The 72,089-nt window shown below is 33.7% G+C and overlaps 7 protein-coding genes across 16 annotated transcripts in view; 5 read left to right on the top strand and 2 right to left on the bottom strand.

The window, feature by feature from the left end:
• The window catches only part of LOC116342151 (protein amalgam-like), a 77,782-nt gene extending 56,476 nt beyond the window's left edge, over positions 1-21,306 (top strand). The window contains exons 2-14 of the mRNA XM_031769655.1: positions 10,668-10,805; positions 10,941-11,020; positions 11,229-11,397; positions 11,558-11,627; positions 11,711-11,768; positions 13,450-13,523; positions 13,599-13,675; positions 15,207-15,361; positions 15,659-15,723; positions 15,791-15,872; positions 16,015-16,173; positions 17,064-17,346; positions 18,639-21,306. Coding sequence (XP_031625515.1) covers positions 10,668-10,805; positions 10,941-11,020; positions 11,229-11,397; positions 11,558-11,627; positions 11,711-11,768; positions 13,450-13,523; positions 13,599-13,675; positions 15,207-15,361; positions 15,659-15,723; positions 15,791-15,872; positions 16,015-16,173; positions 17,064-17,346; positions 18,639-18,793 — 1,565 coding nt within the window. The 3' untranslated portion in view covers positions 18,794-21,306. The remainder of the gene's footprint in view (positions 1-10,667; positions 10,806-10,940; positions 11,021-11,228; positions 11,398-11,557; positions 11,628-11,710; positions 11,769-13,449; positions 13,524-13,598; positions 13,676-15,206; positions 15,362-15,658; positions 15,724-15,790; positions 15,873-16,014; positions 16,174-17,063; positions 17,347-18,638) is intronic.
• Positions 21,307-27,497: 6,191 nt separating this feature from the next.
• LOC116348919 (lipase 3-like) lies at positions 27,498-29,494 on the top strand. Its single transcript, XM_031780133.1, has 8 exons — positions 27,498-27,565; positions 27,620-27,809; positions 27,927-27,965; positions 28,043-28,216; positions 28,285-28,439; positions 28,503-28,667; positions 29,069-29,293; positions 29,351-29,494. Exons 1-8 carry the CDS (start codon positions 27,500-27,502, stop codon positions 29,492-29,494), a joined length of 1,158 nt encoding a protein of 385 aa, XP_031635993.1. The 5' UTR covers positions 27,498-27,499.
• A 1,323-nt stretch (positions 29,495-30,817) lies between these two features.
• On the top strand, positions 30,818-38,457 carry LOC116339663 (alpha/beta hydrolase domain-containing protein 17B). 9 transcript variants are annotated; one of them, XM_031765716.1, is made up of 7 exons: positions 30,818-30,986; positions 32,938-34,392; positions 37,271-37,543; positions 37,645-37,793; positions 37,868-37,953; positions 38,101-38,224; positions 38,341-38,457. In XM_031765716.1, the coding sequence occupies exons 2-6, from the start codon at positions 34,118-34,120 to the stop codon at positions 38,182-38,184; spliced, it is 867 nt and encodes a 288-aa protein (XP_031621576.1). In that variant the 5' UTR covers positions 30,818-30,986; positions 32,938-34,117; the 3' UTR covers positions 38,185-38,224; positions 38,341-38,457. The 9 variants fall into 9 exon arrangements, with proteins under 9 accessions (XP_031621576.1, XP_031621582.1, XP_031621568.1 ...); XM_031765722.1 differs by having other exon boundaries at positions 30,818-31,052; XM_031765708.1 differs by having other exon boundaries at positions 30,818-31,130.
• Positions 35,675-37,049, bottom strand: LOC116339719 (isochorismatase domain-containing protein 1-like). Of its 2 annotated transcripts, none has more exons than XM_031765755.1 (2): positions 36,942-37,049; positions 35,675-36,497 (listed from the first exon to the last, which is right to left on the bottom strand). In XM_031765755.1, exons 1-2 carry the CDS (start codon positions 36,949-36,951, stop codon positions 35,875-35,877), a joined length of 633 nt encoding a protein of 210 aa, XP_031621615.1. In that variant the 5' UTR covers positions 36,952-37,049; the 3' UTR covers positions 35,675-35,874. The 2 variants fall into 2 exon arrangements, with proteins under 2 accessions (XP_031621615.1, XP_031621622.1); XM_031765762.1 differs by having other exon boundaries at positions 36,857-37,015.
• A 129-nt stretch (positions 38,458-38,586) lies between the features above and the next one.
• LOC116339656 (serine-rich adhesin for platelets-like) lies at positions 38,587-41,130 on the top strand. The gene is made up of 2 exons (XM_031765672.1): positions 38,587-39,851; positions 39,928-41,130. Exons 1-2 carry the CDS (start codon positions 38,616-38,618, stop codon positions 40,354-40,356), a joined length of 1,665 nt encoding a protein of 554 aa, XP_031621532.1. The 5' UTR covers positions 38,587-38,615; the 3' UTR covers positions 40,357-41,130.
• Positions 41,131-44,621: 3,491 nt separating this feature from the next.
• Positions 44,622-49,060, top strand: LOC116347863 (flavin-containing monooxygenase FMO GS-OX-like 4). The gene is made up of 7 exons (XM_031778619.1): positions 44,622-44,790; positions 46,534-46,606; positions 46,756-46,897; positions 46,987-47,351; positions 47,994-48,385; positions 48,593-48,739; positions 48,829-49,060. The coding sequence occupies exons 2-7, from the start codon at positions 46,552-46,554 to the stop codon at positions 48,997-48,999; spliced, it is 1,272 nt and encodes a 423-aa protein (XP_031634479.1). The 5' UTR covers positions 44,622-44,790; positions 46,534-46,551; the 3' UTR covers positions 49,000-49,060.
• Positions 49,061-51,017: 1,957 nt separating this feature from the next.
• Positions 51,018-67,771, bottom strand: LOC116347317 (calcium/calmodulin-dependent protein kinase type IV). Its single transcript, XM_031777882.1, has 9 exons — positions 67,426-67,771; positions 62,086-62,436; positions 55,456-55,546; positions 54,780-54,983; positions 54,324-54,561; positions 53,707-53,810; positions 53,392-53,544; positions 53,124-53,262; positions 51,018-53,049 (listed from the first exon to the last, which is right to left on the bottom strand). The coding sequence occupies exons 2-9, from the start codon at positions 62,117-62,119 to the stop codon at positions 51,748-51,750; spliced, it is 2,265 nt and encodes a 754-aa protein (XP_031633742.1). The 5' UTR covers positions 62,120-62,436; positions 67,426-67,771; the 3' UTR covers positions 51,018-51,747.
• Positions 67,772-72,089: the final 4,318 nt, after the last annotated feature.

Here is a 72,089-nt window from a genome sequence, read left to right as displayed (position 1 = left end):
CTCCGGTAACATTGATGCAACTGACAATATCAAAAAGTTTTTCTTTCTACAACGGTGTGCTTCGTGCAGATGTATGTTCTTCTTCTTCTTCTGTTTTCTCGTTGCGCTTCCTCTCATTTCAGTTTTTCTTATTATTTTTCAATAAAGTGAATAAAAAAAAACCTCATCGTTTGGTATGCAATCACATTTATGCAATGACGTATACATTTCAATCAGAATTTCGATCAAACATATATTGAATGAGTAGATTTATTCTATTCGAACATACTCATGCTTGAAGAAGAGGACCATCGAAACAAAAATAATATTGTTTATTTGCATACAAGTAGAAAATTTGGTAAAATCATAACAATGGAGAGAGAGCGAGAGAGAAAAAACGCTCAACGACTTTTTTTTGCTGCTTTATTTCACTTCTCATACGGTTCGCCGTATTTTTCATTTTCTCTCTGTCTCATTTGAACCATTTTTTTTTTTCATCGGCAATTCAAAAGACTTGTTTATGAACATTTTCGGAGTGAATTGTTACGATAATAAAAGACATTTTTGACATCATATTTACATTGAATGAGTTCATTGAATGAGCAAAATCTGTTAGAATTCAGTGGTGAAAAATGTTTGGAATTTTCATTTTATTTTTTTCCGTTCTCATACAAATCGCGTGTTTTCATTTTTCAAACAACGATGAAGGCGATGGCATAAATTCATAAAGCTGCTATCATCGACTGGATAAAAAAAATGTGTAATGTAAAATATAAATAGAAATATGTGGATACATAGATTTTTCTGAGAATTTTTCGATAGATCACCTTTAAAATCGTATAAATGATCAAAATCGTACGCACGAATAGATTAAAAGGTCCATCAAAGCATAGCGAAATAAATGTCTTCTTTTCATCACACTTTGATCACAAAACCACACACCAACTATGAATAGAACAAATCGTTAGAACTTTATTTATTTATTTTTATCATTGAAGCAATTTCATATTGTTCATGGGAATTTTAAATTTACGTGTATTATATTAAATTGTGACATGGAATCGGCAATGATGGAGACAGCGTATTAAAAGTTTCGACGGCATTTCTTTCCCATTTATATTTCGTTGTCGCTTTATGACGAAAATATGAAATATGTGCTCGGAAGTGGTGAAAACATTTTTTTTTTCATAATATGTTATATATTCCAAACAAAACATTGATGATTTCACGGGAAACATACTCAATGAAAGTCATATATTAAAATATATAATTTTAACATGATTTGTACAAAACAATGCCATTTATTTATTTTAATTTTGTTATATTCGAATGTGAGTCATAAAATTGAGCGCGTTGATTTTCCACCCACATCTTAATACGTGCAAAAGAGCGAGGAAGAGAGAGAGTGAGAGTGGGTGTGTGTGTGAAAGAGTTTTCTTCCAGCGTTTTGTTTTAATTGTCAATAAAACTGTAAATTTGCGCATATGTTCATTATATTTATGGGTACGAGAATTGTGAAGAAAATTAATTAATGCATTGCTTGACGTTGGCAATTTTTGTTGAAACTTAATTCAAGCGTTCAGTGCTGTGAGTTGCTTTATTCCTTTCTTTCTCTTTCTCATTTAAATAAAATTCGAACTTAATTAATGGCAATTTTCAATGAGTAAGTTCCTTAAATCATCGCTTGAATGAAACTGAATGTGTGTATATGTGTGTGTGTAATTTATGGCTGGATGAAAGTTCGAGAGAAAGAGAATGTGAAAGAAAAAGAAATTAAAGCGAAAGTTGAAGGAGAAGGTGTATAGGTGTGCAGTGCACATCATAGCAAAGTGGTTTTCTGATGTTGGTTTGAACAGTTGTAATTCTAGGACATTTGAAAGCAAACATTAAAAAAATACTTCCATTGACATGGCAAAGACATATGTCATTTTGTTACTCCGAAAACCCAAAGCTCAACAAACTTCACTCAAATGGCAAGAATTCTCGTTTCAAAAGCCATTCGGTACAGTTGAAAGAGCAACGAAACGAAAATACACTGACGCCCTCGCCCCCATCCCGCTGAAAATGTTGTCGAAAGTTAAAAGGGAAAAAAAAGAATATGCTGTACAAACATTAAAAAGGCACACAACAAATTTGTTCGAGAACGTAGAAACATATGTATTTAATTTTATCTTAAAAAATTACAGTGTACAATTTAGTGGGTTTTTTTTCACTTTCACATTTATTTCGTTTCGTTCTTTCGTTCATTTAGCTCTTGCTCTCTCCCACTCTCTCTCTCTTTTTCGCTCGCATATTTGCGTTTGTTTCTTGCGTTTGTATAATTTGTGTGTGTGATTATTACGAATAAATAATATTTTCGTTCGCATTTTTATTAATGATTTTACTCGTGTGTAATATGTTCCTGCATGATTGTAACGATGCATGTGATGGCAGTGGCAGTGGCAATGGTGGCGATGTGATTTTTTAATATTTTACTTTTGCACAAGAATTTCAACATACACACAAGCGCGAGCGAGAGCAAGGCAGCCCTCGTCTATGCCCATACATCACATTCATCATGTTCCAAAGGCAACAAACGGCAAAAAGGTAGCCTTGTAGCATAATCATTGCTTATTATGTGATTTGAGGAATGAACAGCATTCAAAATAATACAGTTTAACTTGAGACGCACAAATGAACCGAAGCACAAAACTTTTATAAAAACAAATGAGTACAAAGAAAGAAAAAATACACCCAAACGAACAATTTAATGGAAATATATGCATATAGGTATTTGTTATGACGTAAATGATTTGCCAGCATACAAACGTAAACCAGCTCGCGCGTTTACATTCTCTCCATTGCGTCTTGCTCTGCCGCGTGCCGGCGATATTTTCGACACATGACTTACTTGCCCGCTTACCTTTTCGTTGTATTTTGTTGTGGATTTTAGAATATTGGTTATTTATATTCATGGTTTTGCAATGGGGTCCTCGTTAATATATAGAACGCGAAGCGAAATATACACAATTTCTCTAAACTACAAAACGATAAACAAATAAATGTAAATATGTGTGACACGCTTTCTTTCTAGCCGTTTTCCTCAATCTGCACTTTTCGACCTTCCCCCCTGAGTCATCCGTCGCCTTACACATGCCGTTCTTTCTCTCGACTTTTGCATTTTACACTCAAACTCATTTTGATCGCAAACTTTGCACAGTGGCACCCATGCTACACTCTCTCATTTCTCTCTCTTTCGACCATGCCATCAAACAGTTCCAACTGCAACATTTTCACAATCACACTTTTTTACTCTCTCTCGTGCGCGCTCGCGCTCGCGCTCACTCCCGCTCTACATTGTGCCTTTGAAAATTGTTTAACATTTTTCGCTTCAGACTTACAGAGACACATTACATGCGGCAGGTTATTTATGTTAAACACACATGCATATGCTAATATCATAAACTAGAAGTCGAAGACGAAGGAAATGAAATGGAATGGAATACAATGTTATTTTCATTTCATAATTTCGTTCATAAAATTTATTTCTTTATTTTCATATATTACCTTTTGTGTTCCTAAAACGGCACTAAATTCACTCCATTTACTTCGTTGAAATGGTGTGTGTGTGTGTGTGTGTGTATGTGTTTGGCAGTTAGTTTAGTTATGTTCCTGGTGTATTCAGCTTATACGCAACGACCGATAATTGCACAAATAGAAATCACAACGCAACGAAAACGCGAATATATTTTATATATATTATATTACGATGAATGGGCACATATTCGCATTTACACCTATTTCAAGTTAAAATAGTCCCCTTTTCCACACACACACACACACACACATCATTCCCATACCCCAGCAATGAAAAAAAAAATCTCACATGAACTAATAATATCATGGAAATAGCTTGTTATAATTGCTGTTCATGTTTAGAAATTGCCATCGAAACCCATTGCTGCCGCCGCGCTCTCATTATGATCGTATGAAAACTTACGCACAATATATCGCCTTCAATATAAACGCACATATATGGTATTGGTTGTGCTGCCTTTTGTTTCATCATATAACTTTCATCAATTCCGAAAATCGGGGCTTTTGTTTTGGTTGAAAATAACATGAAAGCAACACGACGACAAGAGCAATACAGATTACAAGTGTCGCACGTCATTAAAACTTATAGTAAAATATCAACAGCGTAGACATGTAATTATGAAATTCGAAACCGTTCAACACATCTTCAATTTAATGATGAACCCTATTGCGTTAAATTCAAGCGTAATTTGCATTTTACAATTATAGTGGTAAATTAAATGGATCCATTTCAAACAATAAAAAAAACACAAAATCACATTATACATACCTAGATGAAATTCCGAAACAGCATTCGCTCAATATCAAGGGGCAAATCAGTATTAATATGCCGAGAATACCGAATATATTATTACATAACAATCTGTTTTTTTTTTACTGAGAGCACTTGGAACGACATTTTCTTTTAGCACCGACATTCGATTTAGTTTATTCAATATTAAGTGTCGTTGCAAACAAAGTCGTTGTGAGTCTGAAAATGAAAGCATCGAAAGGAGAAAACGAAATCATACAAGAAGATGGCATTACACGATGTAAATTATGAAAATTCCGTATAAAAATCAATCAAATGCCAACTAATTCGCAGTTGTATTGTGCACATGAATAAGAGATTTTCGTTTACATTCATTTCATTTTCTTTGTACTTTCTGATGCTACTGTTGTATTTTGATTTTGATGTTCGACAATAAATGTATTATTTTGATAATTATGCGGTGACAATAATGCATGCGCTATACCAGCATATACGTGAAATAAATTACATGACTGAAACTGATACTTAAAATATAGCAGCACTTTTTCCATTCGTACATCGATACAAAATTTGAAATGGTTTGATCCGTTTGGTATCTTTGTTACCAGTTTGGCTTAGCCCTTGTTCCGAATTCTCAAGAGAAAATGACCGATTGCACAGTCAACACGGACATGTGGAATAAGAGAAAAGCCGTATAAAATATTTGCAAGAAAGAAAGCGAAAAGAGAGGGAAAAGAGAGTACTGTAAAAAAAGTGGCAACTTACATGGAATTCGGCCACAGAGCTGTTAATCCATTGTGATTATACCACAAATTAGTTCCTTTGATGTGAAAAAAGTGAAAAAGTGGATTTTCTCTTTGAGAAACATAAGCGTATAATTTTCTTCCAGCAATGGTTGAATTACGGCATTACCCTCACTTTTTGCATTTCGCATACATTTTGCATGATGTAAAGAAGCGTCAACTGTGCCGAACCAAACAAAACAGGAGCTGTGCCTGCGAAGTGAAAAAAAAAATAAAAATCAAAGTGAAAAAAAGTAATAATCTCGAAAAGCTTAAAAAAAATTTCAAACCAACAAAAATGCTACCCAATAACAAAATGCTTTTCAGTACATTGTCACGCGATTTTGCTCGCAGGAGTGGACGAATTTGAATAACAATTCCATTGGTGGTCGGTTGTGTTGTTTTTATTCTTCTTCTTCTTCTGTTTAATGTTTGCCTAATTGTAGACAATATACTTAAAGTCGTTTTGTGTGTGTTATATTATGGTCTTAACTGAATGCATCCATTTAGCCCCTGAAAACTTATCTGTTTGGATAGATCACAGGCGGAATAATTTTACCGCTTTATTCGAACTATGGCATACTTGGCCTTTGCTCCGACGTTTTTTCATCATCTTCTTCTTCTTCAACTTTCGATTCCACACTTTCATAGTACTGGAAAGTGCTCGGTACATTCTTTTACACACTTCTGTTTGGGCTGAATACGGCTCGCTTTTATGTTGATGATAGCGTACTGCTATGACGAAAACAATATTTACAGATTCAAACAAACTTGAAACGATAAAGTGCTTCAACTTGAGACAAAACGGTTTCAAGCAATTGTTCCGTTTGCATATCTTTGGCATACTTGAGTTTAAAATACAAAATTAAGCATAATTACGGTATTGTATTTCATCCGGCTTTGTTGTTTATATGCATGTGAATATATGTGAGCGGTGTTGTATAGAGTGCATGAGAGAGAGAGAGAGTCTGAAATATTTAACATTGGAGTGAAATCATTTGCGAACAAAGACCATGTCAAGTGCTAATGTCATTTTATGCGGCGCCCTCTGCTGCCAACAGCATGTCACATTTGATTTTCGCATTTGCACGAATCCTATCGCTGTTTCCTTTGCACGAACAAAAAAAGAAGAAGCACGTTTTAAGCCAGTGATGCTTCAGTCGGTGTGACTTACTTACCAGATCATAATGTCATGATATAATTTCTTGTTCTCTTTCTCTTTCTCTATCTTTCTCTAATATAGTCCTCGCTCTTCGGTCAAAGATTCCAATTAATTTTTCAATATCTTTTTCATCGTATTTTCCATTCATTTACAAACATATCCATATTATATTACATAATTCTGAGTAAATTCGCAATTTAATTTATCATTTAAAAACACATTTAATTTAATATTTGTCGCTTGGTGCATAGATTTTGTTTGGCAAAGTGACCTGGATGCTTACGGTTGATGCGCTCAAGAAAGCTACCCAAAAAATGGTGTGGATGCCACCATTCATCTTATTTCTTCCCATTGACATTGTGCTCACAGTCAAAATCTATGGGAGGCTTTGCAACAAAAACAACAAAATGGGAAAAGTTGCGAATTGTCGCTTTGTTTCACTTATTGCAATGGCTTCTTTGGCGCCGTTTCGATATTTTTCTATCTTCCTTGCTCTTTTCCATTCCATATCCTTTCGCTGTTAAATTGAAAACTCAATCATATTCCATTTCATTTCGGTACGGATGTGTTCACTCACAATCATAAAGCACAACGGGAAAAAAAATGACAATCTATTGCAACTGAATCATAGCAATTCATTACATTCTTTGTGTCGTTTCTACATTTGTTTATGTACCATGCCCATTTTTATGGTGGTGCTGGTGCTGCTGCTATTGCTGATGTTGTCTCCTTTTTTTATTGTTTATTCAATATTGTATTGTTGTGAAGAAGCCACATCAATATTAGTTGCTGTGAATAAAAATCATTTCAATCATAAACTTTATGATTTTTGCATATTGCCGTAATAATTTTTCATTTTTTTTCCTCTTCTTCTTTCGGGTGATTTTTTATTTTCGTGCTTTTGATCATTATTGTATACATTTGATTTGTATGGAATTTACGATGGTTCATCTGTTCATTTTAGTTTTGTAGCCCCCAAATCAAATTCCACAAATTAAATACAAATCGTCCAAGTTAATCAAGTTAAAGAAAACTTCTAAAATCGAATACACACTTGCCATGCATATCGAACGTAAAAAAAAAACAACAAAAACAACAACGACCAAATATACCAAATATATAGCCAAACGACCGTCCGCCATCCGACAGAACGAAAAATTAATTGAATTTTCGGCATTTTCTTTACGACAACGGTGCTTAGTCACCGAAGAACAAATCACTGATACAGTTTTGTTTGTTGTTGTTCATCTTTTGTTCTCGTGTATTTTGTAGCCATCGTTTCTTGTTTGCTAGCACATAAATATACATGTATGTAAATGTGCCATAAAGATCGCCTCGATAAACAACAACGGAAAATAAAGCAGAAAAGAAACGGAAATGGCGAGCGAGAGAAAGAGAAAATAAGCAATGGAAAGGAGAGAAGAAAAAAAAAAACAGAACTTAATGGAAAAAGTACGTGAATGCATGAATTGTGTGTATTTTCACAAAAACGGTTCGGCAAACGAAAATCGAGAAAACGTAGAACAGAAAAAAAACGGCAAACAAAATCAAATGAAAAGTCCAAACAACAACCATAAATGTCTGACAAGGATTGAGTGTGTGAAGAAGGAGAGAAAAAAAAACCATTCCACACCGAAAAACATACATACACCACATCCCCGCTAAAATGACCGATTTACAAATGAAAGAAATTGTATGGAGATTCTCATGCAGACACATTATTGTGTGTTTCTCTTTCGGTTAGTTGTGTATTTGCACAAATGTTCATTACATACATTAACGATGACATTCCACCATTTTTTTTATTCCATCACGAATTTCTTCTAAGCGTAAATTAAATTATATGTCGCCAAAAACAGAGCATTTATTCTCTACATACGAACAATTGCATGAGTTCACAAATAAAAACAAATTCAAGCTTTTATTCTATTAAACATAACAAAACAAACCACGCCGAGACACCACATTGTACTCAGGTGGCGACAAAATCATAGACAATCAAAATCACAACGATAGTAATGGCGAGAGAAAAAAAAAGAGTTATAATACATATATTTAATATAGGTGTTTGAGTGTGAGTGCACATAAAAGGGAAGAAGCTTTTTTTATTGCATTGGTCGAGAGAGAGAATGAAAGAGAGAAAAATGCACGGCAATTTTGGAACAGTGAATTCGTTCGGTGGAAAATTAATTATTGACCTATTTTTCATTTTGAATATTATTTGTACGAATTCGGTCCATTGAATTTTCAATTAGGATTTCAATTATTCGTTTTAAATTGAATCTCAATGACGATTGACTATATGCGTGTGCTATGGCCCAAACATCACGGAACCAATCGATCGAATACAATTGTTTGAAAATTAATTAACATTGCATATGTTACCGCTATCAATACATAAATAAACACCTTTTTAATTAATGTCCCAATGAGGTAGAATGGAATTCATCTGCGGCACGGTAAAAGCAATAGCAGTTATAGAAAATAACATCATCATCACCATCGTCAGAGTATGATGGCAACAACAACAACAAACATATATGTTGCACGATGAAATGCGAAATAAAATAAAATTGCTGACATTTATTTAGTTTAATCAGATATTATTGCTTGGAAATCGTTTTATTTATCATTGTGTGCTCTACACACACACACACACTCAATTACAAATTGGATTTGCATAATTTTCGATTCAATAAATTTGCTTTATTCATTATTATAAAGCGGTGCGTGTGTGAATGCGTGCAATCCAATATTGTCCCCATGCTGCCATTCTATTTGCACCATCCACACCATCATCGTTTCATAATCAAACACAAATACAAACAAATTGAACATACGTATGGCTATCTGCATAATATTGTACGAAAAATTATTTTAGATACCATATTTGGAATGAGTACGAATAACGAGGTAAAATTGAAGTGCAATGTGTACAATACATTTAGAGAATTAGTAAATATTGTATATGGAGTTTTAAAATGTAGTTGAAAACCATGGAAAATGCACTATCGAATCAAAAATGAAAAGTGAAAGTTTTCCATTACAAATGAATCATTGCACGCAAAGAACAATGCCAATGTGAATTTGATACGAATTATTTCTGTTGAAGCTATTCTGCGTGACCAGTCGTTTGTGAATGAATAACTGGAAACAGAGAGAGAGAGAGTAGCAAGAGAAAATGCAATCAGATTATGTGGCCAGTTTTTTTCTGGTGTTGTGCAAATGCAAAATTCAAGATCGGCAGAGATGGATTATGTGTTTTATGGATTTCCGAAAGAAAATTCAGTTTTCTCGTATCGTTCGATATTTGATCTGTGATGTGTGCACAAGATGAATCTTTTCGATACATGCAGAATGTACAATCAATATTATATTAACATCAAAATATCATTATTTTGTTTTCTGGTTTTTTCGGTGAACTGAAGAAAATAAAAAAATACAAGCGAAAAAAAACACGTAACGGGTAATTTTCTCGAACTCTTTGACATTCACTTCGTTTGAATGCGCGCCCGTCAAAAATCATTTCGTTTCGCCTCGTATTCTTTTCATATGATTATTATGTACTTTATGTGTGGTGTATGTGTGTGCTTTTTTTTATTTTCATCCAAGTCGATTCAATTTCAATAGAACAAATATGCACGCTTTATTCAAAATACATTATGGGACACATTGAAGAGACGAAGGTCGTTTTGTTAAGCATCAAATATTTGTGATGAATAATATATATGTATACGATTTAGATGCTCCAATAATCCAAATACATGGTTTATTTATGATAATATTAAGTAATATTTAAGAGCAACTGTGAGTGTGAGCGCTGTCAGAAACAGAAATGATATCTCTCGTCTCATGCAAAATCTTCATCTTCTTCTTATTCATGGCACCTTCATTTCACTAGTGCACACTCTCCCTCTATCTTTGATTCCTTTCTCTCTCTCTCACACACTCTCTCTCTCTATCATGGTGAATGTTGCATGTGCCCAAACCTAATCTCATTCTCTATGTTTATGTTTATTATTAACTCGATGTTCGTAGATTGATATTGATATAACATGCAGAAAACCATTGATTTGCTGTTAGTCAGAGTTTGCCATGTTTTTATATTTATTTTCGTTTTCCATTTCCAATCCCATTGATTTTTAGTGGTTTTTTTCCGGTTCAGGCGCCCCTTTTAGTTTCTTTTTTATACAATTTGGGATAATAAATATGATTTATCGCATCGTCGGTATGTGTTTGTATACGTTACTTCTTATCTCTGATTATATTGACCGAAATGTAATTGGTTGGACGTTGCATTCGTACTGATTACACTGAAAAAACTATTTGATGTGTGTGTGTTTTTTTTTCGTTCTCTAATTTGTTTAAATTTCAGCACCAAAAAGCAAAAATTACATATTTTTTCGTTTCATTTCAGGTGTGATAGCATCACCGCGGTACACGGACAACTATATCGAGGAAGACAATCATTCGCCTGGATTTTTAACGATTGGTCAAAAATACAGCATTGCCATTGGTTCGACCGTTGTGCTTCCATGTAAAATCAACGAAACAGGTAAGAAAGTTTAATAAAAACCGTTTTATTAACCGTCACACAACATTCGCAATTTCACAACGTGTGCAGTGTGCATAACCCAAATATATGCAATGTCAAATATATACATATATACCATATTGCTTTTATTATTAGAGCAAACAGGGCATGTGCTTGCTTGGAAGCATGGTATTGCTGTTTTAACGGCTGGCGATGTAAAGGTGACCAGTAATCCGGTAAGATTTATAGTTTTCTGTGCTTTCTCTCTCTCTCTCTCGGTATATATTTTTTTTCTTCTTCGTCTTTCCGTCATTGATTTAATTTCGCAAAAATTTCATTTTCATTTATGTTTTGAGAGTGAAAATTTGTACACTAATAAAATTTTATTATTTTCGGTGGTTTTTTTTTTCTTCGCTCCTGTCCTTTTTCATCATCATATTACAGCGTATACGGTTGATGCCACCGCAAGGGATCATTGATACATCGGCCCGTTCACATTCGAATAGCTACAATTTGGAAATTCAAAATGTTCGCAATTCTGACTACGGTGAATATGCCTGCCAAATTGGATCAATTGTTCCCAAGGAAATCGTTCACAGCTTAGAGGTTTTGGGTAAGTTCACTTTCCATTCGCACACACAGAGAGACATTAAACTCACCGTTGTTTGGTTACGCGCACAATTTTGCGACCTGACACAAACATATGAATTTGCAAATATCTCTCTATATATAAAGAGCAATTGTGTGAAATGTAGCGTCAATTTTTGTTACAGTACCACCAAAAATCGATTATCTCGCACCATCTGCTCGGGTTGAGGTATCAAAAGGTGCATCAATTAAACTGTAAGTGTAATTTTACTCATTTTGTTTGACTCTTTGAAGGCGACAAAAAAAAATCAACTCTTTGTTTTTTTCACCAAAAAAAGTGAATGCAGGGCCCACCCATCGACGAATCCCCCGGCGAAAATCTATTGGACTCGAAAGGTTTGTTGATGGTTTTACTTTCTTATTGTTTTGTTCGAAATGTTCGGTCACCTTTTTGAAAGGGCGGAACCAAGCGATAGAAACACGTTCAGATTGAAATAAAGATTTTGAAATTGAGGTCGATGTTGCGCCACATATTTGAATATTAAACTTACAAATCTTTGTGTATTTATTTGGCATACATTCATTTGTCAGTCGTCATCATCGTTGTCGTGCTCGTCGCCGACGATGTGGTTGTTGTTGTTATGGGGTGGCAATCATTTCCCATTCCATCTATTCGAAAGGTGTATTCGTTCATTAATTTTTATCGAGTCATGTTGTTATATATAGCAAACGAGGCGCTCACATATCGACGACGTTTAAGGAAACGAATCAAATACTACCGGCAAAATACATTTCAACAATTTTCTCTTGAATTTTACATTCGTTCGTTCTGCTTGGTTGTTTGCTTGTTCGATTTGTTCAGGTGTATGTGTGCGCGCGCGCATTTTTTCTATTCTTCTGACTCCTTTTTTTTATTGTTTTAATCTGTTCCGTTTGACTGTTCCACTCCATGCCTTTTTTTTCGCTGGAATCCCTTTTTTTCTTCAAATTTCCTTCCTGTTTACTGTTCGCTTGTCTATTTTTTAATACCCATTCATAATAGATAAGCGCTTTCTGTATTGATGTATGCATATCCAAATACACATGGATTCAAATGGCAGAAATGGAACAATTTTTTTTTTGTTCGTTCCTTCAGCTACCACTTTTTCGTCTTCTTATTCGTTGCCGTCTAGTAGGATAGACGGCTTACATTTCGCTACGACATTCCGCGATGGTGACGATAATGACAACAACCAAACCCCATTGCTCAACGCAATCGAGCGCACCACAAAAGCCTACAGATGAAAAGCGAAACACATATTCGTGTGTGCCTGTGTGCATTAATGTGTTTTATAAGGAAAGGCGAACGAATGAGAAAGAAAACAATGAACAGTGATCGAGTGTTCGTTGCATATATAATCAGAATAAATTTTCATACATAAAAATAACGGTGTACATATTGTTATTATTTGCTTCCTCTGTTTCAATGTTTGGCGAGTGAAAGAGACAGATACAGAGTAGATGGAATGTGGTGGTGGTAATGTCTATTGTTGTGACTTGAGGCTGGTGTGCATATTGAGTTTTGCATATAGACGCTCTCTGCTCGGCAATCAAACAATGACTGTCACCGCTAATTTTCTGATTCGCTTCATTATTTATATTGGCTTTGATGTGGTAATTTTGTTCTGCGAAATGTAATTTTCTTCACCCAATTCTAAGCACCTGAAATTTGAAATGCCAGAAAAGCTTTGTACACAATCGTAGTGCTCTGTTCGGGTAAATGAGAAGATGTCCGTTCTCACATAATACTCGTATCTCGGCTCTGTTTCGTGCATTGATTTTCCAATTGACCAAACTTCGAAAAGGTAAATAGCATCGTATACAATGTGTGTACCCAATTAAAATAATTGCAAAACATTTGCCACATTTCAATCATGGAAAAAAATCACTAGCAGCATTTGATTTTCTATTGTTTGCAATATTAGATACTTGAAGTTTCTTGCTCATCACCATGACAACAACCATTTTCCAACCGGAAATTTATTTCATGCATTTCATTCGATTTTTTTTGAGCATGTTATTGTTTCCATTTTTACAGAATAATGTCATGCCAAATGGAGAAGAGAATGTTACAAGCAGCATTTTGGAAATGATGCATGCTGATCGTCACACGTAAGTCAATTAAAAAATTGGGATCGTTTTTTTTCACATTCAAATTAATTTGTCTATATTATATAATTTGAATAGTGTCGGACACTATCGATGCACTGCTGATAATCGCGTTGGCCAACCCGATTCACGTGAAATTTTTGTCAACGTTTTATGTGAGTATATATTAGAAATACGATTTTAGACATCCAATTCAATTTTGATGAGATAAATAAAATTCTATAAAAATGCTGTAAAATTGAACTTTATTTATTGATAGCCATTGTATTTTCAAATTTGATATGACAGTTAGATTATCCAAACAATGTAGGGCTGAAGGATTTCAGTTCTCTTTGGGAAATGTTTCCTTTAATGCCATAATATTGTAATTTCGATGCCATAATTTTGTGGATTTTTCACTCAAAAACTATGTAATAATTAAATTCAGAAAATTTTCAAATTATGTCATTGAATTTTAAATACTATGGCATTGAAGGAAACATTTCCCAAAGAGAAGTGAAATCGAACATCCCTAATACAATCAATATCACGAAATTATTTGAAAAGAAATCATTTTTAAGATTCATTCACCCGAAATTTTGAAATGAATTTCTTATGTTTTAAAATATTATTATATCATAAGTAGTGAAGTTGCATATGAGCATTTTCTCACGAAATTTTTCAAACCATAAAATAATATTGCACATTTTTGTGGTTTTTGTAATAAAATATTTTTCATCGACTTTATTGACAATGTCTGTTATAAATGATTGACAGTGTAAAGCAAATGTTTGTTCAAAAATTATTTCCTGCTCGAAAATAGAATAAAAATTGAAAACAGACGAAAAAAAAGAGATATCGATGCAAATAATGTAGCAGATAAACTTTCCCACGATACATTTTATTGTCATTCGAAAAATAGTGGATTACAACATTGTGACACTTTGTCATCGAAAAAGAATGTATGGTATGAGTGATTGATTGTGAATGACAAAAATACCATGTAATTATGGAATAAACTCCTAAAAATAGTTTAGCCCTACGAAGTGTGCATGTGAGTGCCGGCAAAAATCCAAATTTAACCATAAACGAACGAAAATTTTAGAAAGTGCAATGTGTTAATGATGAAAACAATTCATTTAATAGAAAACAACATGGGTCGTAACATAGAACAAATACATTGTAATATATTATCTATGTGTGACATGCCCATTCTTTGGGATTTGCATGTGATTATCTCACACTTAACCTCATGTGACATAATTTCCATAGATTTAACACTCACCGAGTCGAGAGTGGTGGCAGTGATGCGATGTGATGCATGTTTGTATGGGAAAAATATGGTACACATCTAGTAGAAAGTGCGCTCCAATTATGGTTTTAAATGCACTGATAAAATGTCTGCCATCGATGTTCATTAATGAAATTCAAAAGCTCATAAAATGATAAAACATTTTGTCCGCATGCAATGCGTGTAAATTATTCGGTGAGTTGGGCTATATGAAGGAAGAGGGGATATTGAGATGAACATGGCATGTGCTCTGTATAATATCTATGTTTTAAGAGCAAAAATCAAATTGTATCGAATCAATTGATTATGGCATGGCATGCATGTTTAGGGATGCGTGGCAACCTCGAAATAAAATGTCGGAAGTATGATAGATTTGATGCGATGAGAGATTTAATTTCTTATCCTATTATTTATAGATGCACCGGAAATTGAAGTCGAACGTCCATTTGTGCATACGGGCGTTGGCCATGAGGCACAATTGATTTGTGTTGTGCACGCGGAACCACAAGCTCATGTGATTTGGTATAAGGAAACAACGCAAATTGGAACTACCGAACAACTATCACAACAGGTACATGCAATGTTGATAACAGACATCATTCAATGGTAAAATTGTCAATACGTGTGCATTCAAACGGTGCACACATTCCATTTTTTTTTTGCTAAAATATTCCAGCCAAATCGTCGACAATTCAACACTTAACCAAGAGTCATATTGTCAAACTGTGTATGTGTGTGTGGTATGGGAATTGTTGTGTAAAATCCTGAATTTTGCGTGAACAACCATATCGCATATATATATACTATCGTATAGTCTTTTTGAATTAAATTCCATGCAAATGATCAAATTTGATTGTTAATTTTACAGAGTCGCGGAAATCGACACACACTAACCATTCGCAATGTCACTTACAATGATTTCGGAAACTACACGTGAGTATACTGACGCGCCTCTAATAATTCGTAAACATATTTTTAAATCTGTTCTTTTTTTTACTAGTTGTCAGGCATCAAATAGCCTTGGTAAGGATCGTGCATCACTTCAACTCAGTGGCATTCCATCGGTTTGCACATTTGATTCGGTTAGTAATATTGAACAATTTTATTGTGCTACTCGACTTCAAACCACTTGAATTCGAAGACAAATAGAAAAAATTTAAATAAAATCGCATCTGTTTCATGTATCTCTCGAATGCCCTCTGAATGTTTCATTAAATTTTGCAGCCTACACTTAGCAATCACCGTGATCAATACAATATCTCGTGGGTGGTACAAAGCTTTTCACCAATTCTCGAGTATCGGCTATTCTACCGCAAGCAAGCATCCAGCAATGGTAACGTGAATCCAACCAGCAACAACGATGTCATTCACTATGAAAAATTCGTATGTATCTAAAATGGTTTTTATTCAATTCTAACACTATATTCGATACTGTCTACTGATCTATCACTCGTTCATATACACACACATTCTATATTACTATGGTAGTTTTATGGCAATCCTTCGGTCTCCACTATTTTGCTAACAAGCTTCCATTGTTGCTTTTGTTTAGAACTATTTTCAAATGTACCAGTCGTTGTTGTCGCCGACAACGATAACAACAACCACAACGGTTTTTCCACATTGAAATCAACAAATGGTGCGACATGCGATAAATAAAAATAAATTTCCATGTAAACAACAAATAACTTTTATTTGACCACATTTCTCTCCATCTCTAGCTCTGCGATTCTTTCTTCTTCTCCTATTCATTTCAATGTTTGTCGTTTTTGCATTTTGTGTGCTTTCAATTATCCAAAACACCCTTTTTCAATTCAGTTTCATATACCAACAGTTTTTGATTCCATTTACTAATTTTTGCATAATGAACACAAATTAAGACAAAAAGTCGGAAAACAAACGACGCAAATGAAAAAGCGTGAAAAACAGTGACACCATGCAGACAAAAACCAAAAAAAATTGGACACACAAGATGAATATATCCGTATGTATTCAATTTGCCTGTGGCTCATTTTCTTCAGTACTGTACGGCCCAAAACTGAAACGAACAACGGACCGTACATCTATCCTACTCTTGTATGTCTATCACATTTTCAACTTCCGGGTAAACTGTAAATTTGTTTATCTACGGAGGATGATTCTCGTGTCTTTTTTCTTCTCTTTCTCAATGCTTTCAACTATATTTGTGTGTATGTGCGTGTCATTTCTCTATTTTTTAACTCTCTCTCTCTCGTACACACACACACTCATTGTTTTCATTCGTTCTTTTTCAGCCGAACAATCACAATAATTTTCTATCAACGTCACAATTTCATGGCGTATACGAGCGTCACGCCGAATGGGAAAATATTGTTATTCCGCAAATGCATCAGTATAATAATCAACAGAATCATCCGTATCAACACATGACAAATAACCACAATTCTCGTCACAGAATGTCATACCTAATTAAAAGTCTAGCACCATCTAGCAATTTTGAGGCACGAGTACAAGCACGAAACGATCATGGATGGAACAAACTTTCGAGCACTTTTCATTTTTCAACACGAGCAGAAGGTAAGGATTACTTTATTTGCCAACACAAAATCGGAATGAGACTATATCATTTCGAATAAATATATGCAAGAAAAAGAATATCGAAATTTAAAACTCAGACGCCGGGGTAGAAAGAAATGAAAAATATACTCAATGGCATAATAACTATTACCAACGCAACAACTACAATTCAGCTACATCGACAATCTCTATACCCCAAAAAACAGAAAATTACCAACGATTCAAAGCATGCATTGCAATGAGCAAAAATCGTATTTTCCGTATGCTATTTCAGTGCTTTCTTTCCTTTCATTTCGACATACTCAGAATAACATCGACAATCGAGAAATCAACAACCCTCAATGGGGCTAGTAAATGTCGTTACGAAAATGAAACCGTTTCAATTTCTGTTCAAGTGAACGATTAACAAATTTAAATGACGCTTTTTTCCAACGAATAAACATATGAGATTCAAATTATTAACACCATTTATATTATACGGTCTTATTGATTTGTTTACCATAAAAAGTACATTTTACGGCAGTATGATTTCATTCATTGAATTAGAAAATGACAATTTTTTTTTCTCTCAAGAAGATTCCTTTGTTTTCTCATCAAGTTCTAAATATCTGAGGATGTCATTTGGCCTCGGGTTGTATTTGGTTTGTGGATGAATAACTTTATATGTCTTATTCTATGCAATGTAAATGTATTAAATGTGAGTGGAAAATGCATTTTATACGTTTATAATGGATTTAATATGAAATTAGTGTTTCGGTCAAAAAGGAACTTCTTATTGCTATCCAGGGATTGCTATCTGGAAAAACGTAAATTTCCTGTCGTTTATTTTTTTATTCCATTTCATTTATTAAGCAGAAAGGTTTGCACATATATTTTTTTTTCATTCGTTTAATCTCTCTATCTCTGTTTCTCATTCAAATGTTTGTTGTGTGGAAAGTTTTTCTCGAGTGTCTGGTATGTTGGTGCAAAACCATTTGAACGCAAGCTTATTTTTTTTTCTCTTAAGTTTATGACATTTAGATGTTAATCACATTTTTGGTTTGGGTAAAAGTCCTTCGATGTCAGATATAATTCTTTGGTCAATGTTCGACGACAGTTTTGATGTGCTGAACTTGTTAGTTGCAATATAGTTTAGTATGCTTTTTCGATGGCACTTTTTCAACTTGAAAAACATTCATTTTGAATAATTGACTGAGACCAAATTGAATTGTGTCTCTTTTTCATTCTCGTTTAATTTTTTTGTTTTTGTTTTTCTTCTCTCTTTTATACAAACTTTTCTTCTCCTTCTATAGATTTGGAAATGGAACCATCTGCACAGCCAGCCGTTGCCAAGACTGCCGGCGTATTCGACAAAGATAGTCACAGCAGTTCATCAGTAATAGTCAACTCGTTGACCAAAAAATTATCCATTTTCATATGCGTTTTGAGTATAGCGCTTTGCTTATGATCCATTTAACTAATTTTCATAAATCTTAGAGTTGTATAAATTTGCGAAAAAAAAAGTTAAATGGACACACACACACATACATATAACATTGAAATACAAATACACACCATCCACTTTCTCTATCTCTCGGTCTCAATCTTTTTGTCTCGGTGTACACAGTGAACAATGTCGACGGTGGTACATATTTATTTCGATACAAACACTCAACCCACATATTAGTAGTATAAATGTATATCGGTTACGTGAGAGTAAAATTATATCTGCTTGTATTGTTTAATGCCTCCTCCCCCAAAAGAAGAAATGGTTTTAAATCAACCACATATGCTTACCTCATCGCAACACAAACACATTACACACACATGCATACATTAAGTATTTGTATCGAAATAAAATTTGAAACTAAATGAGAAATTTAAAAGCTTGAGAAAAAAAAAACTTAAAATGAAAAAAAAAAACAAACACACAGACATTGACGGCGACGAAAGCATCACTTAACCAATTTTATTCTTCCTGTTTGCGCTCAAGCATCCGAGCGTAATCACATAAATTCAACCGGGATTCCACTAAAAAATTATATCAACTACTATAATTTTGTGTTTAACTTTTTGATTTCTATGTAGCCAAACACCAATCATATATTTAAAAAAAAAGGAAGAAGAAATCAACAAAAAAAGTAGACACTTTTTGTTCGCGGGATGATGAGAGAAGAAAGATATTCTGTATAAAATTAAGATTGAATGAAAATACTCAAACGTTAATGCTTGTCTAGTGGATTTAAACATGCCGGTATAGAAAAAATTTTCATTTCAACGTTCGTATGTGTGCGAGATATGCATTTTGGTATTTGCTACCAAAACGGAATAAGGAAAAAAAACGGTATATAGTCGAAGCGTATAAGCATAGACAATCCCAAGAATTTGAAGAGAGAAATTATTGACGTCGGCTATCTTTAATCGATATTTACAAAACAAAGCAACAAAAAAAGAAGAAGAAGATAACTTTTCACTAGTCGCCATTGAAACAAAGAATTAGCTAAGATTCACACAGATGTTGTATTTTATGATTTAAGCTCGAATGGTCGCTTTTAAATTGATAGTTTTTTTTTGTCGTCTGCACAAGATTCTTCGACACCTTAAACGAAAAACTATTCTTATATGAAAGAAACTTCCCCATCCATCACCTCACACAAATATTTACCTGGAGCACAACATAAAGATTTTTGACAAACTTTTGACCAGCTCGACAGCTTTTGAAAATCACAAAAAAGTTATGGCAATATATTTTCAATGAGGTTTTTCACAGTTTCACACAACAACACGAGCAGATCTTAATGAACAAAGCTATACTCATGCTTTTTAGTTTTCACATTCATAAAAATACCGGTCATTCCTTTCTGTCTCGAGTCGAAATGATTTTTTGGATGTATGTGTATTCGAGCAGACACAAAATGCAATTACTAACGACCATTTGGCTTATGTCAGTGCTAATGTTTTCTGCATACGTTGAATGCACATCAGTTTTTACATACATATATATATATAAACTATATTTTTTTGGCTAAATTAATTTTAAAATGACAAAATGAAAAACTCACATATGTGTAGTGTGTATTGTGCAGAAATTCAAACGATTTAATTAAACACAGAGATATAATTCACAATCTAAAACTTCAATACACATTAAGTGGTTCAAGATAATGCGCACTTGTACAACAACCTCGTTTTTTTTCTCTAACATTATACCGAAAATTAATTAATTTAGTTCTTTTTTATGCAAAAAAAAAACAACTTTTCATACATTTGCGAATATTACCACAATCGAATAACTTAAACAATTTATGGCGACAGCAAAAAAAAATAAACACATGCACTTTGGAAAACTTAAATTTCTCAACATTTCTTGTTTGGAAATTGTATGAATGAAATTTCAACTTCTGAGAAAGTAAATTCAGCCAAAAAAAAACAAAATGAATAAAAAAAAAGTGTGTTGTCGGTAATTTATGGGAGGAAAAATTTAAGTTAAGATTACATTTAACATTCATGATGTGAAATTGTGTTCAAATGCTCAAATTCACAATTTCTCCATATATGTCTTCATTTTGATAAACGCATACGGATCAAACAAAGAAATATAAACCGACTATTTATTAATTTACTGTTCATTTACTGTTCGAATACTACCGACTTTTTGGCCACAGAAAATGTTCGCGATTCGTACAAAATGGAATCGTCATCATTGTTACTTTTTTCCGGTCAATATAATGACCGTATCATAATAAAAATTTGCCCCCGCATTTCACACGCTATTAACTCAAATTTCATCGTCGTACATCAAAATATATCAACAAGTTTTTATCGCGATTTTTTTTTTTTTTTGGATTTTGTTTGTTATTCGGAGAGATAACGAAGATGGATATAAAATCGCAGCATATTTCAAGTAATTGCTATTGCTAAAGAATGAAAGAAAGTTAAGAAAAAAATGGATGTGGCGGGAACAACAAATAGAAAAAAAAACACAGACACACACAACTACACTCTAACCAGAACTAGGGAGGGAAAGAAAAACTGTTTGACTTAAGTTGAGACATAAAATTTTATTAGCGTAATCTCATAAAAATGGCACAATTATCAAATTTTCATTACAAAAAAGGTATACACATCAAGTTTATCAGCTGATACGAAATGACGGCATCGCATGCCAATGCTCGCTTTGCTGATTCGTTCATTTGTTTCGCTCATCGCGTGTTCGCATCATCATCGCCACCGCACCCGCAAAACCAAGAGCACACGAATATCACATCTTGAGGGTGTGTGCGCGCGGTGGCGGGATGTGAATGTGTGTCGTCTACCAATATCGTCAATATCGGACAGCTGCTAAATTTCATGATTATTCATAATTACAATTTAACACTTTAAGTAATATTACATTTTAAGAAACAGCAGATGCGAACCAAAGTTATGGATAAGAAAACAATAACTTTATTGATTAGGACTTAATTGTATTTATCAAAAGCATTTATGTTAAAAGTGTTGCAGCAACGCAACCAATTGCAATCTGAAATGTGCATCATTTTGAAGTGAAAACGAAAGTAAAAAAACAACAACAACTTTCAAGCATTTTCGACCACAAAAACCACTTTAAATGAACAACAAAGTTGTTTTGAAGTTACATATTTTCCCACTCGAAAAAAACACCATCATTAGACTCCTATATTATACCAAATCTGTCCACACTTACATTTCAACGACTAAATGTGATTTGGTCGATTCCCCGTTCCTCCTGAAGGATCCTTAATATCTCTCTCGCTTAACCACTTTTGCTCGGCCGACATTTTAAAATGGTGCACTTCAGATCGCTTTTGAAAGATATTTTCTTCTGAAGCTACGTAACATAACAAACAAACACAAACACACAAAAAAATTAAAAAAAAAACACACACACACACGATGTATGAGAATAACATCTCGCAAAACCAAAGAAAAATAGTAACATTTGTCGAGAACAAGTCTACAAACTCGACCTAATCGTACAATTTGTCCTAAATAAAAGTTTAACGAAATAAAAACAACTAACAAAAAATAAAAAAAAAATAAGAAAAAGAACATGATGATTTTTAATGAGAACATGACAATGTGTACTCCATGGCGGCTGCTTGCTGAAACAACACAGGATAAGTATCCAACTGAAGCAACTTTCATTCTTTCTGACCATGTGCATTTTGATCTCGCAATATAAGAGCACTTCAGCCAGGGGCTGCATCATAAAGTGAATTACGACAATGATTTCAACGAATATAAATGGACGCGCTTTAATTTCAACGACTTTACAGAAAAATATCGATCAAATAGCGCTAATTTAACATTGCATTACAAATTGGGGTGATTCATTTCAACGAATGAATCATTGCACACCATTTATCAACCAATTCACACCACAATAATTGTGGCACAATTCATACACGATTCGACTTAATGATTCATATTGTGATTTGCTCCTTGTAACCATTTATTCAGCATGTTTACATGTTTTGCTTTCAAATTGCTTGGCTTGATGTATATCAATGTACTGAATCACTTGAGTTGCACGCACGAAGAATACTTGTAATCTTGACAATATAATGGATAAATTGGTACACATATACTTCAACATTTCGGAATTGTATTGGATAAACGGAAAGTTTTCTTGGTATTATTCAATAAGAAAATCAAGGACTATGAAGTTTACAGCACATTCAAAGCGAGACACTTGGTCCGTTCATCGTTAAGTGGTCACTCGGCTTCATAAACACTGAAACGTAATTTGCCTGCACTGTAAACTTTCTCACAATACTGTCAAAATGTACTTGCGTCAATTGAATTGACTCATATACGCAGTGTGTATATACAAGCAATGCTCAAATATCATTGCTTTAATTATTATTAAATTTATCCATTAAGAACGTGTTTTTCAGTCTGACCAATAATCCTGAACACTACTCAGACCATTAGCTTTTCGAAATATTCTCTGAATTGATTCATATTTTACCGTCAATATTATGTACACAATGTACTCTCTATACAAACTCTCTAAGATACAATATTTTCTATGAAATAGACCAAGAACTGGTTACTTTGTTGAAATAATGGATTCAAATTCGTGGAAATGAAGGAAATCATTTATCATGTACACATTTTAATTGAATAAATGCACATAATACTCGTTGAAATATTTATAGATATCATGGGATTCCTTTAGTAGAGAGGTATTGTTATTTTTGATTAATAGATACAATTAAAAAAAAAAACAGGTATCCCTGAAAATGAAAATGACTCAAGAAAAATCACCTCTTGCTCCCTCTTACACAAATCGTCATAAGCCAGAGCAGGGGAATTTCAATGTCAGCTACACGTTTATTTTATTTATTCAGTATTTTCCTTTTTTACAAATGGATGGTAAGTTGTTTTTTAGATTACTTAAAAAAATATACAATACATATATGTATAAGATTTCGAAAGTGCAAAAAGCAGGTGTTGAGATAGAGCGACCTAAGGTTACAAATGGAGACGTAAATATTTTTGGACTTTATCATATCATTACACCAAAAATATAAACATCTTTCGTATTCGCCTTGAATCGACTCTTACTAGCAAATTTGTCAAACTTTTTTTTTTTTTTTTTTTTTTAAAAACAACTACACATTTGTCATCGACAAGTTTTAAATCGAAAAAACATCACTGGCAAAATTTTAGCTAAATCAATAGCTATATAATGAAGGAGCTAAGGTTTTTTATTTAGAAATTCTATTATTACAAATTTTATTTGGCAATAATTTAAATTAAAAAGATGATAGCTCAATAGATATTTATAGCCGTTCGCCATTTTGCGGTACTGTTACCAAATGCTACATCCATTATCTCATCGTGCCCACACTAGATATTCCAACACCTTGCATCTTTCAGCGAACTTACATAATTCGATACTTGAGCTGGCATGATAATATAACGACTGCTATCATCTTTGAAAGCAACATAACATCTGGAAATCTGGGATTTATTGCATAGTCTACTCTTTCGACTTTACCATTCATCACATAGTATTCACCAAAAGAACTATAAAGTGAAATGAAAATTATTGAATTATTGTATTCTTAAAATCACCGGTAATTTCTTAATATTTTTAAGAAATACTTAATTCATATTTTAAACAGTTTTTGTGTTTCATAGTTGTTTTTTAAAATATTAGTAGTAAAAATCACTTCAGATACTTACCACTGAACAAAAAAATCGATAAAGAGAATTAAATGTTTCATTTTTAACGAGTAGCACAATAAAAGAGACGAACATTTCTAACTAATGAGTTGCGGAGATTTTTTTAATTTTTCGCACTCAAACTTGGACCATGTCCATTAGCTTACTGAAACCGAATGAAGATCTTTTATACCACTTATTGGTTTTTATTTTTTTCATTGTATCACAGTTCTATTAAACAACGACGCAGATGAGTCTATAATTGAATTGTAATTTATAAAACATGCGAACTTATCAAATTGTTGGACACAAATCACAGCAGGATTATCAGATTTGAGGATTTGAAAATCAACAAGTCAATGATTTGATTTGAAATTTTTCAAATAAAAGAAGTCAAATCAAATCAATTTACTTGATTTGTGATTTTGAATTAAAATCCCATTTTGAGAACCCTGAGTCATAGTATAAATACTTCGCAGCCGAAAATGTTGTTGGCTGCGATTCTATAATCTGTGAACTTCAGTATTTGAAAATATTCATGAATATCAAATTGTTATCAATTTAATTTTAATTTGTTTTCAAGTTGCCTCGTTGTTTACTATTTAAAAGAAAAGTTTGAACATTGATGTACAAATATATTTATCTATGAATTTAAGTCATTTGATCATAAAAGAAACTTTTATACACGTCCAAAATCGATAAAATGACTAAAATAATTATTATTTAGTAAAATTTAATATTATGTCACCAATAGATAAAAAGTGGCATTTGATAATTTAAAACAATTATTTTAAATCAAAATGTGTCACGATTTTTTTTATTCAAAGATATCGCTAAAAATGAAAATGACTCAAGAGACCTCTTGATTCCCCCTACACAAATTTTCAGGAGAGAGCAGTAGACCTTTTGTTTTCAGCTACAAATTATCATTTCACAAAAAACGAGCGTAAAAGTGTCTTTTACACATTTATACACAAACGTAATGCTCTGAACTTTAGAACAAGTAGTAATTAAAAATATTAGATCCATTAAATTAAAATATCGTGTAAAAAAAAATATTCTGTGTTTAATAAATTATTTTGAATGCAATTATTAGTGAAAATTTGTTTGAAGAGAAATTTAATTAAAAAATTAAAAGCAAAAGCTTTCGAATTAGTCTGTGTGATTAAATTAAAATATCGCATATCAATGAATATGCGTGAATCCATTGAATTAAGGCAGAAGCACGCTAATATCAACGGGATTTTGGATGAGATATTCCGCTATAATTTTTTGATAAGACTATAAAGGCAATTATTTTTTCAGATATTTCTGTAGAATACAATTACTATAAAAGTATGAAAAAATAATTAGATTAGTTTCACATTTTCATTTCGTACACTCTTATATTGTTGGAATTAATTTGATGTGATTTTGGTACTTTTTGAGTAGTTCATCTGATTTCTTGGTAATTTGCCAAGGTAAAACTAACTAATTTTTAAATTTAGGAGGGGAAATGTTCCGACCTGACATACATTTGTATTCTCAAATGAACATATTTTTTATTTTATACGATCTTTATAAACGCTAATGCCATTTTCAAGTTTTCAATGAATGCGACTATAATTAGTACAAAAGGCATATGCAACTTGGGGCACACGAAACGAAGCCAGCAAATTTCTTGTCACAACTCAAGCTTTCACGAGATTGTTCAACCGATTGTTGTTGTTTCGATAGAAAATGTGATAGCATGAATTTAAATGGATATGAATCAGAATATTAAATTGGAATTTGCGTTTTATAATAAATACTTATGATCAATGAACGAATATGAACCAATACATATCATATGAAGGTAGTTTTTTTAAATTCATTAATAGATCGTAAATAAATTGTATATGAATACCATATATTTCAACATTTCAAAATATTGGGTTTTCGTAAACAAAACAAGAAAAAAGTGTCCGAATTTGAAAAACAACAACAATGAAATCATTATTAAGCGAATTTAATAATATAATATAATGCACATTTTCATCCTTCAATAACGTCTGTAAAATGCAGTGATGGTGTATGCCGCATGCGGAACACACTTTTTTGTACCACACAGTGGCGTGCGGTGAACGCATCGAATCAGCATCTGGGCAGCAATGCTGGACATACGCTGCGAATATCTAGCGCTATTCAGACAGCAAAAAACCATCACTGGTAAAATGTTAAATTAAGCGAACACGTTGAGGTGGCAAAAAACAACATTTGTGATATCAAAAGCAATTGAACACACCGGAATATACTTTCAGATTTCATAAACAACTACTTCATGTGTGACAATTGTTGCCTCTAAATGAGTTGGATCGAAATTGCCTCAGTTTCTCAATCATCAAATTAACTTTTTTTTTCAAATTCAGTATTTTTCTTATCTTCTTCACGTTAAAATTTAATCTAAATGGTTTTAGAATGTTTAATGGCACTAATTTAATAAATTGTTGTCATTTCCATTGTACGGTTTCATCCACACAATTACGAATTATGTGAATAAATTTGGAGATAAATCTTCTCGTTATTCAAATGGCATTTATTGGGTATATCTGATAGATGTGGGAGTCGAAAAAATTCTAATTGGAAAGATACAGAAATACTCTTAAGCTTTGAACCATTCATATCGGCGTATTGATCTTTTGACCCAGCCACTTTTGATCCACTTATTACCAGACAATATTTTGTGCAAAGAAAATTTAATAATATAATGGTGAGCACTAGACCTGAATGATCATCGATGGTTTTGATTAAAAAAACTATATGATCAAACATAGCGAAAAATATTCTGAACAATACCATCCAGAGGGATAACATTGACTTAAAATTAGTTGTTTTGCATAGTTCTCTATTGTCAGCTGCACAAATAAGCCGAAAACTTCGATCAATTCCTTCAATATTCGTAGTAAATATAAATAAATATATCAAATTGATATCACAAAATATTGCATTATTTCATTGAAATATGAAAATTCGTGCAATTTTCGTCTTATTTGTTCAGTATTTTCCTTTTTCAAAAATGGATGGTATGGTAAGTTTTTTTAAAGGGACAACTAAAAAATCGTTTTAATCTACGCATTCTAAGATTCAGAGAGTGCAAAAGGCGGGTGTTGAGATAGAGCGACATAACGTAACAACTGAAGATGGGTACATTTTGGGACTTTATCACCTCGTCCCACCAAAAATCGAAACATTCAAAAATAAGACAATGTTTTTAATGCATGGATTAGCTGCTTGCTCTCGAGATTATGTAATTTATCCAAATATTTCAATGGGTAAGTTGAATTTCAGAGGAGATTATATCCAAAATACAAGTTCCTTCGCATGAATTGGTGATTTTTTGAATAGGTAATATTGATTTTAATCTATTGATTTGATATTCGATTTTATAGCATATTATTTTGCACAGCGAGGATTTGACGTTTGGTTAGGTGTGTATTTCAAATGCATTTCATTTTTCCGCGAACCCATACAATAATTTACATCGTTTGTCATTCTCTTTGAATAGGGAATGCAAGGGGTAGCACATTCTCACGTAAACACATCACGCTTGATCCTGATCAATCAGAGTTTTGGATGTTCAGTTGGCATGAGATTGGGGTATATGATCTTCCGGCTATGATTGATTTTGTGTTAAACCAAACTAAAGAACATCAATTAACTTACGTTGGGCACTCGCAAGGTGAACTATTATATATTATGTGTATATTACATTATTATTATATTATTATTGGTGATTATGATGATTAGGTGGCACAGCAGTTACTGTTTTATTGTGCGAACGTCCTGAATACAATAAAAAATTCAGATCGGTACACTTGTTAGCCGGTGCAGTTATAATGAAGCACTCGTCATCGCTAAGATCACTGATGTTTCCTTCGGGGAATGTCATGAATGCATTGTTGGTTTGTTCAAAAAATATATTATAATATTTCCAATAAAACCTTAAATTAACCTATTTTGAGTAGGCAATAGTTGAAAAACTTGATTTAGTTGAATGGTTCAGTTATGCGGATTTTTCAAAACTATCAAAATTGATGGCAAAATTTTGTTCATCTTCGAATATTGATGAAATGTGTAAATTTTATCTCGAATTTGTAATGGGTGAAAGTGCGCCGGGCAGCTATTATGATGTAAAATATTACATTGAATGCGGATTAGAAGAAAATTGAATGTTTTTTTCTTCATTTTCTTAACAGGATATATGGATGGATGCTTTAACTATTAATCCCAACGGAGCAAGTTATAGACAATTTGTTCACTATGGGCAACTCTTAAATAGTAGTAAGTATGCAGTCTTATTTATAGATGGTAATTTAGTTTATATATAAAAAAATACATATGTCGATGGGATGGACATGGTATGTGAAGCTTGTTTATCCAGTTAAAATTGTGTAATACATAATTCAATGGAGATTAAAACAAAACCAAAAATTTGGGATGCATTTTCCACTCATACGAACTTTACTATTCAAAGCATCAAAGATTTTTCCAATCTATTTTTTTGTATTGGATTTGCGTGTTGAATCCTTAGGTGTCTAAAAGTAATTGTGACTTAATGCGTTATCATTATATTCGATTATTATTGAAATTATATTGGAGCAAATATATTTCAGAACGATTTCAAAAGTATGATTTTGGCCATTCCAAAAATGTGGCTCTGTATGGAATGTCAAAACCGCCAGAGTATAATTTGAAAAACATAAAAACAAAGTTACACATTGTCTATGGAACTAATGATAAATTGGTGGTATCAGAGGTAATTTTTTGGAAATTCTGGAAAAAGAGTTTGAAACATACAATCTGCATTTTTTAGGCGATACCGGTTCTAAGAAATGAACTTAAACGATCAGTGGTGGCCGTGGATAAAATGGAACATTTCAATCATATAGATTTTTTATATGGTAAATTAACACATTTAACACCGCCATTAATTTTAAGAGTCATGAACACTATTTAGCAAAATCTCCAACTATAAATTGAAATTCCAATTGAAATTTTTTTATTTAGTAAAACATTTTACATGGAAAATTGTTAAAAATATATTTTACTTTATGACCAAAAAATAGTAGCAATATTCTGTTAAACTTAAAGCTTGGAAGAATTTTAAGGTAAAAGACATTCTTTTCTACACTGTGATACGAAAAAATGATGGAATATCTTGATTTCGCTAAACAGTCAAATGGAATCTGCGGTTCAAAAAATGGATCTGTTCGGTGTGACAAATATCTTCGTTTATGGCACCGAGTATGGATATATATATGGCCATTGGTATAAAAGAAAATATCTGTCGCATCATACAGAACCATTTGTAGATCCGCGGATATGGATACATATGAGTGTTATCCCCATGAACCACAAGATCGGCCCTTTGGAGTAGCTCTACTACAACAAACTACGGCTTTTTGAGCCACTTCAAAAAGTTGATCGACGATTCTGGTCCGGTTTTTCCAAAAGAGCATATCAAAAGCTACAAACTGATCAATTTCAATCAAAAACGTTGGATTTGAACTTGAGATATAACGTACAAACGAGATGTTTCCAGATTTTCATACAAATTCTTGGAAAAAATATCATTCCCAAGCAAAATAATTATCCTGAGCGAATTATCCAAAAAGAAAAAAATACCGTTTGTGTGGATTAAGCTCTGGAATCTGAAAAAATAGGTCTCAGGTTGATAACTGGCGCCTTGCTTGTGTCTCAACCAAACCGAATCTTGTATCAATCAATAGTTTGTTAAAATACCAAGCCCGACAAAACGTGCAAGAATAGTTTGTCAACGCGTTTAGTTTATTTTTAAAGAAATGATTCATTATACAAAAATAACAGAAAATCGTTTAAAATATCTGTTAAATTGAATCTATTCACCAATAGAGGTCGTGAGTAGCTATTGAAAAATGTTCGTTCAATTTTTTTAAAAAGATGATTGATATTTTTCATTCTTTTTATGCATTCGGCAATTTTAAGATTGAACAAAAAATCGAATTAAAAAATATTCAAAAAATATAAGCATTTTTTCTCTCCACATTTCATAGTTTTGAGTGCAATATCTGCAGATTGATAAATCTATTCGATTTGATTGTCGCACGGCAGAATGGTTAGGAAGATTGTGTTTCTGATGTTGAGTAAACTGAAAAGCCTGTCAACGGTGCGGCTGTGAGCTGTACGTGAGCGTGTGTGTATTGTGTATGCATGTGTTTGACAGTTTTAGGGCGAGTGTGTGTTGTTTGAGTCTGTCAATGCTCATGACGGCTGAATGTATGTGTAGACATTTAGATTGCATTCTATGTGTCATGGCGTCTATCGTAATGAAACTCTCAACAGTTCACAACTCAAATAGCATAGACGGTGTGTATGAGTAAGAGTGTGTATAACGAAGAAGAAGAAAAGGCTTTTGCAAAACTGCACTTTTCAATCTGAAGCAAAGCAGTATTTTCAATTTTAAATTGCGGGTAAAGTGTTATCCTCACAACATTTCAAATCGATTGCAAAGTGTCAACAATTCAGTGAATGAAATCGTGAGCATTTTGTGTGATTTATTTTACAAAACAAAAACAAAGTACACAAAAAAAAATGATTCAGTGAAATTAAATCCGGTAATAAGTTCGGGCTGTGGTATTCCATGGTATTGTATTACATACATAACAACAATTTAAGAAGAGAAAAAACACACACATACAGAATAGGAGAACGAACAAAAAAAATTTAAAACAACAACGACGACAACAACAAACATTAGTAGAAAAGTGTATATCTTAATTGCGCTGAACAAAACGAAACAAAGAAGTGTACTCTCTCCTTCTCTCTTTCAACACTTATACAAGCACCCAAATAGAATATCTATCGAAAGAGAGAAAGAAGAATAAAGAGCCGACCAAACATAGAATCAAGCCACAACAACAACATCAAATGATACATGGTTACTATTTTTCTTCTTCTTCATCGCTCGCATCGCATTCATCATTTGAGTTTGTAACCATCGGCATTGGAATAAAATTTTGTGTCTTTGCTGTTGCTACTGCTATTGCTATTGCTGCTGGTTGATCATCATCGTCATCGTCGTCGCGCTCTTGTTTTCGCCATTGTTTAGAAATAGTTGTGCGATTTCTCGTTTATTTCGTGTTATATGTTTTGTTGGAACGCGTAAACGCTCCCTATTTTAGTATGTGAGAACTTTTGTTTCTAGTTACATTGTTTATTCGCATCGTGTTTATTATTATTATTCTGGATACACCGTGTTCTGTGCAAAAAAAATTTGTAATTAAATTATAAATTTCGCATTCACGCATGTTATGGCAGATACGTTTTGATGGTTTTCATACACAACAACAACAACAACAACAACACAAATTCTGCTTGGAATACCCATGGACATTCTTTCTCTTCCCATTCTCATTGTGTCAATTAAATAGCTAAATACACAAAACATACATACACGCGACGTGCAAATTACTTTAGACTTTTAGTTAATATTCAACAATTTAGTGCAAGGATCTTTTCAAGACTCATTAAAAAAAGAGTCGAGGCGAACCGTGTCGTGCATAGAACAAACTCTAATATATATATTTTTTTCGTTTCAAATTGAACATTTATCTATATATTTGACCAAAAAAAGTCACACATTCAACGACAAGAAATCATTTATTAGTACATGTTTTTCTTTAATATTTCAAAATAAAAGCTAAATCGAATCGCACAATCAACAACAACAACTATATATATACGAAAAGAACCACGTTTCAACTATTGTTCGTTGTATTTATGAAATTAAACAAAAAGTCGAAGTGAAAAAAGAGACAGAAAAACTCGAACACCGACCGAATTATTGTTTTAAAAAATTAATTTGTTTGATATTGGAAATATTAATTTTGTTCAGAAACAGAGTCAATATGTGCGCATTTACCTATTCTGAATTCATGTGAAACATATATGCTCACCAAGTGAATGAATGTCTAAAACAAAAACAATTTTTTGTTTCGTGTGTGAGTTGCGAACGCATTACAATGGAGTATTAATTTGATGCTGCGATAAAATTGGATTTTAAAAATTAATGTGTAACAAAGAGTTCGGAACGTTTTCGAATATTGAGCCCATTATAAACGCATAACAACCGGCAGTGCCCGTCACGATAATACAGCAATAACAACAACAAAACCACATCAGCTCAAGCAGCAATGTGAATTGAGTTTATCTCTCTCTTGCTCACTCCCTCTCTCTCACACACACACACACACACACACACTGTCTCTCTTTCATTTTCTCGGTCGGCCACTCACTTCCGCAGAAAAATACCGATAAGTCAGTGTTATTTTTAGGAGACACACCACATTTTAATATATACATATATACACATTTGACTATTCTCAACAGATGCTAATCGTTTTCGATTATTTTCATTTTCAGATTACCGACGACGACAAACAACAAACGAACAGAGAGAGAGCTGGTGAATCAAACGACAAATTGAATTCCAGTGGCATTAGCTCGAGCCAAAAACACTTTGCTTGTGAATAGGCGCGCATTTAAATGTACACACACACATACACACATACAAGCAATAAATTGACATAACGCATTAGCGAACAAAATACACACGAACAATAATATCCAGTTTTCTTTATGGACACAAGCAATAGTAAAAGTTGCCTATTATTCTTCGCATCCCACAGTCATAGAATTTTAATTCTATGTGAATCCCGGTCTTAAACGAAATATACGCCGAATAGTTCAAAAAGAAAATCAAATCCGGATCTGAATATCAATCTCACTGCCAACGTAAAAAATCGAAAGGGAAAATAAATCAAACTAAAACAACAACAATCATAAGCAGCCGCTATACGAAGAAGAATTGTTGCCTTACTTACCATCGATTTCATATGGATAGCATGAACTAAATAAATTATAGTTAGCAACATTGTAAACATCTTTTGGGGAGGTGGTGAGAAAGAGAGCGAAAAAACCACACTCACTCACAACACAACATAAAGAAAAATCGAATATCGATTTTTAATTCGCCCTTTGATGAATCTATTATAACTTTTCTGGAGCGCGTGAACCGACACATCAACACATTGTGTTAAGCCTGGTTATATTTTATGATTGCTTCTTTTCTTTTTGTTTTCAAATTCAATTTTGTGCGCTCATCATCTTCAAATACAAAACAAATACTCTGAAATGCAAATAGTGTGCGATTCATTTCAGCGATAAACATTTATTACTTCAAATCCTGTTTGAGTCGAATCTAAATCGACCGATAACATTGTGACGAAATTCATTTATAAATAAAGTCTTTTGTAATTGCCATCGCGTATCTTAAGTTATAAAAAAAAATAAAAGCATCATATACTGCCATTTGAACGGAAAGCATAAGGAACCCATTATCCTGATCAAAAAAAATTCCATTGTTGCTGCATTTGTGAGACGCTTGAAACTCAACCAGAAAACAATAACTATTCATCACACATCGAAAGACACGTCAGAGTAATATCAATAACCACAAAACCCTACCCATCAAAAAAATAAACAAACAAATCCATTCAAAATTGCTCTCAACACAGAAGAAAACCCACCAAAACGCAAAGCAATGAACGGCTTAAGCTTGAGTGAGCTATGCTGTCTGTTTTGCTGTCCACCATGTCCGGGTCGAATAGCCTCAAAATTGGCATTTCTACCGCCCGAATGCTCGTATGAATTGAAAGCAGATGAAGTGAGCTCAACAAAATTCTCAATGACATTACTGGATCGGGCCGATTGGCAATACAGCGATCGTGAAAAAGAATGTTTCGAAGCATTTTATACACGATCATCAAGGGGAAATCGCATCGCTTGCCTATTCGTACGATGCAGTGCAAATGCCAGGTAAGATAGCATGACGATTAATCAATTACATTACAGTACTAGTAAAAAAATTATATAAATAATTAAAAAAAAAAAAACATAATAATAATCGAATTTTTTACGCGTCATTAGAAAGCGAATTGTAATGCGCTGTTAGAGCAGAGCATTTGTTAGACTGATGGCGCAAAAAACCGTTTTTAGAACAAGAATCACACACACACATACAAATTGAAACGCAAGTGACGGCTATGGTAATGGCTGTATTTTATCCATCCAGAGCTTCTGTTAGATAAACAACACTTGGATCGATAATTACGTCCAACTACTTCTCTCTCACTCACTCACTTCACCTCCTTATCTTTTCATCTCTCGTTCGCTCTGTGTGCACTTATTTTTTTCACTTACATATAAATCGGAACATTTCATCCCCTCAACCAACGGAAGAGATGTGAACCACTTACATGAAAAATGAAATTTTAAATGCAATTTGTATGGAAACACGTCGCGTGTTGCATCCAATCTACGCGCACTGTGTCTAATGAAAGAGAGAGTTATATGCACAGAGTGTGCATCACACAGATTTTATAGTGTTGTTGTCACAGTGGCCGTTTGTGTTGATGCTGCTGCTGCTATGCTACTATTGCAATGTGGTGCGAGCCAAATGCATATACACACACAAAATGTATTACAATTTGATATGTTAGTTGACATAGAATTGTGCAAAGGCATATTGTTCAAGTCATCATTAATACACTTCATCAACATGTAATTTATATATATGGAGCATGCACTTAATGTGATTAATATTTAGGCAAGTGCAATTGTACACGTCTCATGGAACGTTTGAAATGATTTGTTGTGTGAATTGTAGATGTATTGATTAACGTCATGGCTCATTCATCAAATAAGTTCGCTTTAAGCAGCCAAGTCGTGAGAACGATAGAAAAATTATCTTACACATAAACACACTAAGTGGAAACATCTGTGTGAAAATGGCATTGGTGCAATCCACTCCCTTTCTCTCTCTCTCTCTCTCTCTCTTTCTCTGCCACTATGTATTGCGCGGCTTAATATAATCGAAATACAACCGGCTGCCACATTTGCATACATCATTCGCATATTTATGCATCTGGCTTGCTCCACAATTTATAACTCAATGTGATTAAGCCATATGGTCGAACGACGTATTCATCATCGATTTTCTGTCCTCAATTGAGACTTTGACTCTTGTTTTTCACATTAAATTTCAAACGCTCCCACTCCACTTTCCTATGAGAACAAAAAATCAAATCCAATATACATGTTTCTTTAATAATGTCTTGTCACCGCTTTATGAAAGCGTATGATTTTTAATCAACCGCTTTATTTTTATTCATCAATTTTTCATTTCGCATCAACCAAATTATTACATGAAAAAAAATGATAAGATTATAACCTTAACCAAATTGAGGTGAATGATAAAACATTTTTTTTCTGTTCCAAATACTTTATCTGTCGGTGTTATTAAAATTGTTCGGTTGTTAAATCGGCAAGGCCACTTTCAACTGATTTATCACGGACTAACGATCGAATTTCGGAAAATTTCGGATGATTTTTTCCACCCAACAATTTGAATATGACATTTTCGCTGGTTGTTACAAAACATCCAATTTGACGAAGCCGTTGAAATGCTAAATATCGATCTTCAGCTGATCTTGATGTCGTACAATCGGCAACAATATGCACATCATAATCGTTGTACAATAAATCGATGGCCGTTTGTTCGATGCATATATGTGTCTCAAGGCCAAATAGAATAATACTTTCTACATTATTTAAATTCGTAATTGATTTGTGCAGTGTTGGATCCTTCATCATACTAAATTCAAATTTGGGATACACACCGATTGCATGTGAAATACATAGTTCTGGCGCCGTTTTTCCCAATTTCACGGGATTTTGTTCAGACACAATTAAATCAATATTGAGCTGTGCACCGCATGATAATAACTTTTGTGCATTTGTTATAATTGCCGGAAAGTAATTTGCCACCAAACGAAATTTATCCTGTAAATCGCACAAAAGGAAAAGCGTCGATTTGGTTTCTAAACGACCCAATGTTGAACGTAATGCCATTTCATCAAAATCTATTTTAAATTAAAAAAAATACGAACAAAACCATTAGCTAGGGCAGATAATTTTCTAAAGAAGGAACAAAACAGACATGCATAGCCAATTCTTATCGTCTGACTTTAAACCGGTTTGTTTTTGCTAAATTAAACAAATTAAAAAAAAAAACAAAAAGCTATCACTGCTCTATGCCATTCGAGACAGGCGAAATTGAATCCGATAAACACAGCACTTTTATATCAATGTTAACTGCATTCGGGACAAACCATTAAGGTATCGATAGAGCGAAAAAAAAACACACAACACACATTCTGTGAAATGACTCATTCTGTAAAGCATTTTGCGTGTCACAATATGCTTCTATGTTTATATTTACCGTAAAAGGTCGTTTGCACGGAATGGTATTTGTTTATTTTGGATTTTATTTCGGTTCGACGCAAAGCCAAAAACAAAGTACAAACCACTTAACATCGACAGCAATTAATCTTAGATATGATAAAAGTCTCCGCTGTCAACCAAAATGTGTGTACACATTGGAAATTGAAGAAGAAGCTATAAATGTCAGTTTTTGATGTGATCGCTTCAATGATACACGAAAATGTGAGGTTATATCGGTATTTCAATTTTGAATAAATATTGACAGTTAAATAGAATTGATTTAACAATGAACGTTTATTTGGCCATTCGATGAAATAAATTTTCATTTCAATTTATCCTTTTAGCATGATAGTCCATCATTTTTGAAAACGGAATTAATAATTTTCGATTTTTTTTTATATTTATATTTCAGATTCACGCTACTCTTTTCACATGGGAATGCCGTTGATTTGGGCCAAATGACAAGCTTTTTCGTAGGTTTAGGTCAACGCATAAATTGCAATATATTTAGTTATGATTATTCGGGCTATGGAATGAGCACTGGCAAACCAACCGAAAAGAATTTATATGCTGATATTGATGCCGCATGGCATGCATTACGCACTCGTTACGGCATCAGTCCCGAAAATATCATTTTGTACGGTCAAAGTATAGGTACTGTGCCAACAGTTGATTTAGCAAGCAGGTAAATATATAACACACGCTCTCTTTCCCATTGACATTTTGTTTATTTATCGGTGTGTTTTTCTTTCTTTTTCGTTGTTTATTTTATCGCAATGAAATTAGATACGAAGTTGGAGCTGTAATACTTCATTCACCGTTGATGTCTGGTATGCGTGTCGCATTTCCAGCAACACGACGAACGTGGTTCTTTGATGCATTCCCTAGTATTGATAAGGTACCGAAGGTGACATCACCTGTACTAGTGATTCATGGTAAGTACATAGTAGTTTTGTTTTTCTGTAATAAATATTGTTTTATTTTCAAAATAAATCGATTGTAATTCCAGGGACAGAGGATGAGGTCATTGATTTCTCGCACGGTCTCACGATCTACGAAAAATGTCCACGTGCTGTTGAACCACTTTGGGTTGAGGTAAATGGAAACACATTGATATGAATGGCATAAAATGAAATGTCATTTTAAAATTTCAATAAAATTCCATTGAAAATGAAAATAAACCGATCAATGCGGTATCAATAATAATCAATTTTATATTTTTTGTTTGTTTTTATTAAATAGGGCGCTGGACACAATGACGTTGAAATGTACACGCAATATTTAGAGAGATTAAAGCAATTTGTATCCGTCGAACTCATCAACTGACAGCAACTGAACTCTGATGTTAGCGCTCAAGATGCTTCAGGTGAGCTACTTATCGATTTGACATATAGTTTTTTTTTGTAAATTTACCTGGATTGGTTTGTTTTCTTTCAATTTGAAGTAAATATATAATTTTTTGCTATGTGTGTTCATTTGCAGGCGATGACATACTTAACGCTTCGATTACAATTAGTTCAACAACCACAAATAACTCGACTACTGAAAAACTTCTTTAGCATAAGGGGTCCGGCATTTGTGCCGACCCACAATCAGCGAATCAACAACAACAACAACAATCACCAAATGAGGCAAAAGCAAAACAAACCTCATCATCGTCATCATCATCAACAAATGCACCAAAAAAACATGATTCAGCTGTGGGTAAACTCGGTACGAATGACCTGGACCAAAACAATGTAAAATCCACAAAACCAATGAACACTAATAAAACAGACAGTTTGAATGGTGTTGTTAAATCAACAACAAAAAAACATGAAAAGGGCAAAGATCATGCAATATCACATAAATGCCGGTGTGCGGCTTCATCGAAATCATCATCATCGTCGACACGAACTGCATCGACTTCGAACACCGCTACTGCCACTACAACTGCCACGACTGCCACCACCATCACCAACACCACAAATCTATTGCGTAACTTAAAAGATGTGCCGGTTCGTGAATATGAGAAATTATCACCGATTCCGTTGGCATCAGTGCACAAGACCAAATCATCCGATACAAATTCGCTGAATGAAAAAGTTTGCAGTCCAAAAGCGACAAATCATAATGGTAATTCAAGTAGCGAAACATCGTTGAAACAAAAATCAGAATCATTCAAAACAATCATGTCAATGAAGACATTGACGACCAATGATTCAAAAGATTCATCATCGTCTACGTCAAAACCGGATGATGTGCTGATTTTGCGAATTGGCGGTTTGGAAAAGAGTGCACGTCGTTTATCATCGCTCAGTATAAATCGTGACAATGGTGAAAAATCAAAAGCCAAAATAAAAGTGCGTACGAAAACTGATCCGCATCCAATATCATCGTCACAAAAATTACGTGATTTCACATCGTCGGACACATTAACAACAGTCTTCACCAGTACGCACAGCTCAAGCAAATGCAATTGCAGCAGTTGTAAATCAATGTCTTCAAGCGTATCACATTCAGACAATCATAATAAAACAAAATCAGTTGGTACACAACATGATGCAAACAATGCATACGATCCGTGGATTCGACAAAACGACACCAAATCCACTGTGTTAAAATCAACTAGCTCAAAATCATCAACAACATCATCATCATCATCATCACATCTCACACAAAAATTGGCCAACACAAATGCCAAAGTAATTGTCATTACCGATGATTTTAAGAAAAAAGCACTTAATCAAGAGATATTTGTTGATACAAAGCGAAAAATGTTGCGCTATATGAAAGCAAACAAAATGACCAATTCATCACGTTCAATGGACGATGACACCGAAACCGATGAACCAACTAAAATCGATAAACAAAAAGCAATATCTAAATCAGTGGACAATGTATCGCAACTATCGACCGAATTGGATCAACTGGACAATGTTGGATCGGTTGAGCTGATCTTCATTTCCGATGAATATCTTAACAAAGTCGTCAAACCAGATGTTATCATTTTGGTAAGTTTCACATTTTTTTTTGCTTTGATTAAAAAAAAATTGGAAGCAATAATGGAAAATTCTCTTTTTTTCACAGAAAAACAATTCCAAACAGATGAATGAATATACGAATCGTAAGTCAAAGCAATCGAGCTTAGGTGGTAAGACATCAAATAATTCGCATGTTGCCGAAAATGGTCAATCGACAAAAAAATCAAATGTGGATGATGTGCCACGACGTAAATCATCCTTGCCCATAACGAAAAATGTCAATGCCACCGTAGGCGCGCAAAATAAATGCAACGACAATGGAAATAATGGCATTGTAAGTGATAACGAAGCGGTAAATGGCAATACATCAAATTGTAAGCATGCCAAATTGAATCGTCAAAGTAGTGGTGAGACTTCGATCGATGACGTCAATAATAAATTAACATCACATGCATTTCAATCGTACGATGAACAAGAGCATCTTGAAAGCAAAGAAATTCAATCGCCCACAACCGAAGATATACCAACTGCTTAATTTTGATGGTGATGTCGAAATGCATTTCAAATCATGAAATATCAACACTTTTATCAATAGTCATTATCCGAACAAAAATACACACAATATTTTTTACATTATTTTTTTTCGTTAGGTAAAATTCATTTGTAAACTGTCTGTTTTATGTGTGGATTTGTTGACAACTACAAGAAAAATGCATCCGCATAATAATGTTATGTATTTTATTATTGTTTTGTGATTTTTGTTCAACAGCGTCCATGTTGTTCGATTTAAGTTTTTTTTGTTCTTTTTTCTCTCTTTTTTTCCTTTGATCGTTATGAAAATAAGTTTTTGTCCCATGTATTTCATTTTTCCGTAAATATCATCATAATTATTATCATCGTTATCGTCGTAGATTCTGATAAAATTAAAAGAAACGAGATAGATAGAAAGAGAGAGAGTATTTGCATTTTGTTCCATATAAAAATGATGAATATAGAAGAAGAAGAAAAAAATTGGGAAAAAAAACCATAAAACTACAGTCCTAAGGATATTATTATTGAAGACGTATTGAATTATAAATAGGGTATGAGTGATAAAATATATGAATGGAATCAAATGAACAGAATTAAAAAAAAATCAAATAAAATTATGAAAGTATATAGGGAATGAAAATCCAAAAGACTTTGTTAATACTGTTAATATTTTATTGGCACTAGTTGAATAAAAGAAAATGATGAAAGAAAATAAATAACAAAACAACTACAAAATGATAAATGAAATATACTTATCGAAATTTTATACTTTGTAACATTTGTTTCGTCTTTATTATTTTTTTTTAAATGTCACTACATCCATACACACACACACACACTCTAACTGTCGGTGTATGTGTGACTTGAAACACTTTGGTTATTTTGTATTTTATTTGATATGACAAAAAATTGATTTATTATCGTATTAATTGTATATTTCCCTCCCCCATCATAACAAAATTGTATGATCTAATGATAATTACATTAAAATAACTACCTTCCGTGCAGAATTCAATTCGATGCAAAAATGAAGAAAAAAAAACTAACGAAAAAATCAAAAACGACAAAAAATGTTTCTCTCAACAAGCAAACAAAAAAAAAAAAAAATATAAGAATATTAATATTACAGTATAAATTCGCAAGCGTGTAGTAGTGGTTTTTTATACAAATTGAAGAGGATGAAAAAAATTGTTGCTCTCGAAACATTGAAATAAAACTGAAAAAAATGTACCAATTATATAGAGCATTTGCATTTAAACGAATAATCTAAATGTATCATCATCGTTTATTTGATCACGTTGAACTGTTTTTTTTTAACAGGTACATAGTGTCCTATGAATGATTGCAAATGGTGAAACATGAACTTTTTTAAAAGAAAAAAAAATCAACTGTTGTATGACGCATTTTTGTTTTTCTGTGTGAATAAATTTGTGAATGTGGATGGAAAACAGGATTCGTTACGTGATGATAACGTTTTAATTAAGACTGAGCAATTGAATGATATAACATTGAAATCGTTTGTGTTAGATAGAATTTTTGGAAGACTTGAAGATGAAGTTAAGAAAATGGACACCCCGGATACACATACCGAACCGACTTAATCGACCGATTGTTCAATTTCGAGACCAAAGCGGTCCACATTTTGTGTTGTCGTCTCTTCATTGCGCAATATTCATGTGTTTTTTATAATTTCGTCTCGAATTTATACTGTAATTATAAGCATTTCCGAACAAAAATATATTTTAAAATTCGATGGAAATCGTAAAACATTCGCCGAACAAAAAGAAAATGAAACTACATTACACTCTCTTTTTTTCCACGCATAATCATCGTTGTATACACACAATCAGTACAAATGAAAATAATTTTTGCGGTTCCGTTTTTTCTCTGAACGGGCGACGATATCGAAACATATAATAGTTTTCATGGATTTTTTTCCATCTCTTTTTTTTGTTCATTACTTTTTTTTAGAAAAAATCTTATACGCTGAAAGCAGCATTTTCATGCAACCACAATGTGGTGCACCGGTATTTTATGCCCTACATTTGGTGTTCGATTTGATTTTCAAATAGTTCCTGTATTCGAATATGCAACTGCATTTTCATGCGACTTTAAAACAGTACAAAAAAAAATCCAAGAAAAACCATACGAGCCCGTCGGTTGATACAATAGATTCAACATTTTGTGATTGCGTGTAAAAAAAACCCAAACAATCTACAAGTTCGTACGTTATATATTTAGTGCGTTTTGAACTTGACATGAGGTTTTTTTTGGAATAGTACGTTTGGCGAAAGGAAAACTACAAATTCTACATACGCCCACAGAGAGACAGACAGACATTCAAGAAATTCACTATTAATTATTATGAAAATAAAACCAGAAAACAGTAGCTCTATCGAATATATCGACAACTCCATTTAGGTGTAAATGTATGTTAAAATACGTGAAACAAAACAAAAACATGAAAAACAAAACCAATTATGTCACACACTCGTAAAAAACAAAATACGATTTTATGAACAAACAAATAAAATATAAAAAAAAAATGATTGAAAAAGAAATTGTTTTATTATTCATCTAGGAGGAGGTGTCTTCTCATATAGTGGCAGCTTCTGTGGACAACATTGTTTTTTTGAATTCATATCAACCGTTTTTCGTACTAATTTTGATTAACATATTCACATGATCGTGGACGATTCTGGAAACTGATAAACTTGAAATGTTTTCTATGCCTCTATACTGATCACAAACAGTATATAGCAAATGATTACACACATTTTTTTGCCCCCCCCTGACACCATGACTATCATATAGTTTAACGATTATATTACTATTGCCATCCCATTTATTATAAATTGATGTTATTGTGTTCTACAGTGATTTTTTTTCAATTCGAATGAAATAAAACGGTAGTAATTTGGCTGACGCAAATTTCATGTGAATAAACTAATGTAAATGATAATTTCATATGAACGTTTTTTCCCATTATTCATTTATGTAATTCCTTTTATGTGTTACAGAATGTTGTGTTTGTCATGCACATTCGGAGAAGTCGGTGTTATGAGTGAGAAGAAAGAAAGAAAGAGGCAGCTAAATAGAATATATAGAGAAAGTTAAAAAAAAAGATTATGCTAAACAAATCTTTTGAAAATTAGAACATCACAAAAAATAAGATGACGAAAGGGCAAAAAACAACTCTGTTTACACACGTTTGTGCTCATTATTTGGTCATTTTCTTGATATTGTTTCACAAGATTGATAAAGAAAATTTGATTAAATTTCCTTTTCGGAGCATCTCATTTTTCAACAAGAGTTTTTGGCGGTGTATTATTATTTATTATTATTATTTAGAATAATGAGTTTTATTAAGACCTTATGGTTTTATACCATGTATTTTCTTCGAAAAATGTGTAAATTTAATTGCTTTATGATAAATGCCAATGACCTACTGCACTTAACATTGGTAACATCCGCAATTTTTTTTGTCTTTTCCCCATTTGAAGTGTGTCTGAATGTATTTTGATGATAATGACAGTTCTTAAGAAGGCATATCCGTTCTGAAAAATATTTTCAACAAGTATATCATCAAATTGTTATTGTTCAACATTTCCGACATCGTATATTTTATCGTTAAATCCCATTATCAGTAACTTTAATGTCAGAGCTCGTGCACCCCTTCTCTGTGTCCACGTCATTATCACGTCTTCGAAGGAGCAAATATATAAACGTATTTTGCACAAATAAACTAATCAAATATATGTATGTCAACATTTACGGCTTAGAACTTAATATTGATAAAAGTGTGCGGCAAACAAACAAATATCCCAAACAAAATCAAATGAATTTCATCTTGTGATTTTTTCGAGCGAATAATAAAAACAACACTTGTGTGTTTTTGTTTTATTGTTTTTATTTAAGCTTTTCAGTGTGCCAAACAATTGTCTTTGGCACGTTTGGCCGTTGCCCATTCAATTGTCGTTTAATGACGATTGTTTTTGTTGTTTATTTTTCCAATCAAAAATATTTTTTCGGCGGGAAACAGAGAGTGCGTGCAAAAGGAAGAAACCGTCCCCGATAAGAGACTCAAACTCAAAGAGTCATATATTTTAACACAATCAATTGCTCTTTACAATTTCAAATATATATATATATTTTGACGTAGACGATCTGATCGGTTGTAGAAAGTATTCGTTGCACGGAAATCAGTACTTGAAGGTTTCACAAACAACATACACAGTGTGTGTATGACACACTCTGTCCCCCGTTTTCCGGTAAACAATTCGCTCGGTTCTCTGTCTATATAAGACTCATCAATGACTGACATCCACAAATTGAATGAAACGTGGCAGTGAATGTGCTTAAATTTTAAGGAGTTGCAAGGGTATTTTGTGTGTGAGAAAGAAAAACTGCAGACAAAGTTTTCTTATTCTAAAGTACGGTGAGTGCAATTGGTGATTTGTTTAAAACTTGTTTTCTCTTATGGTGGGAACGCTGAGAAAATCTGTTATTGCAAAAATTCGATCAAATCATTGTAGTATTTGTGTGTGTGTGTTTTTTTTTTTTGGTTCAGTAGCCGCACGTTTCGTTTACATCATTTCATGTATTATGTACGCAGGCCAAAGGCGCGAAATAGATTTTTTTTTCTTTAATTTTTTTCATTCATAACAAACGGAAATTCACAAAAAAGGCACTTGAGAAAAGTGTTAATAATTTGTAAGATAAGCGTGTAGACAGCAGAAAAAAACTGCAGTAATTATGATAAGAAAGAGGCAGATGAGCATATTAAAAAAAACTGAAGTATTATCGTTCGACACTAAAAAAACTATTTTTACAAATTGGTTTTTAGATTTTTTGTGCGTACATGATATCAAATGTAATTAATGTTTTTTTCTTTTAAAAAGTATTTAATCTGACATTTTCGCACAGTTGGAAATGTGAGTCATGACATTTTGCACGTTTTTTTAAAAGTATATATAATATTTTTGGTGTTTGGTTTTTTCGTACAAAGTTCAGATCTTTTTTCGGTACAATACGTCACACTGCATACAAATCTTTTAATAAACAAATAATAATCGAGAAAATATTTTTAAAATAAATACATGCTTGAGAGCATTCCATGACAACAAAGTATCGAACGTTTTTTTTGTACTTAGAGTTTAATTTCTTCGACAAAATAAGGTCGACGGGGTCAATGTGAGGACAATGCTGGATACAGTCTGTTCGTTTTTTCCACAAAATTTACACGTTGTTAGTGCACTAAGGATCTGTTGAAAATGGACCCAAATAATCCATACTCACGTGTAGCAGAATAGGTCCTGAACGTATTTTTCGGGCATTTAAATGACAGCATGCACTTGTGTGTCGCTCTCTCTCTATTCACACGGTATTATCTCAGCCATTGCATAGAATGCATTTTTTGCTGCGCTTTTGCTTGATCCAAAATGACCTCATTTATTACATTTGATTACTTCAAAGCGAAACAAAAAATTGTCCACCTTCATATCATATGTTGCGCCGTTTCAATTTCTGATACGCACATTTTTTGCGCTTCAGCCTTGATTCGCTTCAATGAATTTGTTTTTTCTAGCTTCAATTTAAATTTAGTGATGATAATTGAGAAATTTATGGCAAACAAAAAAACCAAACAGTAAAAGAAATACTAATATTGAAATGAGCGAGATTTGTGTTCGAATTAGTGGTTGATTGATAACAAGGAAGCAAAAAAGAACTTGATCTGAACGGCTGCTTGTTGTTTTTCTATATGAAATATTTGCGTGAACTGTTTTTTTTTGTCTCTTCTTCACATCAATTAAATTGTGGCTTATGACAACGTGCTCAACATACAATGTTGTCGTCGTCGTCGTCCATAGCGCGACAGATGACCGCTTATCATTAAACTCATTGAAAATGATGTGCAAGTCTGATCTTATTACATTATAGACTTACGGCAAATGTACAACCGTTTTTTGCGCATTTTCTCACATGAATGAGACTGTTTTTTGCGTCGGGCACTGGAAAAATCTCCGATTGCTTTATATTTGAAATTGATCAATGCCAAAAAATCAGTTTCATTCTGAAATTACAGTCGTTAACACGTATATATTTTTTTTGTTGTTGAACCGCACGCGAGAAATTCAATAAATTGTTGATTGTGTATTGTTTTCTTTATTGTTTGTTATAGTTGAACAAGTTTTTAAAAATGAAAATGATGAATATTGCTGTTATCGGTGCAGGAACAGCTGGTCTGTGTGCAGGTAATTTTTGATAATTTCATAAATATTTGTTCGTGATATTTTCCATTTTAAAATGATGCCCAGTCAATTAGGTTGAGCATTATGAAATTCATGTAAAAATTACTGATATCAGTGTTCGTGCGTATTATGTTCTTTTTGTCTGTTTGCAGCTAAAACGGCGCTTCAATCTGGTTGCGGAGTAACCGTTTTCGAACGAGCCAAACAAGTTGGCGGCACATGGGTGTATGACGATAAAGTGGGCAAAGATGAATATGGTCTTGATGTGCATACCTCGATGTATCAAGGCTTACAGTACGTTACCGAAAACCAACATTTATTCGCTTAGTATTGAAATAATAATCGGAAAATTGTGTTTGTTTTGTTATTTTATACAATTATAGCACGAATTTACCAAAAGAGTTGATGGGATATCCAGATTTTCCAATTCCGGATCAAAAGAAATCATACATACCACAAAAGGATATGCTCACGTTTTTGGAATTGTATGCGCAAAAATTTAATGTGTACGAACACATTAAATTTGAACATTACGTGGTTCGTGTACGACCGTATGGTGATGACGATCAATGGGAAATAATCGTGCGTGACCTTCCAAATAACACATACGATACGTATATATTTGATGCGATTATTGTATGTAATGGCCATTATCATACGCCAGTTGTGCCAAAATATCCCGGTAAAGAGATCTATAAGGGTCAGCAAATCCATTCACATGACTTTCGATGTTCCATTCCATTCAAAGGTGAGACAGATAGCTGTTGGTAATAAAAGAAAAATACCGATAGTCACAACTGAAATATGGGTGCATGTGTGCGATTGTGTGAGATTTTTTCGATTTCATATTAGCAAATATACACAAAGTAATCTAAGCATGTCGCTTTTCATCCGCATCTTAGTTTGGCAATCACTAAAATGGAATGGAAAACCAAACATTTTTGATAATGAACTCATGCTCTCATTTTCTGTAGAGGCGATACGCTTCATAATATCTCAAAAACAGCTGAAAATATAATAAGCAAAATTCTGAAAAGAAACATGTTTGACGATTATTTCGATGTTGCTTCGTAATCAGTGTTTTAAATCAGTGATATAGATACAAATATGAAGTTTTCTAAACGTAACGAAATATAAGTATGGAAGAAATATGACGGGTTGATGAGGAAGCATATTTAGATGCTGATAAAATGAATACGTGTGTGTGTGTCGATTACATAGATGCAGCTTTACTGCCTATATTCAATTTGATTGATAAAATGACATGAGATTTCTAACATTTTCTTTTTTAAATTTCCAATTCAATTTGTTTATTGATTTAATTTTTTTTCTTATTTATGTGCATGTCGTTCCCGGCACATTATCTGATGCAATAATAACACATACACAGATCAAGATGTTCTTGTGATTGGAGCTGGACCATCCGGCATGGACTTGGCAAATGAAATGTCAAAAGTTGCAAAGCGTGTAACGCTCAGTCATCATCAGAATCCGGAACCAAAGACTGTATTTCGATCAAATGTTGATATGAGACCGGACGTGGAACGGCTTACAGAAAATGGTGTTGTATTTGTTGATGGCACCGAACAAAACTATTCGGTTTTAATGTATTGCACCGGATACAAATATACATTCCCCTTTTTGAGCATCGATTGTGGTATTTCCGTTGATGATAACTACGTGCAACCACTTTACAAGCACTGTATCAACATCAATCACCCAACGATGGCACTAATCGGTGTCCCGTTTTACGTTTGCGCTTCGCAAATGTTTGATTTGCAGGTGAGAGAAAAAGAGAACGGTTGTTTTGATTTTTTTTTTCTTTTGAAATGTATTTGCTTGTTATCTAGTTTCCATTTCATTTCATGTCCAACCAATCAAGTCAAGCGTGTCATTTGAAGTCTTGACTAATGCACTATTGTTTTACAAAGTATTGATCAATGTTATTCAATCGGTTTTCTATTTCTGTCGTTTTTCATTCATCTACAGGTTCGATTTGTGATGAAATTCTTTTCGAGACAAAAAAAATTGCCATCCAAAGAGGAAATGTTAAAAGACACAAACGATGAAATGGAAGAGCGCTTTTCCACGATGGGATTGAAAAAACGTCAAGCACACATGATGGGACCAGTTCAAGTGAGTTGTATTATAATTTTTGAGTTTTCATTGCAGCCGGCAGAAAAAACATATTTATATAAATCCGTTTTCGTTTGTGCACTTTTCAGAACAATTATTACGATGATTTGTCAAGCACGGCAGGCATTGAAAATCTAAGACCAGTCATTACTAAAATGCACAATGATAGTTCCGAACGATTTTTGGACGATTTGACGAGTTTCCGCAAAGATGTCTATCGAATCATTGATGACGATACTTTTATCAAAATCAAAGGTTAAATTCCGACACGCTGTATCTATTTACATTTTCATAAAATGACATTTTAACCTTAGTACAAGACATTAACTACTGTTTTCAATTTATGCATATGATTTTAAGGCTTTTTTTTTTTCAAATGTACCATAGTAAAGTGATGTGGTTTATTTAATTTATAATAAAAACAACAAAAAATAACTGTTGTTTTCCATTTACGATGGAAATTCTACACGAAAGAAAAAAACAACGATATCTTGTTAGTAAATCTTATTTGAACAAACGAAATAGTTTTTGTAAATATTATTATTATCATACTTAAGATTATCGTTTTGTTTTTAAAATTATATCTTAATACTATTTAATCAACAAATAAATATGATTTTATCAATCTAAAAGAAATCGAGCAATGTGCTTTTATTTATTTAGAAACTGTTTTTCCAATTGTTCGGTTGCTGTTTGAAAGGTGATACCATAATATTTTTAATTGTTTAATATCAATTTAGTAAAATAATAAATTTATAACTTAACTCCATAATGACCCCTTTGTAAAGATTTAAAATTCTGAAAATTATAATTGCATTGATATCATGAAGAGAAACCATAGCGTCGTAACACCGTATAGGAAAATTTAGTAAACATCATTCAGGTAAATTTAATAAAGAAAAAGACATGCATTGAAAAAATAGCTCTTTCATGATTCATGCAATATACTTACCAAAACAACTACGTATTTTAGCGAAATCAACATGGGGTCAATCACAAAATTCTAGTGCATCTAGTTTTTGATAAAATTTCACTAGAAAACTAGAAAATTCTAGTGCGTGAAGTTGGCTCTCAGTAGTTTTTCATATAAATTATATAGCCTTTGGTGTGAAGTTGGCTTCGTTTGTGACGTCATTCTTCGCACTAGATTTACTAGTTTTTCTAGTATTCACTAGCGTGATTCGCCCCATGGAAATCAATTAAACTGTTACGTTCTAATCTTTAATTGTTATGTGAAAAATATGAATTGAAATCGAATCACAGTAAAAATAACTTGAAGACAGCACTCAGTGTCACGATCAGGTATAATATCACTGTACAGTTTCTACAATTAACGATATTCAATGGCAAATTCGTCCGATTTTCTGTAGAAGATTTGAATATAATGCTCGTTGTTATTTTGGTTGCACTATATACATTATACGAGTGAACTCGCAAGCCATTTAATCACACTATTCTGAGATTTCGAATACATGTGTCTACTCCCTAGTATATATAGAGTGACGCAAAAGCCATATAATATCCCGACACTATCTTGAGAAAAGAACAACAACAATTAGTTGCTTTTGCGTCACATGCATGGTTACACGCCATCGTCCAAAACTAATTTAGCTCTTTCTTTGGCCGCCATTAAGCAACTCAATTGTTCTGCGCTCACATCAACAATTGAGAACTTGAACGAACTGGATGCTATGTAATCACCAGTGGCGACAGCGTGCATAAAATGGGCAAACAAATTGCCAAATCTATAATGGATTTGGCAAAAGGATGGGATGAGCTGAGCGATCTAATCGTTCTATTTTTTTGCCGCAATAATTCATACGGTATTATTATATTCAATAAATATCTTGGTTAGAAATTCATTTCTGACAATAAGCATCAATCTTCGTACTAAGATTCGCTTGAACACATCTGATATGATCCATGTACAAATTTCTGTCTAAAAAAATATTTCCAGCGATCAGCAACTGTGTATATATTAAAAGCTGTGACATCATTTGGTGGTGATCAATCAGCATCCCTATCTGACATGTTCTGCCCCAAAAAAATGCCTTGAGCTATTTTTCCACATCTTACGTCATTTCAATGTGTTTCACATCCTAATGTCTACTTTAAAGTTAAAAAAACGCACCAATTCAATGATCAACCTCGAATAGCTGTGGAACGTACACATTTTCCAACTTGTGAACAAGATAAAATGACCAGTGGTCCATTGGCGGTGGCATACATGCAAATGTATCAATAATCGTATATTTTTTGTTGTCGATTTTTTTTTCTGTTTATTTGACACTTTGATTCCAAAATACAATGATAATATAGTAAAACTAACACTTATTTTACATATTTTATTTTCGTTCTTCAAATGGAAGAATAAAAGAGAATAACATTTACATTTGAAAATCCAATTTGTAGCACGATGCAATTGACACCATTGCACGTGTGCATTATAAAAAAAATATTGATGATTCAAATCTCATTCTTTCTATCTTTCGAACTCTCCTTTCATTTTAAATGTGATGTTTTTTTCTGTCTTTCTGCTGAAATTCAAATATGTGAATTCCAAATATTGCTTGCGTTCAAAAATCTCACCGAGCAATTTTTTTCGTATTTACATTTTGTTATCCCACGTTAGATTTTTTTCTGTCATCATTTGAAAACATTTTTTTCTCATTCAGTCTGCGTTCAAGGTACATATTTGCCGTGATAATTTACACTGATTTCGAATGATGCGAAATCATATGCAAAAAAAACACCTAAGCTCAAACTCAATATTTAAATTACAGTGTCGTTGTCAGCAGCATTCGTTATCGTTCCATGTATATTTTTCTTTCTTAAAAAAAACAATCTACATTTATAAGGAGAAGCGGACTTAGTTTTGTTTTTGCTTGAGAAGAAAATAGACGTTCTGATTTGAAACCAACACAAAATTTGAAGAAATTTTTGAATGCGGGCAATGAAAGTTATATGAAGAAAAAAAGGTGTGAGCAAAACGTGTGTTGTCGAACATTTTATTGATGTTTGGATTCGATGCGTGCTTTAATTTTGCGCACAGTGTTACCGCTTTGTTGAAAGACATTCCGTTTGAAGAATGCATTTATGGAATTCATTGAATGATATTCGAGATTATCAGTAATGCCATGTCCAACAGCGATACTTTGATGACGTCGAATGTTACATGATCGTGTCTCTTTGCCATTGTATTTATCTAACAATTGCAGTAAACAATCTTTGGTTGTGTTTGCTGCTTCTTCAAGGAAAATGGTTTGATGTGAATCGGGCGAACCGATCGGAACATCTCGACTCAATTGTGTTACACGGAATTTTGTTCGACGATTTGTTATTGGCCACGGTACCGAACCATTTAATGTACACGGTGATGTTGATTCCGATGAACTATTGCTAATCGAAGTGGCTTTCAGTCGATTACCTAAGGTCGTTCTAATTGTTTCGTTCATTGTTTTCGTCGATGCATTCACAACTTTTTTGAACACAGACGGTATTTCGTCCAACGTCTTCAAACGTTCGGTTAAATCATTGACCACAGATGTTGATGTTGTTATCCGCGATGAAGTAGCCACATCGTCTTCGGACAACAATGATTTCGAATGAATCAAATGACTTGTGATTTTTTCGGTTTTTGTTGAACAACTGAAACTATTTGCATTTTTCATGTTTTTCATAATTTCGGTGCGTTTAATTTGTGTTTTTGAATCGTTATTCGTTGAGGACGGTGGTGGCGTCGGTTTGGTTCGATTTTCATCAAGACGTCGATTAAACTCTTTGAGTTCGTCACTTATCGAGGATAATACCAATAAGCGATCGGATAGTTTCTTTATTTCTTCGGCCAAATTAAGTCTTTCAACGCCCGATGTGTGATTTATCACATAATTACTATCTGAATGTCTACGATCAAATGATTGCAAATACTCTTGTTTTGTTTTACTTTTTCGATCCACCGACGCACTGCTGTTGGGCCGTTCGAATAATTCTTTTTGTGGTGGCTTAACATCTGTTTCCAATTCAAATTCGTTATCAATGTCAGGTGTTGTTTCACAACTTTCCGGACTGATGCCATTTTGAAATAGTTCGGTATTGCTGCTTAGCGATTCGCATGGTGATGGTGAACAGCCGCGCGATGAAAATCCGCTGCTTGTATTCTTTTCGGCATCTTTTGTTGGTGGTAAAATTAATGATGTTGTTACATCGAATATGTACGGACTGTTTGGATGCTCTTCCCAGCGTTCGATAAATGATTTTAAATTTTCTTTGGTTGATGTCAGCTGTGGCTCATCTACCTCTGGTTCATTTGACTATAATCACATTAAATTTGAAATATGTTGTTAAAATGCTACTGTAATTGGAGATTTTTTGATGATTTACATACCTCGACTTCAATTGTTGGTGATTTAATATCGTCATTTGTTTTGCATTCATTTTGAGCGGTTTTTTCGTTCATTTCAGCTTTTGTCGTATATTGTTTTAGCCATTGATGTTCCAGGCACTGGTCAGCTGTCATTCGAATGCTTATAAATTCAAATACCAAAAATTCAACATTTAAAATATGGTCAACGCTTACAATTTGATACGCTTTTGTAAGCAATTGTGGAGTGTCCATCAAGATGGAGATGATGCAATTAATTTTTACCACTCACCTTTGGTCTTTGACCAGTAGTTTTGATATAAAGTCCAGTGACTCTTTGGAAACCGTTTGAAATGCTTCGTCATCAAAATCGTATTTGCCAATGGTAACGTTTGTCATCGTTTCAACGTCAGTTGAACCCATGAATGGTGATAAGCCCGACAGTCTATTAAATAGATATTCGCCCACATGCCCAAGAAAATTAAGTAATCAAATTTACGGTTTTAGATTTTGCATACACACACACACACACACACACACCAACGAATGACTCGAGATTTGAATTTATTTAATGAAACATTTTATGAGCCAGCTGCAGGCAACTTACAGAACGTAACAAATAACGCCAATCGACCACATGTCGGTGGGAAAGCCAATCCTATCAAAATTAACAACCTCAGGAGCAACGAACTCGGGCGTACCAAACAGTACCTGAAATCGTACGTAAAGCATAATGAATGAAAATGTATCAGAGAAAGTGAATGGATCAAATTTGGTGTCGTAGTGATAGTAATAGAGCTCGACTTATAAGCAATGATAATAGTCAATTAGTTGTAACGGCCTCAATTTTAATAAATGCATTTTACTTGCGACACCTTCTTCTCTCATTACGATGGTTTATCTTTGTGTTATTCTTTTTTCTTCTTCTTTCGTTTTTTTTTGGTTGTGGAATGCAGATATACTATCATAATCATAAAGAGTCGAAAGTAATTGAGGATTTGACCTTTTTCGGTTGTGCTGACATTTTGGCTTTCAACAAATTGGCAGAATGGTTTTGTGCTACGCAAATGAAATCTACATAATGCTCAAAATGATTACGTATTTTACATAACAGCACCAACAGTATGATGATTCAATCTTATTCAATGTATGGCTTTTTAAATGACGAAGCTCTAAAACCAAAGCACAAAATGATGAATCATAAGACATAAACCAAAAACTTACTTGCAATTTTTTATCGGGATCATATCTGCGGGCAAGACCAAAATCAATAACTTTAATTCGATTTCCCGTTTTTGTCAAACACAAAATATTCTCTGGCTTTAAATCCAAATGAAGAATCTTGTTGGTGTGCACAAATGCCATTGCTTGGCACAATTGGCGAACTAGGATGGTGCACGTTTTTTCGGTTAGCACAAATTCATCGTCAATGACTCGGTCAAAGAGTTCCCCACCTTCAATGCTGTTATATGTGCAAATAGACAATAGCAAAGGAAAAAGCAAGAAAAAAAAGAAGACAGAAAAGAAAATCGGAGCGTTTATATACTGTTCTTGGCATTTTTCGGGCATTTTCTACTCATTAGTGTGCACCACAATGCACACAACCACCAAAGAGACCATATTCGCTCTTAACTCTATTCGGCTATGTGTCAATAGAGATGCGGAGTGAAAATTACTTACAGCTCAAGAACCACACACATCATTTTACTGTATTCGTATGCATCATAAAGTTGAATTATTAACGGATGCTGCAGGGAATTCATTATTTCAACTTCACGCTCCACATTTCGTCTATCATCACGTTTTGGAATCGGTACAAATTTGGCAGCAAGTTTTAAACCTGTTGATTTCTCTTGACATTTGTAGACGGTGCCAAATTTTCCTCTGGCATTCGCAAATTTTCAAAAAAAAAAGAAAAACAAAATAAATTATACACGTGTGTGTGTGTATATAAACAACAAATGTAAATATTGAACATGGGCAAATTAATGGAAGCGAATGTGATGTACTGGATATTTGAATGTGGGTGAATCTGTGCGACAATGTTTTTTTTTATACAGACACTTACACATACAGTTTTCTTCACCGTTTTTTTTTTTGTTTTCATTGAAAATAAAAGTTGAAAGAAAAAACCAAAACAATTGAAGTGAAACAGAAGATTAATTTATTTATAAGCGACGACAATTGATTTACCATGCTGACACACAAAATTGAAATGTTTGTTGAGCAAAACATTTGGCAGAGAATTTTGTGCCAAAAAAAAAAAAATTAAAAAAATGAAGCGGAAAATCATTGAACGTTATTCGTTGAAATACCGGGTGCTCTGAAGCCGGAAATATTCAAACTATTTAATTACCTGCCGATTTCAGTGAGTAGATCATAAAATTCCTTGGCATCGACACCTTTTTTGACCGTTACATCGCGTGGCTGAAAGCTTGGCGCAATTTCTGTGAATGAAAAAAAATATACAATACATAAACTAAAAATTGAACATTTTTTGACAAGTGAAAACTGCCGACAAGATTCATATTTCAAATGAACGCTGAATGAATTTTTCAAATGATGCGGCACAATTGAAAGTAAAATCGGTGCCAACATTGATTTGTTGTTGTTATTTTTTCACTTTTCAGTTTGGGCGTTTCAGTTTGGTGTTCTAAGTGTGTATATGGCATAATTTGTGAGTGACATACGTTGACGAGAAAATTGCTTAGTGTAATTAAATGTGTTGAACATGGTTGGTGTACGCACAGCCGAAACATAATTGACAAAGTAAGTCAACGATCATGATAGTGGGAACGTGCATAATTGCTTCATTCGAACAGCGGAAATTCTGTGTAGCATTTGTAAACAAAGCAGTGTTCCGTTTGCAGTGTTTTAACTCTTCTCTTCGAAATGAGTACTTTTACATATTCATGCAAACGGGCCAGTTGCATTAGATATGAATTAGCAATTTAACAATTTCAGTCGTTTGCCAGCCAGCAACAGCACAGCTGACAATATTTCGTTGCAAACGGTTTTTGGCGAAAGTATACACAAAATGTGTGTGCTCCCATTTTTACATGATATTCAACATTCCGATTATATTGCGGTGTTTGCATATGTGACTTTCGCTTGTTCGCTGACAATGTTTATCCGCTTGTGTTTGTGTATATATTTGATGTATGTTGTTTGCACTTTGCATTACAACTTTAGTTTGCATGTGAGTAAGTGAGTGAATGAGCGTGTGTGTGCCAAGGGTTTTTGTTATTCAAATTTCTCCTATAAATTCTATTAAATGCCTGCTATATCCCCAAAGCACAAATCTCATGAATATATTACAAGTGCTTACCGTCGCGCTATTACTTTATACATTGTATATACAAACACAAAGTTCACTGATTCCCCCTACCGCTACGTCTCTCTGAATTTTCCAAGCCATTCCTACGCACACACACAAATGGCAGAACTATGGAGGATACTTGATACTAACTCCAAATCCATCCACATTGTTATCATTCAAAAGTATATTAACATAACTCATAATGGTGGCATGAACCGTGAAAAATTCCGAAGGAAATTGGCTTTGCCATTTTTTTTTTTCAAAACTCTCGTTTTTTCTCTTGTTGTGCTTTCTATTCATTTTCTTCTTTCTATATCCCTCTTTGGACATATCCTGCCTCACAATTCGCGACACTTGACCGTATTTTTTTTTTTACTTTATCTTTCTATGGCTGCGTAAATCACATTTCAAAAGCTTAACATAAAACATATACACAAAACATAACATGAATGAGTGAAAGCCGATAAAATATTGGAAAAATGCACACAAAACGCAATAAAAAGAAACACGAATCAACCGGCTGAAAACGGAGAAGAAAAAGACACATAAAAGGATTCGGAAAAACAGCATTATTATGATTCACGGATGAGAATGCCAATAATCATTTTATCAGAAGAAGAAAAAAGCTCGATTCACTTTCCTTATGATTTTCAGTTGTGCTGCTATCTTGTATTGGCCATACACACAAATAGTGAGCCAAGCTAGGATTTATGTGAAATCTCTCTCAAGTTCGTCGTTTCTCTCTCTCTCTCTCTCTCTCTTTCTCTGTTGGTTCATTGTGTATTCCAATGCCGCTTGGTATTCAAATTCAATTTAATATGTTTGTTGTTTTTTGTCGGAAAGAATCTCTTCCGAGAATGTTGTCTCAGGTACGCGTTCGTGCACCATTTCGTCTTCTTTTTTTCGCCTCACGATAATTATATGCGATTGTAAATTTGTAGTCTTCAGCAGATTCACATTTCAAAGTGAAGTCTAATGTAAACAATGTCAAAAACACTGTGTTTCTTGTGCTGATTGGGAGGGCTCTGGTGATGCAACAGCATCATACGAAATTCGTCCGACGGCACTCAACCAACCAACCAACACCATCCATAAACATATCACTTACTTTCGCACAAATAAAATTTGCATAAAATAATAACCCAAAAAAAAGAGAAAATGTTCAAATAATATAAATGTCTTTATTCTCGGTGTCTTCATTTCTTTTTTTTTTTGTGCTCCTTCTATTTTAAGGTATAAATTATGGATCGGCCACTTGAGACGCGAAAATATTCTCATTTGAGAGAATACTGTATATGCTACGCATTTGTTTTCATTTTGACGTGTTTCGTCTTTTTTTCTGCTCTCCTTTTGTTCTCTGAAAACTCCAATTTTTTTAACACGGTAACGGTGCTTGTAACGACGTGTACGAATTTAATTCATGCGAATGAACAAAGTGAGCATTTCCTTAAACTCAATGAAAAATTCATAAAATAAAATTATATTCGTTAAAATCAACAACAACAACTGTAATGAATTGCGGATTTATTGTAGTGGCAACAATTTCAACGGGATTATAGTTATGACAAAGCGAATAAAACAGAACATTTTAAAAATGAAGAAAAAAAAACAACAAGTAATGTCTTTGATGTGTCGTCCAAATACCGTCGGTTTTGAACAGACTGCAAAGATTTGGAGAGGATTCGTGCGAGAAAGAGAGAGATAGAGAGAGAGTGTGTGTAAAAAAAAATATAATCCCATTTTATTTATTTGGTGAACAACCGAAGCAGTGTCCGATACAAATAAATACGTTTTTTGTTAACTAAACGACCAGAATAAAAATTTATGTAAATAATGGTAAGGCCTCTGGAAAGTTTGTTGCTATTTTTGGAATTGTGTCCCTCGTCGAAATCGAATGAGAACCAGAGTCAAACAAAGGAAGCAAATCTATACACTCAGCAGAGATGATAAGCAGCATTTTGTGTGTGCCATTCAAAATGAAGGACGAATATAGTGAACGGGTGCGCGTTGAATGCATTCGTTAAACAGAAGCGAAATGAGACCAAAAAAGCCAAGAGAGTGGCATACATGATGATTCAGTTAGTATTGTGATCGTTTTTATACTTCCATTACCGTTACGATAACCATTGCCGATAAACAAATGATTATATTTTCAACTGGTGTCGAAAATGTTGTGCACAAAACTTTTTTTTTTTGCGCAAATGTGCGTGTGCATCGTGCTACACCCAAGACTGACGATTTGGTGTGGAGGATGAGAAATGGAAAATACAATGGGACAAAATGTAATAAGTGACACAGGAGGGAGGGGTAAAAAAGGTCGGACGATGTATTAACTTACTGCTACCTGACATTCTTTTTATCACTTTTATGTTGACAATGTATTCGGAAACTTGTTCAGTGCTCGTCATCTTTATTCCACTTCATATATCGCACATTGGCACAAAGTGGCGAAAGTACATATCGTGAACACTTGTGGTAATAACATTGACAACGGGAGAACTTGCTCAGACAGTGCACTGCGTAACGAAGTGAGAGCGAACAGACAGTGTGCCCGCGATTGATGAACAAGAGAAAGGACAAAATAGACCCTTTCGATATTGCAAATGGTTTAAAAGCAAATCATGGTAAAATTTTGCACACAACCTCGACAAGAATAAACCAAAATTTATACGTATACGTTATTTGCACTATGTTTGTGCACATCTTTTTCATCCACATTCAATCGTCCGATGCAAACGACAATGATAAAAGTTGATAATAACTAACCGGCAGAAGGAGAGCGAGAGCGAGAGCAAAAGAGAGAGAAATGGAAAGGGAAGAGTAAGCGAAGAAAACTCTATAAAGTCAATTGACGATGAAGAAAACCTTTATTTTCGATGAATGACTCGTTTCGATCCAAATATGATTTAGATATACGGCGAAAACCATTCCAGTTCCCTAATGACAAAAAATTGAACACCTTTACTTTGACATTGTTTAAAAACGAATTCAAAAACTTATTCGCAAATTCATGGAAATTGGCAAAAAGTTCAAAATTTCTTGAAAAAATATTAATCCTTTTTTGTGTCCATTTGCATATGACACTTTATGTAACGTTAGAATATTGAAATAAAAATGTCACTCCTTCGTTTTCGCAAATATTTTTTAAAACAAAATATTTGAAAGATCCGAAACAATTTCTCCACTGGGATTCAAACTGTCGTACAATGTCATATAAACTGTCGTAGTATTTCAATATGCTCTCCCATTCATTTGACCGATTACCAAAAATATCAGGTATCTAACAATGTTTAAATCATTCGCTAGATGGTTTTGTTGACACATTTAGTGTAACACTCTCTTCGTTTCTTGCAATAGAAAACAAAATGTTGTGGCTGCATTCAAAAAAAAAGAGGAAAAACGTGAACAATTGATTCAAAATAGTCGAATCAAAGGAATTGAATTACATCACCATAATTCAAGCCCTTTTTTCGCATGCTCTTTGCATTCCAATAAATCGCTTTCACACGATCAGCGCTCCCAATTTCGCCAAAAGCATACAAATAAACGCGAATAATTGGACAACAAAAAGGAAGCAACAATCATTTTCACCTCATACACTTCTTCTTTTCCTCAGCAAACGTAACAATCTCATCGTGGCACATCTCATTCGGTCTATGTGATGAATACGCATTTAGCCCTCTCCCAATCCCCGCAGCCCATTCTCTCTCGCTCTTTGGACGAATGGCGCGACATTAAAAACTTTTTCTATGTTTATTGTCGGCACGTTGTTTTCGTTCACCATAACGATGCCATTGATTTTGGTCCATGCATTCACACCTTTCTTCATTCACACACAAACAAAAAAAGAGAACCCATTCACACGGGCATACAAAGAAAACGCCACTTGAACAATAATCATGTCATTTTCTTTTGTATAACTAAGTACATTGCGTAATTCGTGCAGTTTAGAAAGTTTTCAGTGCTTTTGTATTTTACGAAATGGGAGGGGGTCACAAAGTGCTCGAACCGAAGTTCAAATAACAACACTTGACAACATTATTAAACGCCATCATGAAGAGAGAGAGCGGGAGATTATAAAAACAGCATTACAAATGCAAGAAAACAAGCAAATTTAAAAGACATTTGCCATTTTTTACCATATGAAGCGTAAAATGTTTCGTATATTTCGCATCGAAGTTGAGCTTGTTCGCACATCGCTTCAATAACGATACAACAAGTTGTTGCAAAAGAAAAAAACGAATTTTTGATTTGTAACACACCAGAGAGATGGAAAAGTTTTACAGGGATACCTTCATTAAGGCACAAGAAAAAGACGGACCGAAAAAGTGTTCAACTGGATTTTTCGCGTAAATGTACCTGAAATACTTTGTTCAATCGCACTTGTTAGAGAAACAACTTTTAGTTTCCGATCGCTCCTTCGTTTTGTACACCATGACGCACGCGGTAATGCACAAGCAGAAAAAAGAGAGAGGGGGAGCATGATGTAAGAAAAACAGTGTTTTACACAGAATCAGTCAGTTACTTGAATTTATTCATGAATATCTAATGTCGAACTTTAAAATCGGTTGAGAATATCTTTTTCTCTACTTTTGAACTCATTGCATTCACGCTAAAACAAAAACAGTGCGCACACGAGGTAAGATTGAAATGTATGATTGCTCAACAAAAAATGCACAAATCTATTTCCTTGGCTGCGGACAAAAAAAAATGTTTTGTTTTTGTAAAGCTCAACAATTTGACCTTCATTCCTTGCCATTTATTCAAATGAATTATAATCGCCCGGTCGTGTATATGTATGTTCATGTGTTTATATAAACGTGACTGTGACATTCGTATTCGATTCGATTCCGCTGAGAATTTATGGCACACAATTGAGAAAACAAAATGCCGTTCAAATTAAAAAGTCAACGCTGAATCAAATGATTATTATAATCGCCCACGCTCGGAGTGTGGTTGGCTTTTGTTTTCGGGAATGTTGAATGACTGTGAAATATTTGGTGATTGTGCATCATGTCATGCGTCACCTGATTTTGGTGTCGTCGAACGACTCGTTGTCGTCGTCGAACCCGTGCAAACACACAGCGTTTTTTTTTTTTTTTTTGAAGCAAGATCATCATTTCGGATGTCCGTATATTATAATCGTCCGTAAATTCCAACAAACGCGACAATGAACTTCTGTAGAACTAACGGTATATATGTATTCTTAGAGTTCAATCTGTGTTGGCTATTTTAATACGGTCGTTAAGTGGAATACGCATAGTTTTATTCTAATTTAAACTAACTATGTTTTAAATTAGTTTTCTACAAATTTTATCGATGAATTAAAAAAAACACAGTCACACATTCATCACGTACCAGTCACAGAACGAATATTTGACTCTGTCTGCGGATAGTTGAGAAACTATTTTCGAAAAACGTGTTAAATACATACACACATTTCTCACTTGGCTATGTTTTCATTAAGAATCACCGTTTCGCTGTAATTTTGTGTAAGATGTCTCAGTTTTCTCGTTATAATTTCATTATTTTCTATCTATTTTCTGTCCGTTCGTTCAATGGAAAGAAGTAACGATAAAATTTCACACAAAATACCCGTTTCAAGCCATGTTTGAGTGAATTTTGTGCTTTTTTCGGAGCTATATACTAAATCTAATGCATACTTACCGCCCACTGGATCCGATTCGTCAACGATTATCATGTCTTTCGCAGCGACTTTTCGATGGAAAAACTTTTACCCCTCAAACTTTTATGCACGCGATATAATTTGGTTATGTCGCTTTCCGTCTTCAATTTTCTTCACTCTCTGTATCTTTTTTTATATATTTTCTTATACTTTCACACGGTGATGCAAAATGCGTCTGGATCAACTCCGATAAAATTTCGATGGAACAATCTCGTCTCGTTATATTTTGCTTTAATTATTTTTATGGCATCAGCTACTCTCCTTTGTTTTTTTTTTATTCTCGTGAACTATAATGTCGTCCCGTCTTGTTTTTCTTTCACTTTCTTCCACACCTGAAAACAGACGACGAATTATGAAATGTCCATTCGCATTTAACCACTCCACGTGGCTGGCATCGATGAACAAAAAAAATGGCAAATTGACAAGTTTTTTTTTGTTTCAGCGCTTTTTTTTGCTACTTTTGTAAACTTTGATGAAAGACAATAATGTGGTCGTCTTTTCTTTTTTTTCGAATGAAACTTATTCAAATTGGATTCGATATAAGCACTGGGTTGCTGCAAAACACGTATCACTGGCGCCCTCACTGTATTGCATAGTGAAGTAACTCAATAGTACGTGTGTGAAATGTGAAGATTTTTTCTCGCACGAACTAGATGGCGCTAATAACTAAGTGTCTTTGCAGCAATGGTGTGGATATAAGTGAATCTGTACAGTGCACGGTAATGTGAAGAAGTGCCAATAGATATTGTTTGAATTATAATTCGCATTTTTTCACAATAGAGTTGCCGACAACCGTTTTTGGCATTTGCTCTCATTGAATGCGTACAAATATTAACCTCTTCATGAATAAAATATAACAATGTAAAGTTTCAAAGGAAATAATCAATATAAAAGAATCGAAAATTACTTGCTTCTGGGAAGGAATAAAGTCTGAAAAGTGACTTTGATATTGTCCTAAGAAAATTTCCATTAAATTGATGAAATCAGTGGAAATCGTAAATTTTTTTTACATACAATGTAATAATAGATACGAAAAAAAGGAAGACTTTTCCGTGCAAACGATAACCGAAAAAATGATTCGATAGCGACTAATTAATGTTTTAACGAAAATGGAAAAATATGCGAGAATTTCCCATTTGTGTGTCCTTTGACTTCTTACACGGAACGGGAAAAAAATGTATCAATTTTAGGAAAAGAGTAGAAACTTCCTTTCAGCATAATTGCTGAAGATGTTCGAATTATAATTTTTTTTGGTGCTCAATTTATAAGGTTCTTTTGGCATGATTCAACACTGAAGAAAAAGTGAAAATGTTTAAAGATGCTGATAAATGGAATAGAGTAAAAAAAAGTACACATAGAAATCTACAAGAACTTTTTTTAAAGATAAATCCATAAAATAGAGAAAATAAAAGTGAAAGCACCACAATAGAACAAAGTGGAAGAGCGACAGTGTACAGCATAAATGGCAACAATAAAAATAAAACGGATCAATTTTTGTGCATAATATGACGACGACGACGAAAACGACGACAAGAACAAAGAAAACGACTGGTGTATTTACGACGTAAAAATGTCGGTGCTTATGTGATATTTTGATTAAATTTTAAACCGAAATAAGTTTGGTCTTCGTGTGGATTTTCCTCATGGATACATACTCCTTTTTTTATCGTGCCAAAATGTGCATAAAACGAATGGCAACGTAGCGCCCTTTTCATTTGAGGTTGATTGTTTGCAATTTTTTTCCCCATCCTTTCAATTATTTCGATGTGTATCGTTGTGGGGCTTTTTGTTGAATCAAACCAGGCGGTTGGTTCGGAAAAACAGATACGTTAGCAGAAGATGGACTGATCCACTCTTATATATATTTTTTTCGCCTCTGCTGCGCATTTAATTATTTAAGAGTATCATTTTAATCAATCGTTGTGGGATCAATTTTCACAATACCATACTTAAGCCTGCTAAACAACAACAAAAAAATAATCATGTGTTTCATCTACTGCGCTTTTAAGTTATGAGCCATTTGGCGATCGCTTCGCATTTAAAGGCATGAGCATTTTTTTTGGTTTGAGAGGTCGGTGGCGTACATAATATATGCCCACTCTAATGGCGGCGGCACGAGAAGGTCACATATGAAAACACACTCAAAATGGTTCGAAATAACGAAAATATAATATCAAATTTAATTGGATTTCTCAACGTTCAAGAGCTTCCATTTAAAAATAGCGTGAAAATATTTGTACCGATATTGTTACGCTTTAAGCGCAAACGACCCACTAATTTTTTTTGCACTTGGACTGTGTGCTGAAACAATGGACTGTTTTTCGGTTTAAATAAAACAATAACAAATGCAAATAATCGCTACGAATGAGAAAGAGACAACTTTGGTAATTAAATAAATGTGCATACGTTTGAATCGCATTTGGTGTTTGAAACACCACAACAAAACAATCAAACAAAAAGAAGTTTAATGAAATGTTTATGTATCAAATTTGAAAAAAATGAAACAGAAAATGGTAAATCGATAAAAGCACTGAAATGAAGCACTGTATTCGTACCACTTCCGCTTCGAGAACGGTGTTTTGGTTGCACATGACATTTCACTACTTTCTTATAGAAAAACTATCACCACCGTGTGTCCGTGTGATTTTTTTTTTCGTATGTGAAAAAAAAGAGTTTGACGCGTGACGAAATTGTCACATTACATGTGAACTCGAAACGATAAACAAGTGGCAAACATATGGCCAAGCTTTTATAGTATTTTTACATCGTGTAACGCTCTCTCGCACATAAAATGGAATAAACTATGCCCGAGTTATTCCGGGTTCGCCCAGATTGTTATAGCGAAATCCAGCCAAAAACATTCAAGTCATTTTTATGAACATCATTTATTAAGCATTCAAGGTATTTTGTGTAAAAATTGGAAGGAATTTCAATGATATTCTGAGACTCAACATTTCGCTTTAATTTAAAAAAAAGGTTTTTCACCCGGAATTCGCTCGAAATTTTGCTTAGTTTTTTGAAAAAAAATCGCAAGGTCCAGATCATTTTGAAAAAAAAAAAAATCTGGCAAGCTGCGAAAAGCAACGAACAAAAAAAGTCGCCTTTTTCAGATTTCCTTCAATTTAATTTTCCGAGTGGAATTTTGGTTCTTAATTAAATGCGTCGAAAGACGTTCATCCTTTTGCAACTTTGCGACAAACTGTCGACCGAACGATCATTGGTTTAAAGCTTGCGAAATAATGAAAATTTATTAATTCGTATCGTGTTTCATACATGTGAATGACAATGAACCTCATTTACACTCAATCTGTTTACTTCTTCTCTGACTCGGCGAGATTCGAAAATGAGCAGTGTTTAATTAAAATTTTGAACTTTGCTTCATTTGATCGCTTTTTGTGGCCACACACACGCACGCATACACACACATATATATAAATGTTCGATAAAGTTTTTCATAAATAATTGGTTTCATAGCCGACGACGATGAAACGAGCAAGAAGTTGTCATCTTTCTAAAACCGCTACGCGAAACGACACTATATGAAGAAAGAAGTGTATGGGTTTCCATTTTGTGGAAGAATAAAGAAAAAAAAGAGCACCCAACACACATTCATTGAATTCGAAACTTGAGCAATTCTCAAACAGATACGATTCGGTATAATAAAGCAATAAAAGGAGAAGAAAATTTCAAATTAATTAAATTTCATGTCTGACTTTAAACATCGTATTGTGGTGCGCACACACACACACACATTCACACAAAATGTAACCGACTCCATTCCCTGATTTGTGTCCCATTTAACTATGCGAAATGAACGCACTGCAGATACTCACACCTCTCACCCTCACATTTCTTCGCTATCATTTACACACCATATGTGTGACATTGACAAAGAATACAGCGTGAGTATGGCGCGCTTCGCTGGAAAATGAATGAACCCCATTGTTGAATTAGTAAAAAGTAAAGACACCGTCTACATATAGACGCTTAACAACATGAAATTTTAAGAGCATAAAATCTCCGCGTTCATTAAACGTAAATTCCCTATCACATGACAGCAAAGTCGAAATTGAAGAAACTTATTGTGGCATGCCATTTTGTGTATGTGTGAGTACGCGTGCAAAAAGCACCTGAGTGAATGACCAGTACAGACACTGTTCTCGCATTTCCTCAAGTAATGCGCATTATTTAAAGCGAGAAATTTCTGAGAAAAAGAAAAATGAAACAGAAGAAGAAAATATAACGAGCAACGTGGAATGCATTTTGTGCAATCACATGAGTCAGTGTGGCCGTTTTGATGTGAATTACGTGTTCACGAACGTTATCCAAGCGAACCAAAAAATAAGAGACGCTATGTAATTAAAAACAAAGGAAATTGCAATGCACTGAAATCGACAAAAAAATAGCGATTCATTTTATATTGTCAATGAATTATAGCGGCGACGCGAATTAGATTCTCTATTCGCTATCTCTTTTTTTTTGTTCATTGTGTTTTTGTTCCCACATTCATTTGGCGCTTTTCAAGTTGAATCATTTATTTTTGGCATCGAATATCGTCATAAAATCAAAAACAAAAATCGGTATACACATTCCGATTCGAAAACACCGAGGAATATGAAAGTATGCACATCATATAGTTTAGCTATTATCAAGCACCTTCATTTCGACTTGATAAAATGAATTAAATTCAAAGAGAATCGCATCGGCAGACTGAGAGAAATAGAGAAAAATCGAAAGCAGAAGGCGACATATCGGACATTCAACGTTCAATGCTGTCATGTGATTTTATTTTCGGATCAACATGAACACCAGGTGACGAATGAATAAAGTTCAAGACACAATGTTATGAGCTAAATCGATGTGCGCGAATTAAGAAATCATGCAAATCAAATGGCATATATACACAATTACACAAACACACACAATCGTTCGCATCAACTATACCCATTTATATACATAAATCCTGTAGAACGTGAACAGCGAATGGTTAGAAAAAAAACTTCAACAAATGTGCTCAATTCAACGCAAATATGTTCTGAGTGTGAAAGTGTGTATGTGTCAGAATCTGCAAACTAAAAAACGAATTCCACGAATTGCACTTTTCCGCACGGAAAATATGATATCAATGAATCACCATATGATGCACAATCTATATTCAACAGATTTTCGCTTTCACTTGTGATTTATTTCGTGGTGTCTGTTTTTCGGTTCCGATTTTTACAGAAGCAATCAACATATGTATTCGAATCCAATCAAAATAGCTCCCATTCGAAATTTCATTAAATTTCTCTCGTCGGTTTCTTTCTTTCTTTTGTATTTACCACTTGCGAATAACACCGCGTTCAGTCAATTTAATTTATCTTTAACACTTCATTTTTCTCATTGTATGCTTCTTGATTTCGATCGAATGTATTGATTTAACTCCAAATTTATACTTCACTCTATCACTCTTTGTGTTTCACTGTTCAAACTGATAGGAATGACACTTGATGAAAATTCATTCCAAATTGAATGCGATCACACTGATCGAAACGATCCAAAAAATGCAATCGAAAAGAATGAAAGGAAGAAGAAAAAAAAACAGACGAAACGAGAAAATGTACACGTACAAACAGCACACGATGTCAGAATTTTGATGCCTCTTCCAACACCGTGCATCTCTATCTGTCTATAACGAGAACGATCTCAAATCAAAACGCGAATACCAAAATTATACAAGACAGAGAGAGAAAAGCCTTCACATTCTACACTGTATGCATACATCTATATTCATTTTGACGTTCCTTTTTTTGTTATTATTATTATTATTATGGTTGTTGTTGTTGTATTCATCAAACTGAAAAGCGATAAAAAATAACGCGGCCACTGGTGTTGTTGTTGGATTTATTCGCCAAATTTTCCTTTTCAATTCAATTCATGTTTATTTTTAATTTTTTGTTGTTGTTGTTGCTGTTAGTCAAGAATGTGTATGATCCAATGTTAAAATTATTGTAAGCGCACGAATAGATATGTGAGTGTGATTGAATTGACGGCATAGTATTGGTCGTCCGTGTGTATTTGGCACGGAAAATATGAGCGATGAATTAAAAACGCATACAACCAGAAGAACAAAGCTAATAAATGACGCGAAAGCAATGCATTTAGATGCCTGTAAAAGAAAGAGAGAGTGCACATAAAACGACAAAATTATATATATATTTTTATGAGTTAATGAAAATTGGGTTCGTAATCATCGTGTTGGCAAACAGTGGCGACAGGAATCTTTTCAATTACATTCTAACAGTTCTCAATCGTTAGCCCCAACGGAATCTCATTTTCTTTCCTCCGTTGCTCTGTCTTTTCTTTCGTTTACACATTTTCATTTAATTCACATTAAAATGGAAGGTTCACAAATGAAGCCATACATTTTGACAGCGCACATACAACAACAACAAAAATTTATGTCGTTGTAGGAAAAATTCATTAATTTGCATTGCATTTTCCATCAAAAAAAAATCTCTTGCATACCAATCATTTACACACGAACGTTGATTTTGTTTTCACGTCAGTGTTCATCTCGCATCCGAATTCCTTTTGCGATGCGACGAAGAACAAAATGACGCTACAGAAAAATTGTGTGTGCGCGTGTAAAATGAACACAACGTTCGCGTATCGAACGAGAAAATGCGAAGAAATGAACAAAGTCACAAATGAAGTGTGTACACCAATTTATTTATAGTCTCTCTCATTTGAAGAGGAATGCTGTGTGGCGTTTAATTGACTTCATAACCATTCAAATGAACGTTTGGCATTGTGTGCGTGTGAAAGATCGAGCGAGCGAGCATTTTTTTCTTTATTGAGTCGCGAGTGTTGTTATTGTGGTTGTTGTTGTTTTTTTTCTTCAATTTCAGCAGAATTTTCACGGATTTTACTCTGTCTATTGCACTCAATTTTCGGATATTTATGTACCGATCACCGTGTGGCTATGTTTACACCAGACGGATGAGACACACATGTAACGTTCGCTCATTCACGCATGATATGACAACCAATTTTAAACGTGTGTGTATGTGTCGGCAACTCTGTGTTTATATGAAAATGTATGGTGCACATGGTACAAGGTTTTTCAATTAGCGTATGCATAGATATATGTATTTTGTTTTGTTTTCGGTGTTGCGGTGTGTATCCCATTCTCACTCTCTATCGGTAAAAGCAATCATTGCGGGGAATGCCACTCATTATGGCATGTATGGCTGTGGTACTAGTATCCATTCCTTATATGTATAGAGATTGGGTGTTGCAAATTTTTCGTGTTTGCATTAATTTAATTTGACAAATTCATATGCCTTGAACCCAACAAAGTGGTTATTTCGACGGCTATGTTTTATGAATTAAATGAAATTTTTCATCTGAATTATACCATTTTAAATATCATTCATTTTACAATTACAAACATTTGATTTCATTTATCATTCACCAAAATGGAATGAATGGAGAGGCACCATTCCGAGTTAATGACATTTTTCATAATATTCTAAAGAGCGACATCAACCTCATAATTGTATAACATATTACACTGTCTGATTAAACTTTTGACGTAATTTTTAAAAGAGTTTTTATTTTATTACTTCCGAATCCAATTACCATTTTCAGTTGAATAACAACGTCAGCACCACCACACCATTCTTTTCATATTTTATTTACACGTAAATCGATTGATCTCATTTCAATTGGCTCATAGTTATAATTTAATGTGCGCGATGTGATTTTATTTTAATTTTTTAATTTCAATTGATTAATTTTATGAAGAGCTACTCTTTGTTGGACAAATTTGATGTTGCAGGATTTTTTTCATCGCTTGTGAAATTTACAATGCAATTATTAATTATAAAATTTGCGAAAAGTCTGAAGGGCCGGGAAAATTGAACACCAAAGAACTGTCATTTTCAAAAATTCCAATTTTAAATTGCCAATTTGGAGTCATTTGAAGTCCGTTATCCAGCGAGTGATTGGACCTTTTTAATCAGAAGCTATGAATGACTACATTCTACTTTACAACATGAAAAAAGCATAAAAACAATCAATTGTGTCCTAGAAAATCAAATTTAATGGCAAATGTTATTCAAAAATCCATTCCACATATGTGTTGACTCTGTGTCACGAGCCTGTGGTGACTCCTATTTATGAGCAAGCGACACGCAAATATCTGGGGAAACTCCAACTGACTCTGAATACGGAAGCTCAACAAAATCAAAACATATTGTAGAGATATTCAATGAAAATGGTACTTTGTGATATTCAATGAAAATGTGAAAAGATAATAAAAGAGCCAATGAAAATACTTATAATGTTAGTGTGTATATCATTGCAAGAATGTCCATTAAAATGAATCGTTAGAGGACTTAAATGGTTGAATCCATTGAAATGACCATAATCTTTATAATGAAATTCATTTCAGAATAATTGCCACAACTGATTTCCATTTACGTGAGCATCTCTTTAGCAATTATTATCATACATTTTGATTTCATTGTACCATTCTATCATTGTTCACAACATTTATCAACATGAAATCGCTTTTGCGGCAATGAGTATTCTCAAATCGGTGAAACTATTACCATAACCGGTCAATTAATAGTTTTCTCCATAATCGTTTACCAGAGTTATTATGAGAGTATAATAATTAAGAGGACCGAAACAATAAAATTTGATCTATTTTTCCGGGTGTTTTTTGCACCTCCATCCCTCCTTCTCTGTCTCTGTTCCAATATTTCGGACTGTTTCGTTCGCTTTAAATGTATAGAAGAATGGCTAATTTCTTAATTAAAGGCACTAATAGCTGATTAAAGGACCTTAAACTATATCGTCTCGACGTGACGTGCCCATTTAAACATTGAATCGCCACCGGAACAGTAATTAAGAAACGAACATTTCGGTAGCGAACGACCGAACAGTAAAAGCGATTTATGTCTAAACTTCAGCACGATATGGATATGTGTGATAAGCGATTTTAGTATTAAAGATTAGACTATACCATCAATTTGTGTGTCGAGTTTGATCTCAACACGTGATTCTATTTGAAAGTGCAAAGTATACGGAAAAAAAGTTGTTAAAAGATGTGCTATGAGTTTGAAACAAACGAAAAAAAGAAGAAAAACTTCTGGTGACGGCGATTTGCTGTTTGTCACGTTTTCGCATCCATTTTAATAATACGATGGCAAAGGAATTAAAAATAGGCGAAAGTAAATGTTCTGTCAAATGTTGCGTATATTCATTGATGAGCACCATTATCACGGCATTAACTTTGAAAATGGACCCAAAAAAAGATTCTTGTCTTTTGCCCACTGCCACATTCTTTATCTTATGCTTTCCGGAAATCGAATTAATAATCACAGAGTGTTTTGGATGAGCTTCATAAATGCAATTCCAATGTTTATCGTTTCAAATGTAGTGAGGTATGTGTATAAAGAGGGTTATGACACATAAACTACAGCTCATCAGATAAAAATTTATAGCATTTTGACGGAAAATATTCAATCAAAATCCGTTAGGTGTTCAATGTTCGATATGACTCAATCGATCCGATGTGATTTTCGAATCGTTTTATTTTTTTTCGTTCATTTATTCTTGCCGTGGGTGAAAATTCAGCAAACGGCTACGAGCGAAGATTACCTACACAACGACTGTGATTTCGTGCTATAAAATAATAAAAAATCGAAATGGAAATTGTAAAAGACGACGTATTTATATTTGAAATTCAATTTTGGTTTATGCCCGAAAACGGTGTGGCAATGTGTTGGATTTGGTGCTATTACTATGGGCTGACCGGGTTCGACAGGTCGCATATGTTGATTTGTTTGCGCATTGTATACATCCGGATTATCGGAAAACTGTGCATCAAATTGCCTCTAAATGTACATTCATCGCGGCATTTTATCACTCGGTCAACCGTTTTGCTCGCTCGTTCACCTTCATCAACAAGCAACCTCTCTAGTTTTCTATCTAT

Source organism: Contarinia nasturtii, unplaced genomic scaffold (assembly GCF_009176525.2).
Source record: "Contarinia nasturtii isolate CC-2019 unplaced genomic scaffold, AAFC_CNas_1.1 Cnas_scaffold_129, whole genome shotgun sequence".
Lineage (NCBI taxonomy): Eukaryota > Metazoa > Arthropoda > Insecta > Diptera > Cecidomyiidae > Contarinia > Contarinia nasturtii.
Note: the sequence above shows the minus strand (reverse complement) of the source record. Positions and strands in the feature narration are given on the sequence as shown.

Bases quoted from the DNA above. Each gene is read 5' to 3' on its own strand.
- LOC116348919 (XM_031780133.1), top strand. From the start codon at position 27,500: ATGAAAATTCGTGCAATTTTCGTCTTATTTGTTCAGTATTTTCCTTTT. The intron at 27,966-28,042 runs GTGTGTATTTCA...CTCTTTGAATAG, and splicing joins AGGATTTGACGTTTGGTTAG to GGAATGCAAGGGGTAGCACA. The intron at 28,217-28,284 runs GTGAACTATTAT...TATGATGATTAG, and splicing joins TTACGTTGGGCACTCGCAAG to GTGGCACAGCAGTTACTGTT.
- LOC116347317 (XM_031777882.1), bottom strand. From the start codon at position 62,119: ATGATAATCGTTGACGAATCGGATCCAGTGGGCG. The intron at 54,984-55,455 runs GTAATTAAATAG...TGCGAATGCCAG, and splicing joins CTACTCACTGAAATCGGCAG to AGGAAAATTTGGCACCGTCT. The intron at 53,263-53,391 runs GTGAGTGGTAAA...TGAATTTATAAG, and splicing joins CTACTGGTCAAAGACCAAAG to CATTCGAATGACAGCTGACC.
- LOC116347863 (XM_031778619.1), top strand. From the start codon at position 46,552: ATGAAAATGATGAATATTGCTGTTATCGGTGCAGGAACAGCTGGTCTG. The intron at 46,607-46,755 runs GTAATTTTTGAT...GTCTGTTTGCAG, and splicing joins AACAGCTGGTCTGTGTGCAG to CTAAAACGGCGCTTCAATCT. The intron at 48,740-48,828 runs GTGAGTTGTATT...TGCACTTTTCAG, and splicing joins ACATGATGGGACCAGTTCAA to AACAATTATTACGATGATTT.
- LOC116339656 (XM_031765672.1), top strand. From the start codon at position 38,616: ATGAACACTAATAAAACAGACAGTTTGAATGGTGTTGTTAAATCAACA. The intron at 39,852-39,927 runs GTAAGTTTCACA...TTTTTTTCACAG, and splicing joins AACCAGATGTTATCATTTTG to AAAAACAATTCCAAACAGAT.
- LOC116339663 (XM_031765716.1), top strand. From the start codon at position 34,118: ATGAACGGCTTAAGCTTGAGTGAGCTATGCTGTCTGTTTTGCTGTCCA. The intron at 34,393-37,270 runs GTAAGATAGCAT...TTTATATTTCAG, and splicing joins CGATGCAGTGCAAATGCCAG to ATTCACGCTACTCTTTTCAC. The intron at 37,544-37,644 runs GTAAATATATAA...CAATGAAATTAG, and splicing joins ACAGTTGATTTAGCAAGCAG to ATACGAAGTTGGAGCTGTAA.